Below are 53,706 nucleotides of genomic sequence, written 5' to 3'. Positions count from 1 at the left end.
TTTTTAGTTCTCCAGTTATGGTTATGCTGTTTTTAAACTTGCCATCTCGGCTTTTTATGTTTATAGATGATAACTTAAGAACTTTTCAACTTCTAAGTACCTGATAGGTTTTTATTATAAAATTTGAACTGCTTAGGAATTATGGACCAGAACATTTTCACGATTTCTAGACAATAACTTGATTATAAGTAAATGGATCTCCTCGAAATTGTATTGATCAACACGTACTTTTATGGACTGTAACGAACCATGTATGAAAACGTGGTCATTTTCATTCTTGTACTATTATTATACTATGTCAAATATTCAATCTGAATCAAAATACAAAGCTTTGTCGAGCTTGAAAGGTGTGTCCAAACTAAGGTTCTCTGCGGTCTATCAAGTTCCACCCGGCAACGCATTTTATTTTTCAAATGAAAGACAACTATAAAATTTGTTGATACCCAACTCCTATCCCTAGAATCCATAAGACAACTCAGTCATTCAGTTGGGGAATAGGAGGTGCACAATTGCATCATTCGACAAAGAATATCTGAAAGTTTCAATGAACTCTATTTAGCGGTTTTAGGGGAGTTGAGGATTAGAAGATGGTCAACCAATCACAAAGCACATTTTTGCATAAAAAAATATTCAGATGAAAAAACAAAAAAAAGAGATATACAAAGACATAATGTGAAAGTTATATCAAATTTCATTCAACGGTTTTAGAGGAGTTGTGTATTAGAACTGTGGATAAATTGACAACGTGATAACTATAGTATTTCAGGGAGGGGTATAGAAATGCGTGATGTTCCTAAATTAGTTGTTCCACATTAGATGCTATATTTGCGTGTTATTTTCTGTTCCTCTTGTTTTTGTTTTATATGACAACAAAAAATGATGGTCGTCTAATGGTATGCTGTCGTCGTCCACTGTCCGTCAAGCACAACAAGGAAAAAAAACGGCTGATTTGAGGGACCACAGCGTCATCAAAATTTGATCCTGTATACTGGTCATGGCTGTCTTTAATCTTATAAAAAAAACAACTAGGCATGTTATATCAGAGGGGAATAACTTCGAAAACTGACTAGGTAGAGGCTAATAAGGTCTAATACGACCATTTTGTCTAGTCAAAAGGTACCAAGAGTAAGTCATTTTAGAGGCCCTTCCAACATAATTTGATTTCAGTGGATACCATGTGCATGTAGTTGAAAAAAAGTTCAGAGTTAACGAACGGCGGACGTACAGTAGTGACTTTAAAGTAACTTTGAATTTTGGTTCATGTGCTTGACACCCCCCCCCCCACCCTCGAAGCTCCACGGAGATAGCGTTTTAGAGCATCATATATGCATCTCCTGGATGTATTTTATCTAAAAAAAAAAAAAAAAAATTGGCAAAATTAAGTGCAGGCAATAGCTTTTTTGCCTAACGGCAGCTACGCGCCTGCCTAAAATGCTGTTTTTCAGTGTATGGTCATGAATATTGAAATGTAAAAACAATCTTGAAAACAGCATTTTAGACAATTTTATAGATCTACTTCATAAATTCAAGCCCCATGTGCTTTTAATGTACTGCAGGGTCTGTGTGTGAATTGGTTTACACTCCCAGTTTTGCGTCGACTCCACGGAGACAGAGAGTGTAAATATTACCTGTAGGGGTGTAGAGTCTTAATATTTTCCGGATTTCTTTTTCTGTTTTGTTTCCCTTTGCTTCCCGAATGTTGTTTGCATGTATTTGTCTTCTTGATTTTCGTTTCTCTCAATGGTTTCCCTAAATTTTATTTGATAGGCTGGGTTTTAAAGTGGTAACCCTCATTACAGGTACGTGTAGTTAAAAAAAAAATGGTTACATCCATAATCATCATAAACAAAAATGTATCGATACAAAGTTTAGTTGCAGTGAGTAATTATTTCGATCGTTAATAGCGTTAACTTTTAAAAGTAGATAGTTATTGAGTTAGTACATGCATGGCCACGTTAATAGACTTTGGCAAAAAATTTCAGTCTTCAAGGAACTAAATTTCGTAATATATCCCAAGTCGATCAACACGTACTTTTACATGTAAACGGGCACTCTTATGAAATTTGACATATTTGCTGTACATGTTGTACTTTACTTAGTATCTGTAAGTGGGGAAGGCCCTACAGGTTTTATTAAATATGGTGAAATAGTGGGAATGCAATAGGACACGCATTCCTTGCATGATATACCATACGCACTTCCTCTTGTCGGCGAGAGACGGCAATTATGTTGGTAGGTGTCTCTTGTACTGGTTGTATACTTTACATGTCTGGTTGCTAGACCATATTCGTATTTTTGACGAAACTGAGTATTGCCAATACTATATATGGTCGCACTGCACTTCTGACTCCAGATTTCCTAATCATGTGCATTTTCAGTTCAATCTGACCATAAGTCGTGTATCGCCAATAAATTCTTTATAAGATCAGCCCTTTAGAAACTACTATAGGGGGATTTTTATCAAACTCAAAATACAAACAAACCACTCGTGGCCGAATAAAATGATTGTCAGAGGCTATATAAAAGTCAACCCCTCTTATACTACAAGGGCTGAGGTTTAGAAACTTATAAATTTACATGTTTGTAGATCTGAAAGTTCTCTACAAAAGTTTCCTTTTTTGTAGCTGAAGTAGTTCTGCGAGAGGCTGTGATCAGTAAAAGAGTAATCAATGGAACCAACAGTCGAACAGCAAAGTGCATCCGTGACCCCGAAATCCTTTCATCTCATTTGCAGTGACCGATGAGCAGATAACTCTAAAAATGGCGGCGATAAATTTCCCGGGAAAATTTTACGTTTCCCCTGCTTCAAAGAATCATTTAATTAATTAAAATCAATTAGAAAATAGGTAAACAAAAAATCGTATCATATACGAAAATAAATTCTTCAGCTAAATGACGTGAACAAAAACATTTCAGGAGGACCAATGATGAAAAAGAACGCATAGAAAGTCCCCCTCTCGAAGAACGAAATTTCATTGTTTTGATTTTGAAAGAGTAATCAAGGGAACCAAGGTTATAGCGGTAATCAAAAGAATGCAATCCAGGGACAAAGACCAGACATGGAAAAAACAAACATACACAACAAAGAACATAAAGTAACTAAAATCATACATTCAAAGTAACAAAAGCAAATGAGCAACTCGGACTCCACTAAAAAACTGGGAGCATTGACCAGGTGCACCGGTAGGGTAAGCGTCCTCTGCTTTTCTAGAAATACCCACCGAGTTGCTCATAAAAAGTCAAGTCCGGGCAGAAGAAAGAGGAAAGGAAAACTATGGGGAAACACATTTTGTCTTATATAAATTTTATATGTTTTATTTATTTCAAAGATCGATCATCTGAAACCAATCGCGATTATATTTCGAAGTATAAACGGGTAGTTGATCTGATCACATTTTAGACTGTTAATCTCTGGTTTTACTTGGTCAGTGATCACCAACCTTCGGAACACTTGTGAATAAAGAGTCTTTTACACACCCACTTTCTGTTTTAGATTATGTAGGCTGCCTTGTCCAATGTTTACTTTTCATTAAAAAGGACTTATATAGTCCAGTGCATTAGGTTTAAGTTTCCTAGAATTTCGTGTTTATAGTCTATAAGTACCTTAAACGTGTATTATTTCAACTCGGAAAATAAATGGCTAAGCTTTGATGATCCTGGACAGAATCCGAGGTTAAATCGAAAAATAAACACGAAAACTTAAATAAGGGACATCCAATAATGTAGCAGGTATAATTAAGTAATACATCGAAAATTAAAACACATTGAAATTAAAAGCTATGACAAGCCTTCGATGTTTGACTGTAGATGGCAAAATCCTGAAGATGTGTTGCCATTGTAGGGTACCTGACATTTCCAACAAAATAAGTGTTGTTTTTTATCAATTTAGATGGAAGATCAGAATTGATATAGCAGTCGCCAGAGCCTTTAGATTTGTAAAGCCTGTTAGCATCTGCAATTATCTTATACTACCGCATAAAAATAGTCCCATTGGCATACCCTATTAATGTTCAAATGCAGATAGTTAGGTCCATTTTAAAGGTATTTCTAATATATCCTCTTATTTGCTATGTTATTTAACAATAAACGAACCCAAGTAACAAATTTTACTTCAAACTAAATATGCTGATTAATTTGGTTTTCATTAGCAACGATCTAATTAAAAATAGTTGATCTCTAACCTTGTCAGTACCTGTTTACCTGTATTGCTATGCATTTACCCGAATTAACCAATCGTTCATTATATTATGTTAAATGTGTAGGACTCGAGCTACATAGCTTATCAACTAGAAATTTACTTAGTTGAGAGGGACATGTATCTAAGGACATGCTTTATTTCAATGATTGTGGCTTAAGTTTGAATGGTTTGACAGAATGATTCGAACTGGAGATCTTTAAATTGAATTTCGACTTGAAAATTTAGAAACTGGGAAAGGCCAACTAGTAGTTTGTAGTTCAATTATGCTGTGTGTCGGATGGTTTGTATTAATACATCTAGGTGTTCCATCGAACCTGAATATTTCGTAAACTGGCGCACTGCATGCTACAGTGCATCACAAATTGTGTTGTGTGTTTATAATATGTCCTCCGTAATCAAAATGGTGAATTAAAAAACATAAAATAAATCAGAGATCAATATTAACCATTTACAACAATAAGCTTGTGTTTAGATACGTTTGAATTCGATCCCGTACTTTCCATTTATCCCAGCTTTTATCCCATATTTATGCAATTTGACGATCCTTGAAGACGTAAAAATTCAAGCGAACGGTATAAATTGATTCAGTACATGAGTACTTCGATTTACACAAAAAATCAGTGCAATACTTACTTCCCTTAAAATTATTTATTCCGTTCTATTTCATCAAAGAGAAGGACAGCTGCAAACATTTCAGAAAACTGTTTTAACCTAAATACATGGATGCCACTAGACACCAATACTACAACACAGCTACCCGTGATGGAGTTCATCCACGGTGGCAACTCTGACCACATCTTTGCTGGTAACTATGGAATTCTGGACCAATGGTTAGCACTAAAATGTGTCAGTGAAAATAGCGAGGGTTTTGGAGGAGATCCAACTAAGGTATAGCATGTACACTTTTTATCAAAGAACAAGCCTTTTTTGTATTTGTTTGATTTAAAACTCTCGAGTTGAAACAATTAGTGGTGTAATGTACAAGTATGTTCTTTTGATCGTGAAATGTAACTGAAGTTCGGCAGAAGACCCAGGTAGTTTTATAAAATACACGTCCCTTTTTACCTTAAACAGGATCATTATTTGGTCAAAGTGCAGGCATCACTGCCCACTTGATGACAAAAGACAGTGATCAGTACTTCAGCAAGGCTATCATACTAAGTAACCTTCAAATCGGAGAATGAAATGATACTGTTAAGCAATATGTTGGCTGGGAATCTGAACTGCACTAATAAAGTAGTTCGATGTCTAAGAAACAGGTCTGCAGATGAAATAACCACAGTACAACTTGCTTTAAAACATTCCATCTGAAATTCTTTGAAACCTGGATTCCTTATGCAGAAGGAACTGTAATTCCTGCCAAAGCAAATGATGCAATACTAAAAGAACATTTCAATTCCAAACCAATAATGATTGGCAGTACAATCGAGGATACTAGACCTGACATTTACGAAGGCTTCCAATAAAAAGTCTTGACTATCAAATATGCAGCATTATTCTCTGCAGTGAAACAATCCAACGCTAAATGAATTCTTGCAAAGTATTAACCATCAAGAGTCAGTGACAAACGTATCAGTAACAAAGAGGGAGAAGTCAATTAATTGATCAGTACTATAAATAAAAGCCTTATACCAGAAACAAAGAGGGAGAAGTCTATGTAATTTGTCAATACAAAAAATATAAGCTTTATACCAGTAACAAAGAGGGAGAGTTCGTGTAATTGATTAATACTATAAATATAAGCTGTATATCTGTAGCAAGGAGAGATAGGTCCATGTAATTGATTAATACTATAAATGTAAGCTGTATACCTGTAGCAAGGAGGGATAGATCCATGTAATTGATTAATACTATAAATGTAAGCTTTATACTAACTTTATTCAAAATTGAAAACACAACATGCTTTGTTAAAGAACAACAACAATAACATTGACTAGTTTATACATGTGAGGTCCTATGTCTCTGGTTGACATTTTTAAATAGAAAAAAAATAACACTTTGTCTGAACTTAGACTATAAATATAATAGAGCACCTTTCAAATTGTCATCATACTTAGTTATAAAGTTTCTGCCTTTTTATCCTGCTGTGAAAAAAAACCAACAAAATAAAGTAGAAAAAACATTACAAGAAATTGCAACTGTTTACATTTCATATTATATTTCAAGTAAGATTCATATTTTGAGTAAAAACAATGTATTCTGTCAAGTTAAAATATTTTCTTCACAACTGTGTACATTTGTTTAAAATCCATGCATTAACTGGATTATTTTGACACACAATACAAATTTGTCACTAATTTAAAGAAATTGAAGTTTTTCTAAAGTTGCATATCATTTTAGCCTTATTACATCTTCATAAAACCACCATTATTTTTTAGTAATTTTAAAATTTTAAGCAGCAATCAGTGAAACATGAGAAACATGAACAGTATTAATCGACAAATAGCAAAAATTTCAATGTTTTGATTTTAATAATTGATTGAAAGTTTGTTTTTTATCTAATGTGAAGCCTTGAGATATATAAAAGAATATCTAAAGCAAACTTAAAGCAAAAAAAATAGACTAGAATTACTTCAGTATATTATAGTAATAAGAGTAACAAAGAGGCTGGTAGAAATCTTTTCCTGACAGCAAACTTCAGTTTAGTACAATTTTCTTGCATAAAAGTAAAACATAAACAATAGATTTTTTAGCAGAGGAATAATTTTGTCTTTATTATCCATAATCCAAAGCACAAATAGAGTATAACTACTAACACCACTTTTTGGCTATGGCACAAAGAAATACCATTAATCATTCACATCATATACTTCCAAAGAAATCATAGAATTGGTTAAAGAAACAATCATAAAACTCTCTAATTGATGTAAAGTATCCACAATGCGAGGTCCTAAACTTAAGTATCAGTTTATATAATTCAGACACTACCTATGGCACAGTGATTTATGGTGTTGAAAAACCCATCAAAGAAACATTTTTTTTAGTCTGCATATGCTTTACTTATATGTATCAATAGTCCTTTCAGTGTGCAGATCTGTATCTCTGAGAAACCAGATATATATCTCCAACTAAAATCAACCAAATCAAGAACGATAACTCTTGCAAAGGGTCAATTTCAGGTACAATCTACATAAACTTGAAAGTGCAACAACCACATGACAAACAAAGACTGGTTATGTGGTCTGTAACAGAGTGACAAGCTAAGACTGGTTATGTGGTCTGTAACTGAGTGACAAACTAAGACTGGTTATGTGGTCTGTAACTGAGTGACAAACTAAGACTGGTTATGTGGTCTGTAACTGAACGACGAGCTAAGACTGGTTATGTGGTCTGTAACTGTACGACGAGCTAAGACTGGTTATGTGGTCTGTAACTGTACGACAAGCTAAGACTGGTTATGTGGTCTGTAACTGTACGACAAGCTAAGACTGGTTATGTAGTCTGTAACTGTACGACAAGCTAAGACTGGTTATGTGGTCTGTAACTGAACGACAAGCTAAGACTGGTTATGTGGTCTGTAACTGTACGACAAGCTAAGACTGGTTATGTGGTCTGTAACTGAACGACAAACTAAGACTGGTTATGTGGTCTGTAACTGTACGACAAGCTAAGACTGGTTCTGTGGTCTGTAACTGTTTCTCAATAAAAAAATAAAAGTAAGTACAGTGGGTTTTTGACAGGTATAAATCACCCCATGTCTGATTCTTATATAAATTGTTAATTAAATAGATATCTTATCATTTGTATTGTAATGCTAACAGTGATTTAACAGTGAAAAAAAAACATACACGAATAATTAGTACCCAAACATAAAGTATTACACACAATATTTATAATTAGTACCATGTTACATACTTTCAACAATAAATTGGCAACTATATTTTGATTTTATATTTTGGCAAGGGCTTTGAAAATATAGCAGTATATAAAAATACATGTATATAATAAAGGCAAGACACAAGCATTGATAGTGTTTAAATTCATGAGCCTTAAAATACAATCTTGATTACGTTTCTTGATTCCTGAGAAATGTCATGGAATTAACCTTGATGAAACAACTTCTCCTGAGGCCACTAATTTCATATTTGCTCTTTGACAGAAAAAAATTGGTGGATGTGACCTTTATTTTCTTTTGCTGTCATGTATTTTCTAACATTTTTTAAAATTACATTTGAAGATTTGCTTGGTTGTAGGTAACCATGGTAACATTTTCAAATGTATAAATAACAAAAAGATGAAAAGAGCTGAAATGTATATGTAAATGATGAGGTTATATAATCCAAAAAAATTGATTCAATTTTTTACACGCAGGTCAAAGTAAACAAGTAGATAATATGAAGTGGCTTTCTGGTGGGTCATAGTAAGTTCCCCTCAACATACAGTGTACACAATCTTATCACTCATAGAGTAAACATAGGAATAAATATTCATTATTTATAGTTATTTACGTTCAGGTTCTCACAACTACATCAATCGACAAATATTTGGAACAATAATGATCATATAAAATACTGTAAAACGACAATTTTGCGGCAATATAATTTTTTAGTTATTTGTATTTATCCATATTCATTATTTATATTTATTTGCATTAATGTTCTTATAACTAAATCAGTTGACAAATATTTGGAACAATAATGATCATATAAATACTTAAAACCCAAAATTTTTGCAGCAATATATTTTTTTAGTTATTTGCATTTATCAAGAGACTGCAACAATTAAAATTATAAAAAATTTCAAATTATCTTGACCTGAACATCTTTTGCATACAAACTGCAAAAAAACCCACACAGTACATGTATATGCAAATTTTATTCTATTCAACTACAATGACATTATTTCAACAAATAAGAAATGTATTTTGTCATTTCATTATTTTATATTTTCATAAAATGTCAAACAATATCCCCCAAGCAAGTAACAAAGACACTTAGGTCCAAAATGGTAATGGTTAGATTTCACACTTTACCCTTCCCCTTAACATTCTCTTGTCATGTTGTGATAATTTTGTCGTTAATCTACTAGGGAAAAAACCAGAACCAGACAAGGCTGTTATTATTATGTGTTTATCCTAAATAAATAATAAGGAATCCTGGACCTAAATGTCTTGTTATTCAATTAAAACTTTTATACTAAAATCACTTCACTCATAACCATTATCACTTCTATAAATCTATGAACCATTCATTATCAAAGTCACAGGTCTATAAAATAAAAGTTTTAACAGAGAAATACATGGCTTAAAAGTGTTAAAATAAAGAAGGAAGAGAAATGGCATAGACATTTGACTGCATCTAACTGATTACAAGGAAGCACTTGTTTAAATATATGTTTGTGTATATTCAGAAATAAATGCAATGTACAAAATGTATTCATATTAGGAGTCCTCAGATTTATTCACCATTCAGCCACTCATAAAATGGCATCTAAGTTTTTTTTTCAAAAGCTTATATCATGATTTACAATGTTCTACTTTTGAAAATCTAAATCTTGGAGGGACTAACTGATGGACAAAAGAGTGGCAGCATAGACTATAAATTCATATGCCCTTAGCATTGATGGACAGCGATAATACTGAGTGCAGTTTAAATCAAGCACTCTTCTTCAAGACACTCCAGCTTAGTTATTTCTTATTAAAGGGAACAGTGCACGAGACAAAAATTTCTGAAAATACAGAAATGTATTTATAAATTATTTTACTTGTAATATATTTAAAAAAAACAGTAAATTATAGAACAGGGACTTAAAATTAGTAACAAAAAGTCCAGTGAAGCACATAAATTATATATTCACATATTTAGCATGTTTTGGATTAATATTGTTAATATATATTAAAAAATACTCCAGAAAAATCCCACATTTGATTAGACTAGATCATACAATGCATGTTCAAACTGAACAAGGAACTTCATTAATCTCTATATTATGCAAATGCCCATTTTGAGAACAACTACATAAATCCTTAAAAAAAATACCAATCTTTCCACTATTTCTACCAACCTTAATTTTTTTGTGCCAACCCTAATTTTTTTGGGGACATTTTAGACAAGTACTATTAAAGTCTGGATGTGTCTCCAAAAACTAATCAGTCAAAATAAAAAATCTTGCCTACCTACCAACCCTAGTTTTCTAGAGCATGTTAGCAGAAACACAGGTATTTTTTTTGCCTTATAAAACCTGTCACATTATCAAGGGCTAAATAATCATAATAAAATTGAAATAACTCTATAAAAAAAATAAAATGTTTGAATTGATTCCTGTGCACATTTTAGTAACATACAAAGCATTTAAAGACAAATGTATAAAATTAAAATAAGGCTTTGACTAGAGATTTCATTTTGAACACAACGTAATATTTTGATGCAAAGCTGAGTATTCTGGCAAGCTAAGGAGATTCTTTTGTGTCTTGAGTGTTATGTTCAGCATGAAAATGTGCCGAAGCTTCATCTAAACTGTGAGACTCAAAGGCACATTTACAGCACTTTAATGGAAAGTATTTGGTATGCCGATGAATGTGAGACTGCAAATGTTCCTTCCGGTGGAAAGCTTTGTCACAGAGAAAACATCTGTATTTCTTTTCCCCATGAATTCTTTTATGGCGGAAGTATGAAGATCTATTGGTAAATGTTCCTCCACATAATTCACAGACAAACTTTCCAGAAGAAGGATCCCTTGGAACAGGATCAGCTGCTGGAGCTATTGGCCTCTTTTTATAACTCTTTGGTCTCATCAACTTGTTATCATGGTAATCTGTACCTGTAAAGTAGAAATAATTTATAACTTTAACCTTCACAAGCATAATATAAATCAACGGCTCAAGAAATTTATACATAGTATTCATTGTACAATTGAGGTTAAACTTAAATAAATGAATTTTCTTTTTTTTTCATTCTTTTGTACTTTAAATCAATTTTCAAAAAATAAAACAAAGAATTTAAATTAGAAAGAACACTATATCTATAAGTTCATTACATGTAATACTACATTCCATTGATAATTAGTTTGTGGTTTTGTGGTTAAGAAATAAAGAATAAATCATCAGATATCATATAAACTTTAGCTGAACATTTTTTATTGTGGTTTGAGAAATGTACACATACAGATCACTCTAAGCGCATAATTTCTTTCACACTTTCATCATGTTTAAATAACAAACCTGGAGTTCCATGAGGAGATCTGACATAATCCTCACCATAAAGTTCCGGATTACTCAAGGTGAAGGACTCATCTGCTATGTCATCACCATGATAATCATACTGAAGTGAGTTGTCATGGTAACTAGTGGTGTCTCCTTCAGAACTAAAGCTTTGATTGGACATTCTATCACTCTGTCCCATTGATGTAGGATGTTCATATTCCTCATCATTCAGTGGTTCTGTTTTCACAAATACCCTGTCACTTGAACCATTACTACGACCAGATTCACTTGAGACATTACTGTTGGTACCATTTTCTTTAGTATGATCTGATTCTGTAGATTTAAATGAATCTTTGTAAGATGTACTAGATACTGCATTGTCACTATCAAGTTTTTCTTGTTTAAATTGTAACTCTGTATTGAGACTATTCTCATCAATTTGTTTTGGTAAATCTGAGTCCATAATGGTACTTTCTTTGTCACCAATGAATTTTGATGACATTCTACAAACATTTTGTCTTGCTCTTCTTACAGCAAACTGCTCATCCAACTGATTCTGTGCAAAATAAAAATCTGCCAAGTTTTGTGGCCTAGGCTCATCAAATGTTTGTGATGTTTCCATTTCCTTATTAGATGTGGTTGTGATCAGGGGGTATGTAATCTCATCATTTGATGACCTCCTTCTACGCCCTCTTGACCTTGAAAGGGAGATAAGTGAACTAAACTGTTGACTTTTGTAAAGTGGAGTATTGTCCCCAGAATATTCCTCAAGATCCTGATTACTGTAAGTGGATTTGGGTATGGAACTTTCAATTTGTTCCCTTTCTCTTCTAATGGTATCAAGTTCTATTCCAATGTTATGGTGTAAACCTGTGGGATAACTTTTTGGATGATGTTTCCCCTGTGAGTTGTCATCACGAATCAAGGAGCTATAACTCAAATGCACAGGTGGTTTTTTTAGTTCATTTCTTAACATTGATGGATTGACTTTTTCTCTGCACTCAGACTGTATATTTTCAGCACACATCTCAGATTCTGAAGCCATTCTATTACAGTTTTGTTTCAAATTATTGACAATGCTATGTAAGACTTTCCCTGGTTTTCTTTGCTTCCTAACATGAGTACCATTTTCTACTGTTCTATTTTCGGCACTAGTAGCAGCTGGACTCATTTCTTCTTGACTAGAAGGTTCACAAGCTTCCTTACTGAGTTTGCCAGCACTTGTAAATATGTCTGCTTTCTCTGGTATGAAAGTACCAGCTGTGGTTATACTTTTACGTTTTAAATCACAACCGTTCTCACTTTCACTATTGTCTTTGTTTGATCCTGGAGAAGGGTTCTGGACACCAGATAATCCAGTTGGAACTACATACATATGCTCACTAGATGTGGCTGATGCAGGAGAACTGGTTGCAGGTCTACTTGGATGGCTAGGCTGTACATTGGCCTGCAGTTGTTCCTTGTCATACACAGATTTCTTGTCTGAAAGATAAGCCATTACTTATTTTATCATTGGTAGAGATGTCAAACATGGTACTGGGAATTCCTTTTGGTCACTTGACCCAAGCAGGTCATTTCAACACACTGCAATCTCAGCACAACATGAACAGTGCCTACAACTCAACTACTTATTTTATGAGCAACTCTGCAGGTATTTATAACGCTTACCCTACCGGTGCATCTGGTCCAAGCTCCCAGCTTTTAGTGGAGTTTGGGTTGCTCATTTAATTTTGTTTCTATGTGTGGTTATTGAACTTATTTCATGTTCTTTGTTGTGTGTGTCTATTTTGTTTGTCAGGTTGTTGCCTTGTCCAAGGATTGTGTTCTTTATGATTAACATTCTAATCATGGTTCCCTTGAATTCCCTTAATATAAACAAAAAGAATCTTTCTTGGAATTTATTGTAGTGCCTTCCTTACATTCCCAGAAGTATTTTTATTTCCTCGTAATGGCCCAGATTTAAAACCCAGGTGTCACATGTATAAAGCATGTTGATGTTTGTGCAAAGCTTACATGTCATTTATGTACATGTGTACTCTGAATTTCATTCTTTTTTAAAACTCACAAAAACTTTTATCATGAGTTAATATCAATTACTTCATGACAAAACATGTATAAATGACATTAAGATATAAAACCTAGATGTTAACTTTGAGTACTACAACTTTAACCAGAAGCAAGAAAGCATATCTATAACAGTATTATCCTTTGGATATGTAGATGGTAGTTTAGTACAGTATGAGTAGGTCATCACAACATTTTTAATTTAAATATCAGAACATGCATAATTTTCCTTGAAAAAAATATTTAATACTACACAGGAAAAATTGCAACACACTGAAAACGTATGTATCTGAGTAATGAATAAATTCATGAAAAACAATTTTATATATATTTTTATAAAACCAGAAATAGGAAAAGGTTGATATGTGACAAACAATGGAATAATTGTACTATATAGAAAATCTATATTCACCTAAAACCATGTACCCCAAGACTTTATACTCTGCCACTTTTAAGTCTAACCACATGATGAAATGTGACAGTACCCAAGGTTGGACACGCCGCATCATGTTGGAAAACAACTGTTTAACATCTACTAAATCTGCATCCATCTTCTTAAGTCCAACTGAAATTTGATTGGTCAGAACAGGAAATTTCTCAGTTTTCACTCACATCAGGCATAAGTTTATGAGTTGTACATTGCTCTTTTGTCTTCAGTCTGTAAAAGAAGTATCATATCATCAAGCAAGTTCGTCAAACATAGAACTGATTTTATAGTACAGTATTAAACTTGTGATACAATGTATGTAATCAAGGACCATAACTCACTTCAGGGTGTATTTTCTTCATTGTTTCTGAAGTTAATTACAATAAAAAAAATTGATAAAAAAATCTATTCTTTGATTAGATGAAAATATTTTTTCATTTCTTTGAAGTAGTTTTAATAGAGAACAAACAGGCAGAGCCCAAACCAAGCATCAAGGAATTATGTTATGTTTATACAACAATTCAATGTACTGTTACTAAGATTTTTATAATTGTGAAAAACAGAGATTTTATTCATAAGCAATGAAAAAAAAATCAGGAAGTAAAAATGATATTGCTGATAAAACATTGCACTAAGAGTTATTTATCAAGTTCCATTTGTACATGTACCAGTATGAACATGGAACATTGATTTTTGTTAAAGTAAAGTAGCTAAAAATCAACAGCTTTATATTATAACCAATTTTCCTAGTAAAATATATTTGTATCTAGGAGACAACAGGTAGATCCACCAAGTCAATTTCACCTGGAAACACTTGAGGGTGTACAACATATTTGTCTATGTTACATGCACTTGAAATAATACACCAATTTTTTTTTCAAAAACCAACTTGATTATTTTACCCAAACCCACATCTAAAACTACAATAACTAAACATGTCTCACTTCACTCCTTTATTTGAACACAACTGTGACAAGGTTAAGTATTAACTATGTATCAATCATATTTAAAAGTACGAATGACCTTATTGCACTTAGTCTGAAGGAAAAGCATCAACTTCAACAAAAATCGAGCTTCAAAAGAAACTTGAGCACATATTACTATATTTCCAATTCTAGAGGTATCAAATGCATGTTTAAATGAAAAATTACTAATGATTTATTCAGTAATAGGTCAATGAAACTGTTTATGTCTATATAGAACATGTAACCCTCGGGCTACACACTGACAATACACAGTATAAAGTGGTCAAACCTATAAGGGTACCTTCTTACAGGTCTCACTTATTTTTATAGTATTTTTAAATTCAAATTCTTTCAAGATATTAGAACTTAATTTTAGGACAATGACTGCCTCCAATATAGACCATGGCGAAATATCTCATTTCCTGTAATTAAGTTTTATCCTATCCAAACTTTTGGGAAATAATTACATAAATATGTACGAAAACTTTATTTTTCATAAACTGAAAATAAACGGAAAGATAACTTTTTTACAGCTTCACACATTAAGACCAAATTGTAAAATTCATGTCATGAAATCTTGTACTAATATACCAATAAACTTAAGGATCAGTGAATGTGATAAAACTCTTTGAAAAGAGTGGCTCTAATTTGACAACATAAAGTTTTAAATGTATATGTTTTGTATATCGATAATAATGGTATTAGACAAATGTGAACTATTAACTTTTAGAATCATATATATTGCTTTTAAATGTATATATAATATGTCAGTTAGAGGTGAGACTATAATAAAGAATTGTCTTGTCTTGTCTTGTGAAGATTTAAATATTGATATCTTCTGAGCAGAAAAAAATTTTGTCATAAACTACACATTTGAAAGAAAGATGAAGCAAGTTTCAATCAATTAAAAAATAAAAACAGAAACAAATTAAAGTTCTTGTAACCAATCTCAAATATATGAAATTCAAATATGATATGTACATGTACATGTATACTTACATTCCATATATGTAAATATGAACATAATTATCCAAATCACAGAAACCCAGAAATTTATAAAGTAATTAAGTTGACACTACTCAAATACAGTAAGAGAAATACTTAAGGCCCTCGGAGAACAACACCTGTTTACATGTAAAACCATCTGAACTTCCCATAGCCAATAGAAAACTATGCCCCACAGGGAAATGTCACAATAATAACCCCAGTGAACCCCTGGGCTTGAGTGATATCACAAGCTATGATTAATGGCTGTAGGCTTGGGTGAATGGTAGATGTAATTAAATTGAAAGTTGTTGCCCCTGGGCTATGTACTGGTCTTATTTTACCTTTCTGTGTATTCAATTGTGTGTCTGTCCCTGGGTTATAAGCAACTAAAAGTCAGGTGATTGTCTAGGAAAGGTTGATAAATATGTCATCATTCAAATGTTTCATAAAACAGTACATATAAGAAGCCCTAAAACAATTAAAATTCAACTTGAAAACTCAAATGAATACATGCTAGTGCATTAAAAAATTTTAATCTTCCTTCTGACAAATTCCATCAAGAAATTAATTTTATAGGTATCTAATTTTTCATCAATATACTACAAAGCCAAAATCAAGGACTATAATTAACTTGAACCCATCACTTTTTTTTATTAAAACCAACTACTCTTAAACAATTAAAACTACATTGTACAGGATTGAATGTACTTTAGGTTTCACTCTTGTATTGTTTTTTTTTCAAGCTGCTCATTTGCTTTTGTTACTTTGTATGTATGATTTTAGTTACTTTATGTTCTTTGTTGTGTATGTCTGTTTTCCGTGTCTGGTCTATGTCCCTGGGTTGCGTTCTTTCAATTACTGCTATAACCTTGGTTCCCATGATTACTCTTTCAAAAGCTCCAATTTTCAGAAAAAAAAATAGATGAGGTGTTTCAGGTGTTTCAATGTAACATTTGCTGTTGTTTTTTTTTTCAATTAAGAATTTGTAGTGCAACATTTTTTTGGTAAAAATAAAAAAAAAGAAAAGAAAAGACGAACTTAAAATGGGGATGGTTAAGGCCTTATAAAAGTAGTTTAACTACACTGCAGATTTAATGAGACTCAGTTTGATTTTGAAGAATTGTTGTGATTCTGTTACTGTGGATTTTAATATTTTTCTTGTCAGTGCCTGTCAGAACTTACTTGAAGGTGTGATTACACTTGCTGAAGACATTTTATTGATCCCTGAAAGTATTAACTATTTTGTATTTAGGTAACACACAATTGTGCATTCATTCTTTTTTCTATTTAGGTACAAAAGAATATGTGAAAAAAAAAAAAAACTTTTTTCTACACTTACTTTCTTTTGACTCCATATATAGTTCCCAAATTCAGACCAATATGAAAACAAGGCAAATACACAGAGTCTTACTACACAGATCACCATTTCAATGAAACCTTATGATTCAATATTTGCTGAAATCAAACCAAGTTTATGCTTACACGGCCAAAAATTATACTAATAATACAAAACTTAAAAATAAAAGATCGTTTAAATTGGTTAAGAAATAAGCAATTTATACAAGTTTAAAGAAAACACATTGATACAACAACAATGGTTGAACCCTGAAGAATTAGGGCAAGTTAGGACACATCATTCAAGCTTGACACAGCTGTGAATTGAGATAAGACATTTGACACAGGATAAAAATCTGATCAGATCTGGAGTGGCCCCCTTTTGGACCCTTATTCCTAAATGGTTCAACTTCCAGTCACATTTTCCAAAATCAATCCTAGTCTCCCTTTTGAAGTATGGCACCCTGTGGTACAGTTTCCATGCCTTTTCACTCAAGTTATCCAGACATTAGGAAAATGCTTCTTTCTGGCCCCTTTTCAGCCCCTAACTTCTCACTGGATCATATCACAACCCATAACATTCATCCCAGGCTACTTTTGATAATGACAGCACCATACCATTATACCACCTAAATTTTTGTGATTGGATGAAAAATGCTTGCTTCAAATCTTCCCATTTTGGTTAGGGCCCAAACTCCCTAAATAAATCCCAAAAAATCTTATTGTGGTTGGAACTTAGTGATACAATATGTATAGGTCCATACACTGTTGTCAGTATGTGCAGAAACCAATATATCCTGGTTTTTGATGCTTTCTTGGCTCTTAATTCTTAAACAAGTTCACAATGTGGTTTTAAAAATCATAGTGATCAATACATATATGCTCTAATTATTGTTCAGAAACCAAATGCAACAACAATTTATTTGGGTCTGTGTAAAAGTTTGGAAAGGTGTTATTTCTGTGAAATTAACTCCAAGTCCAAGGCTATCATAAAAAAAAAAATAACAAAGCAAAGCCAGATGAAAGCATAATCTGTAGTGTCAGCATTTATAGTTCAAAACTGAAACATTCAGTAAAATACAAAAGCCTCTTGTTTATCTATTTAAACACATTCATTGTTATTATTTTGAATGTAATTTATTGTATATTTTCACAGTATCATTTAGGTACAAAAATTTGTCTGTTTCTAATGATGTCTTATCATCTCATCATAAAAGATTCACAAAAAAATACCATTTTTTAATTTGGTCTCTTTTCACTGATACAGATGGCTCCTTTTTTCTGAACTTTCTTATCCCCATTTGTAACTTTTTTTTTAAACTGGGACATTTGGAAACAATGTAAATGTAAACAATTTGTTGATCAAATATGTATGAAAATAACACAAGGCACACCTTGGACAAACTCCAAATAGTAAGGGCAACATTTACACAATGAAATTCATCATTTCTCCATCAGGGTTTAACCTAAAATTTATGCTTGGAAGCCCACACCTTAAATTTTGGTACCCAATATGTATAGCTCTTTACAACCTTAAGTAGAAATTTGAGTTGCCCACACCAAATTCTAGGGGCCATTAGTGAGGGGGCCCCTCGTAATTTCAAACCCTGCTCTATTACAGGGTGGGAGATACATGCTCAAAATTGAAGAAAAAATTCATCTGTTCATAAAATTACAATTAAAAAAAAAAAACAACTCCTCAACAAGCAGTAAAATGTAATTTACAATTGCATGGGGGGAATCTATTGTGCAATTCTATATAAAATGAGTTCTGTTTCTGCTTCTAAAGCTTCAAAAGATAAATATGATTTTTTTATATCCTAAATTTTGACCCTCATATAACAAAATCATTATCCTGATTATTCTCTGATAACCATACACATAAAAAAAATATTTATCATATATATTAAAGCCAGATCTTAGACTTAATACAAGTCTTTCTTTTGGTATTAGTTCTAGATACTGTACTCTACCAATATCTCTCACATAGAAACATTTTTTAAAGAAACTTCAACTAAATAAAATAAATCAAGGACTAGTAGCAAGTCTAGCTAGATCTACATGTATACTAAAGATTTTAAAACAAAACTCTTTAACGGTCGGCATTCCAATGGGAATAAATTTTGCTCCTCTACTTGGTGACCAATTCCTTCAATCTTTCTTATGAGACTGACTTTCTGACTTTAAGGCTGATCTGACCCAAAGGAAGGAAGATCATTTATCCAGATGACTTGATCTCAGTTTCCACTACATAGATGATGTTTTATCATTGTTAAAAAGTCCTAGTTTCAGGGATTTTATACATCAAAACTACCCCAAAGAACTTGAGATAAAGGATACTACAGACACTGTGAAGTCAGCCTCATATTATGACCTACACTTAGAGATCAGTGCAAAAGGAAATCTATTGACCAAACTGTACAACAAATGGAAGGACTTTTCATTCTGTATTGTCAACTTTCCATTCATCTTTGGCAACATCCCTTCAGCAACTGAGTATGGAGTTTCATATCACAACTAATAATTTATCCCAGAGCTTGCCACAACTGCCATGAATTTGTGGATTGTTATGATGTATCCATCTGCACCATGGGAACAGATTTCTTCAACATGTCATACATTTAGTTTTCCCTGACTTGTCCCTGGATTACTTTCTTTTTATTTCAGTTAGAACCTTGAATACTCTTTAAAATTGGAATATGAAATTAGCAATAAACACTTTAAATTTTAATACAGATGCATGTTTTGTAAATGGTTGGGATCACTGAAATCCCTAAAATCGATCCAAATTATTTCTTCATCATAAGAAACAAGTTAATTAAAATTCCAATCCAGTTACTTAAACTACAATGTACATGTATATAATTACTGTCTGGAAACCAATGCTTACACATTATAAGTACAAAAGATGTTGAACATTGACATACACGTATTTGTAGTCATAACATATCACACACACACACACACACACCCACACCCACACCCACCCACCCACCCACCCACCCACCCACACACACACACACACACACACACACTTTTTTTGTCATAAGAAAAATGTAGGGAATTTGTCTGTGGCAGTACGGCCTACCTGAGTTGTAGTAGGTAGTGAGATTTAAATAGCCAGTTAATTGACTTGGCTAAAGGATTAATTCTTTAGCCGAATTGGTTTGTCAATGGATTGTCACCAAGCAGTCTAGGGTTCTATCCTCGGTGGCGGAGTATAATTTTGTGAGTCAAATCATACTCTCCTGTTACATTTAGCGCCTACCAAAAAACCCACAGGGTTTGGTTAGCTGATGAGCGAGTATTAGAGTCATTTGTGGTATGAAGACTTTTAAAGGGGGGGGATGTGGCAGGACAGCCTACATGTACCTGCGTTGTAGTAGGTAGTGAGATTTAAATAGCCATTTAATTGACTTGGCTAAAGGATATATTCTTTAGCCAAATTGGTTTGTCAGTGGCTTGTCACCGAGCGGTCTAGGGTTCGATCCTCAGTGGCTGAGTATAAATTGAGAGTCAAATCATCCTCTCCCGTTACATGTAAATTGACTCAAGTGCTTTGCAGAAATTGTCATTTCTGAAAAGCATAATTTAGTAGCAACAACTGAACAAAGAATTTCAATCAGAGGAAATTAAGACTACATTAGTACACATAGATGCAAAGTGCACATTTCTTAATTTTGTGAATATGTAAATATAATACTTAAGCATGTATTAATACCACAGCCTTATTCCAACTACATGTATTCTCATCTTGATGTCACATTTTAATTTGATTGGTTAATTGAAGGAATTTAAATTGACCAGAAGCCATTAAGCACTACCAAGTCCATCTGCTGAGATGGGAAGATTTTTTTTTTTTTCAATCATAAATATCTTCAAATATAGAAACTAATATTTAAAATGCTCCCGATTATCTGTTTAAAGGGTCCTTTAACAGAAGATTTTTTATTTATAAAGAATATACTGTAAACATATTAATTTTCGATATTTTCATGGTTGCCTCAAGAATGCGAAAAATTATTACCCACGAAAATATATTCACATTACGAAGTCTTTTGACCGTTAAAATCATAGTTTCCACAATTTTGAATAGAAACTTCATTTTGTGTAAAGGTTGTATCATTCCATGCAATCAAGTATGAATCTATACTAAATCTATTATAAAAACATATATGAAAAAAGCATGTGGGTTATAATTTCTAAAATTATGATCTTGTTTACACATGTATAATAATTTGTAACAATGGCCATAGTGCACATCAAAGAATAGAAATCAATACTGTGCAAACATGCTATTCACAAAAAGAATAAAATGTAAGTGTCAAACACATACAGCAGGTACATGTAATCACCAATAAAAGATTACCGTTAAATACACACGCTGAGAATTGTCAATAAAAAGTTAATGCGTAAACATACAATTAAAGTGTCAAAAGTTAATCCCTACAATTAGCTACAGCTTGGGCAAAATAAGTGAGTTCTTTTTAGTTTTACCTAAGAATACACTGTTAGATTAAAATGTCCATAGGAAACTATATATGTGGCCTTGTCCATTTGTTAATGTCCTAATGACGGCCGTCATAAATTTATGGAAATATTAACGGTAAAATAAATGATCATAAGAGGAATCAAACACTTCCAAGACTATTGAAAAACTTCATTTCTTCAACCTTAAAAAAACGCAAAAATTAATACCAGCCAACAAGTTGACTTTTAATAAACTGCTAAAATTAGCTGCCATGAAAATGAATACATTTATAGTAGCTACAACAAATTTTGAAATAGCTTTCAGGGTTCTATATAAGTGAACCAAAAGCATTAAACATCACCTCACTAACCTTACAGATCACAAAGAGCCCGGATGTTCAGAAAAGTGAATCTCAATTGTTGACTGCACTACTCAAAATTAAAGATAGCGAGGGTTTTGTAAAAGCTAAGTGAATTTTATTCTTTTTTCCAACTAGAACAAATGGAGAATGTGTGAACAAATCAATGGAAAATAAATGTCAACCCTGATGTACATGGATTACTAACACAGTAACAGACATATTCACACTTGTGGATGCCATTAGTTTTGATGAAATAATTATTTTCCTGTTGTTTTGATACTGAACTCTCCTTCAGCAGAAAGATTACTGATTGATGTCATAAAATAAAATTACATTGGTTCTCTGACACCAGAAAGTTATTTGGAGACAAATGGGCTGGGTCATCTGGAGCAAAATCAGCAAAATGACAAGTGTGTGTTCATGTACATTGTATTTGAACACTTAAACCAAAAACTTCCTTAATATCTTCTATCTATCCATGGTGTACTGGTAAACAGAATTATGAAATATGAGAAAAACAAGGCAGAATAAATTTGTATGGGCCTTGTTAGGAGAAATCGATTAATTTACATGCAAAATGATTTTTGTAACTGATGCTGACCTCTCCATCTTCTCAAACTGGTTCAAATAATTGTGACAACTGAAAACTGATAGCTCATGCATCTAAGAAACCAGTCGAAAAGTAATTCTATATCCAATGACGGTGAAACTGTCTTCTCCGGGTAAATGATGAGTGAAGGAGATCCATGTTCTGCCTGCGGTCCCAAAATTAGACTTGCATATAGTTTTACTGGATTTCTGATAGGTGTTTCTGTTTTGGTTGTTTTTGGATTTAAATTACACAACTGGAATGCGGCTTTGTGGGGACTGGCATCGGGTAATAAAGTTAAAATAACTTTATAAAACACGAAGCGTTTCATATCCTACTTTATGACACTGGCCGACCGGGGACTGTCTCGGAGTACTAATTGTGAAATCGATGAAAAATAATTGTTTTAGCTTTATTTTGCCTCCAATGCATACACGCAATTTACTGCTATCATTAAAAATATAGATTATGTTTTTGGATAAATTTCGATTTACAGGAATTAACTTCATCAAAGTGTACGCCTAAATTAACTTTACGTTATAAAATGTTATCTGTTTCTGTCACTTTTAATTACAGCCGAAACAGATCTACAGAAACAGAGACTAAAGTATTATGTCGTGAATAATGTGATTTAAGTATACACACACACACACACACACACACACACACACACACACACACACACACACACACACACACACACACACACACACACACATATATATGATCACTATTTTAAATTATGGAAAATTGAATATCAGGGTTGGGAAGGTACTTCAAAGATCTATGTAAGAGAAAGTTATGTCAAGTCATTGTGGAATTTATTACTGATTTACTGATATCAATAAATCAATAAAAATATAAATGAAGTATTGATATTAAGGATTAATTATTGATATCAATAAATATAACACATTTATACACACATTAGTAAATAAATATTCATACGAATAAATGATTTATCAACAAGTCAATGAATATTTATAAACATGTTATTAAATTATTTATTGATATCAATAATTAGATGAATTTTTAATGAGTTGCCGGGTATGCATTATCCGGAATAAGATTTGTTAACGCATTAATTGATATTTATTAACATGTTTATAATCCGTTCAATTTATTAATAATATCAATAAATGATTTATCAACATGGTAGTAATTCATCTATTTATTGATATCAATAAATCATTTATGCACATGTTATTAAATATATATTAATATCAATAAATGGGGAATGAATTCCACAGGGGCTTGCCATAAAAAGTTGTGTTTTGAACAATCTGAAAAGGATTGCCTTTATGTTAAAGTATAATTTTGTGATGAAGTATCTGATTTTTTGTTTATTTTATATGATCTACAATGTACTTAAATATGATACTAAATATGAGAGTTTTTTCCATAAATGAAGCAATGTACTGGTATATGATATTATTAAATGGTTTCTACTGATTTTTAGCTCACCTTGCCATATGCCATGAGAGCTATTGCCATCCCTTGGTGTCTGTCTGTCGTCCTCCTTATTAACAATTCTTCAAACATATTCTCCTCTGGAACTACTGAATGGATTTGGATGAAACTTAAAATGATTGTTTTTTAGAGTATTCTGCACAAAATAACTGTTTGGATTTTTGTTGGTGAAAAAACATGGCCACCATTACTAAGAATAGAACATAGGGGTCAGACAGCAGTTTTTTCCTTGTGTCTCCAAAACTGTTAGGTTTAACCAATTCTGACATGGGTAAAAGTGTTCAGCATGATGAGATATATCTGTAATGAAATTTTGGTGATGATCTGTTGACCCATGTTGGAGTAATTGCCCTTTTTGCACTTTTTTTGCTGTTTTTGATGTTATTATTTTAAAATATCTTCTTCTCAGAATCTACTGTATACAATTTAATGAAAGTTGGTTTTACTGTTTTTTAGGGTATCCTGACCGTTAGGATTTTTGATAGATGAAAAAACATAGACACTGTTATTAAATATAGAACAAAAGGGTGGAAATACAGTTTTTTTGCAAATAACTCAAAAACTGTTGAATTTAGCCAACATTTTCACCAGTTGCTCAGATTCCATCGATAGGAAACTAGGTGTTTTAAGTTGAATGGTGATGACGAAAGATTGTTCTTGACGGCCATTTTTCCGCTAATTTTTATACTTGCTTTGATTTCAACGATAATTGGTTTATATAGTAAACATGGTCTCTTGATATGAATGGTCATGATGAAAATTTTGGATAGCTGTGGTTCATTGTATGTTCTTTTTCAGCAAATCTATACTAGGCTAATGCCCTCTCAGACCTGGTAGAATAACAGGGCATGGGGGACCCCTGCCCAGATTTTTCCATAGGTTCTAAAACTACTTGGATAGTATTTCCAACATTTTACAGTTCCTTAGGTACTCTTTTGAACTTACAGCATTCTTCAATATATACTCTTTTTCAGCAATTTTTTGTCAAACATGGTAACAAAGCATGATACTTTTACTTACTTAGTTAATAGGGTATGGTTTGTCAGGTGAAAGATTCAGGCTCCTCGAGGACCTCTTGTTTTTATTTTCACAGATTCATAGCCACTATTTCTATTTAATTATAGGCTTGGCTGCTTTAATAACCTTCTTTGTTCATTTATGGCAATTAAAGAATAAATGGGACGGTAAACTATCATCTCTGCACCTATTGATGCTAACAGGATGTTTTATACAGTTAGCTGGTGTTGTCAGTTTTGCAGTTTATTTGGCGCTAGCAATTCAAAATAATCAAGGCAAGTACATACACTTTAGTGAGATTTATCAAGGTTGAGTATTTTTGGTTTTAAAAATGTTAAATACAGTGTAGTATACGATAGTACAAAATCATTTTTTTTTTTTAATTTTGGTTATCTCCCTTTTTTGCAATTCAATAGGGTTTATAAGTCTTGTTCTAGTTTAATTTTCCTTACCGGAAGTTTTGATGTAGAACATTTTGAAATCCAAAGGTTAATCTGCATTTTATTACTTACTTCCAGGATTTAGAAATGCTGCATTACAATGCAAAATTTTCTATTTCTTGTTTATTCCTTACACTTTTAACATGTAGAAATAGATATTTGTAATTTTTTATTGGCACTTTTACACAAAATGATGTTGTGCTTTTAAATACTGAACTCATCAATCTCTAAGTAACAAATCTCTATGCATTTGAATGGTAGACTAGTACCCATTCTCATGAAACCACGGAGTCGTTTATTTAGTATTGGTTGGTTTTGTACAACTTAGTTAATTTCTTTATAGTGATTGTAAAGAGCCTTCTGTTTTTTGTGTCATGAACATTTCCCAACATATTCAGTTTACCTTTTAGTTAATACAAATGAACACATTTAGTATTGTACCTACATAAAAAAATATTTTGTCCATTCATTCTCCTATACACATGACAAGTATTATTTGTTAAAATACCATGTAACAGAGATTGATAAAGTGAGTTGTCTTCCCTTCACCAGAAAATATGATCAGATTGTACATGTATGTTACAGGTTTGATAATTGATGGACCTGGTTATTACTTGACAATGGTTTGGTGTTTTATGACATGGAAATGGGGATTTTCATTATTTTTCTTCTCCAGGATATACAGAAGGAGCCTATCAGCAACTAGCTATGATCAAATATGATAACACTATTAATATTATGTGATCAAAATGTATTTGTGCTTCAACAGTATTTTTATTCCATAAACCTTTTAGATTTTATAGTGTAGTCAGAACAAGATTGTCAGTGTTGGCAGTTTTTTTTTTCTTTTTTTTTTAAATTTGGTTATTCGAAAATATGTTTGCAATAATGAAATACAATTTGTTTGCATTTCATGTACATATGCATTTCAATATTACAATTGTGAAGGTAAAAAGGCATTTCTGGGTACCGGTAATTAATCAGATGTGTCATTTGACTTGATCAAAAATAAGTTATACCTTTTGTCAGATGTTTTATGAAATAAATCAAAACCATATGATACTATGGTAACCAGTGACCTCTCATTATCTTGTTTAAAATGTACCTATTTACAGCATTTTTACATAGTGAATTAAGATATACGCAAAAAAAGCAGAATTTTTATTGTTATCCCACTGAGTTTTTTAACATGTAAATATTGAAAGCCTCTTTTGTTAGGTCTCACTAACCACTTCCGGGTCAAATGGCCACCCCCCCTCCCCCCATGTAGTACCAAAAACATACTGAACCTAGACATATGCATTGTAAGTGCATTATTTGTGTGTATTATGATTAAAAGTAGTCAAAATAAAGCTGAGAATGTGTACTTTAAAATTATATATGTAATTATCTACAAAAGTGTATGAATATTGTTTACATGTGTGAGTAATTTGCCTCCATGCTGTCAGTTAGCAGAACAGGTAAAAATGTGGATTTTCAGTATTATTTATTCAAGTAAATTTTGTGAAGAATTTCTACAATCATCGTACCATTAGCATAATGATTTTGGAAGCCTTATTTTCCAAGTTTCGCAACGGTATGCAACTTTAAGATGTCATTTGTCCAGGGAATTCACAGTGAGACTTTGAAAATTACTTTTTTAACATGTACAGTAATGGAAACGTTAGAAGTGATTAGTGAGACCATAAATTAAATTATGGCATATTTCAGAGAAATGCATAATTTGAGGAAAATTGCCTTTCCTGGTCATTATTTCCATTTTCCCATAAAATCAGTATAGTGATATTGGTAATCTGGCTATATTTTAAGTGGTGCATTGTGCAAGGTATTTTAAAACACAACATAGCAACAAGATTTTTATCAGTAACAGTGACTCATAACTTGACGTCATCCATGAAATACACAACATCACTGCTTGGGATATTCAAAGTACTCAAATAGTCACACAGCACAGACTTAGAATCACACAGTAATGAATTAGGTATGATATAAATTGTTGAAATCTGTTCTTTTTTCATAATGATAAATGATATTTACTATTACAACTTCTTGAATTTTCATAGGTATCAATTTGGTGTGACAAGTTAGTTAAAATTGTAATTTTTTAGTAATTTAGGGAAAATATCACTGAGGGGCATGATATAAAAATGACCATTTCTTTGTAGTCCTATGTCTGATTTTGATAGCTTTGGTCTTATTAGACTCACAATACCACAAGCTTTCATAAAATGTAAAAAAAGAAAAACATAAAAACTCATAAAATGTTTTTAAGGTCTCACTAACCACTTCCCGGTCAAATGGCCACCCCCTATGTAGTACCAGAAACACACTGAACCTAGACATATGCATTGTAAGTGCATTATTTGTGTGTATTATGATTAAAAGTAGTCAAAATAAAGCTGAGAATGTGTACTTTAAAATCATATATGTAATTAACTACAAAAGTGTATGAATATTGTTTACATGTGTGAGTAATTTGCCTCCATGCTGTCAGTTAGCAGAACAGGTAAAATGTGGATTTTCAGTTTTATTTATTCAAGTAAATTTTGTGAAGAATTTCTACAATCATCGTACTATTAGCATAATGATTTTGGAAGCCTTATTTTCCAAGTTTCGCAACGGTATGCAACTTTAAGATGTCATTTGTCCAGGGAATTCACAGTGAGACTTTGAAAATTACTTTTTTTTAACATGTAAAGTAATGGAAACGGTTGGTCTACAACTAAAGAAATTAAAAAAAAAGAAATACCATTCCTGGTACTTGTAGTTAACATTTTTCAAGTACATTTAGCTACAATTCATCAATTTGCTCACACTTTCAGTGTAATTTAGCTCATAGTACTGTTATTACAGTGTAGAATGTTATGGTGTCTGTAAATCATATAAATCCTGTTTCATACCTAAATACATTCTGTAATTACTCAGAAAAAGCTCAAGCTTTGTTGTTGCAGGCCAAGGAAAAAGAGAACTAAATGTCTATTTCAGTAAAAAACTTTCCAAAACATGTTCTCAACAGAATAAAATATTTTATATCTTGTCCTTATAGAGGCTAAAAACCACCAATTCCACTTTCCATAGGCTTCTATGCTAATTTCACAATATTCAATGGCTTCTCTGGACTTTACCTTAACTTTAACCTGCAGAGGACTATATATCAGCATGATTCTACATATGTCAGCTCACAATCCTCAGAATGGCATGTGGGGTTAGCAGACTTGCAGTGCAGTACTGGTCACCAGAAGTGAAGGGTCTATAAATAGCATGGGAAATCCCAGTGTTTTCACAAGATAGGGGTATATTTAAAAATCATTATGGAGATTAGGCCTCACATCACAAGAAGCAAAATGCACCTATAAAATGTACAGAAATGTTTTTCCTTTCAGAAACTGTTTAAATTTTTTAAATAAGATGAGAACTTTTTTCACAGCACTATGAGGAACAGGGGTAATTTCTGCGTAGGACTATTTTTGCGTACGTTCCAAATGCTCATTGGTTGAATTGGTGGTCTGTAACCTAAAGAGTCACTTTTTGTCTTAGAAAAAATAAATAACTATACAGGTTTCTTCCTACACACATACTGAATGCATTTGCAAAGTTTCAGTGAAATGTGACAAGCACTTTTTTAAATATTTGATTTTTAAATATAGGGTAACCAAGTTGTGCGAGCAAAAAAGTGACAATATTCTACCATACATAAATGCATTAAATATTTGCAAAGAACTTTTTCTGACTTTTCAAATAAAAAATATCAATCACAACTTGTTTTTTAACAATATTAATGAAGAAATAGTTTTAAAAGTAATCATTTTCTGAGAAATTGGTCTATTTTTAAAAATTTATTTCTGACATGCCTCCCCCTTTTTCTTGATCACATGTCAAAAATCCTAAATCTTTAAATTTTCACAAAAGGTGATATATTTGGCTTTACATTTGTAAATACAGTGTTTTCACATTAAAACATGACCAGTAAAGGGCACCTAAAGCAAAAAAAGTACTCAGTAATGGATTTTCCATGTTGCCATAGGGGAATGCTGATATGGCCTTAGCCGCAGTAATGAAAGTGAGTTTTTCCTCATTTCTAACCTAATTTTTGCTCAAATCTACACAAAACTTGATTTCAAGTGCTTATTACCACCATATTTAGGTAAATATAGCCCTCAAAGTTTAATATTTGATATTTTTACTAAATTTTTTACACTTTTTACAAGATAGGACATGAAAATCAGCCAAAAAGACCAATTTTCCATAATTTGGACCTATAACTTAAAAAAATGCATATTTTGAAGGATTTTTGTAGTGTATTCCTCTCATGGCAAAGTTAACAAGATCTTCAAGTAGTTTAAAGCTATTTCAAGAAACTTTTCATTTTGCCATGGCTTCAACTTAAGGCTAAAAACCACCAATTCCACTTTCCATAGGCTTCTATGCTAATTTCACAATATTCAATGGCTTCTCTGGACTTTACCTTAACTTTAACCTGCAGAGGACTATATATCAGCATGATTCTACATATGTCAGCTCACAATCCTCAGAATGGCATGTGGGGTTAGCAGACTTGCAGTGCAGTACTGGTCACCAGAAGTGAAGGGTCTATAAATAGCATGGGAAATCCCAGTGTTTTCACAAGATAGGGGTATATTTAAAAATCATTATGGAGATTAGGCCTCACATCACAAGAAGCAAAATGCACCTATAAAATGTACAGAAATGTTTTTCCTTTCAGAAACTGTTTAAATTTTTTAAATAAGATGAGAACTTTTTTCACAGCACTATGAGGAACAGGGGTAATTTCTGCGTAGGACTATTTTTGCGTACGTTCCAAATGCTCATTGGTTGAATTGGTGGTCTGTAACCTATAGACTAAAGGCTGTTCTTGAAAACAGGATTTATTGTTCTTGATAAATCTGATATTTTCCATCTCAGCCTATTGCCATGCCATGATACTGAAAAATGGCATTAATTTCAAATGACATTAAGTTTAACTGTGATACTGCCAATGGAAAGAACCAAGTTGGTGTTTAACCTCTTGACAAAACATCAGATTTCACCTTATTAGCTGTGATACTTTCCTCTCAATTTTGAAACTGCCATTATTCAGTATAATTGTGTAAGTCTACCAAAGAAATATGAGGCACTACTCAAGAATATTTAGGCATCTGAAATATCTTGGACTTGATGAATTGAATATTTTTATGTTATTATTTTCTATATTTAGCAGGCCAGCAAAAGAATTTTTCTTAGAATACTATTTAATTTTTGATATACCGGTATCCTGTACAAGTACTACTTTTTTCAAATATTAGAATTTATTTTAAGACAGACAAAAAATATATTATGAAAATCCATTGTTCATCCACAAATACTACATCTTTGCTAGCCAAGGGTTCCAGTCCTGTCCATACTAATGTACTGGATTAAGTTAACTGTATTTAACTGTATCTCAGATTAAAACATTTTTTTTTATCAGTGAACAACCTCTCCGTGTTAACTATCAGGTGCTTTCATCAATATAATGTGATATTTTGTAATATATCCTGCAGATGTTTGGTTGTGATCAAAAATATTTTTATAACTGTCATATTTTGAATTTTGAAATAAAATTCAGTTTATGTTTACTGAACTTTAATCATTGTTTATTATTGTTACAGAGTTTTCAGTTTTCTCTGTACATATTGGTTGTTTCTTGTTTTCTTATCTGGAAAAATATTTAATAGGTATATGTTTATCATACAAAGATGCCCCGAAAATTCATACCAAGTTGTTTGTTTAAGAAGGTAACCTGTGATGAGGACGAATGTAACAAAATGGTACCACCCATCATGCCATCATACCTTACCTGTATACCTAATTTCCAATCATGACATTGAAGTATTTGTGGTTTTTATCAGACAAAAGATATGGGACAGACATACATACATTGGCAGCAGTACAATGTAATGATGACTTCATGAAGAGAAGGTCTATAATTTGTATCTGATCCCATATGGCTTGTAAGTCTCGTCATATGAATTTAATATCCATGCAATAAAATTGGAAGTGGTTAAGAGAAATGTACATTTGCGTTGTATTTTGATTAAATTATAATTCATGTCAAACTAAGTATCATATTTTTGTTACCCGAAGTAATATATTGAAAACAAATTGGTCTTTGGATTGTAATGCTTTCATAAGCCGCATCGCAAACACAAACGCACCGAAACTATTTTAAAATCCAATGTTCAACAAAACTTGAACTGACTTTTTTTAGTTTATGATTCCTATTCAAATCGTCGTTGCAAAAATAAAAAAACTGAAATTAAGGTTTCTTAAAAAAATCTCTGTTGATTTGACAAAGAAATATGTTTCAATATACAACTGAAAGTGGGGTTAAAATGACTTTCGTCAAACTTGTGACATTAATCATAGCTTATTCTTTCTTACTCTTCAAGGGCACATAGGTCCAGGATTGTTAATTTAACATTTCAATAACACTTTCCTGTATGTTCTGAAACTTTCAAATGTCTGTCAGCATTGTTTCATAGCAAGGGGAGTTTGAAGGTTACAATGAACCTAATTGGAAGCAAATAGGTGTTTAAAACAAGCTTAAAATAGGTTAAGCATTATCAAAGCTAGGACAATTTTGTCTAAAAAGCCCCTCCAAACCCCCATGGATGTTAACTGATGAAAATTCTAAGGCAGGAGATCTCCCTCTCACAAATTTCTCAAAGCCGAGATTTGCTCAGGTTTTGTTTTTGCAACATGATTAACAATTAGCAACAGACCTTACTTCAAATAAAATCCTATTTCACTGCAACAATTTCATGTAACTTCCTCTCCCATAAAAGATGACATGCAATGTTTCCCTTTATAACATAGGTAAATTGATGGTCTTTTATTACAGGTTAAAGAACAATTTGTTTTGACAATAACTGATGTACCCTGTAACTGTTTTTATTGTTTTAAATATAAAATTTAAATAAGACAATAGAAATTCCTGAATGTGGCTAAATCTCCTCCTTTGACAAAGCCATGATATTTTTACTAGGAGGCTCTTGCCAAAAAGAGGCACACTTTACCTCAATCAACCACCAACAACCAACCCCCCCCTCCCCCTTCCCAAAAAAAAAAGAAAAAAAAAAACAAAAAAACAATTAAAAAGTCTTGCTTTAGACTTGGTCTTTATTGTTGTTTACTTACATTTTCTCCTCAACTCAACAATAAGTATAAGAGTGTATTTTATTTGTGGATTTTTCACTTAAATGAGTCAATAATAACAGACTTTGAAAAAAAGGGAATAATTGAAAAGAATTCACATTTTATTCATCAAAACATACAATGCCCATAGCAAATGTTACAGTTACTATGCAGTGGTTCAGAACAATACACTATACATGTTTATTGTATACAACATTGAGTTCACTATTAAAATAGATCTTCTGTGTTTACTTCATTGGCTGCCTTCTATTTTAAACAGGGTCAAAATGATAATAGCATACTTGCATGAAAAATAAAGAAGCTCCCAATAGATTCTTTACAATGGAAGTGTATGTGTATGTTGTAGCACTTTATTTAAAGTAAGAGATTTGAATATCATAAAACATTCTTTTAAGCTACCAAAAAAAAAAAGAAAAAAGAAATGCATCCCTTAAAAAAAATTCATATGTATAAACTGTTTTCATATTCCTGACTGACTGTTTTTTTTTTAATTTTGAGCAAAGGGAATTAACCTTCCAACCCAACAGACTGGTTTACTATCCATTTGGAGCAATAAATTCAAATTTTTGACTCATTGCAGCTGCAGTAATTATTTGGTTACTTTTGAACAATTAATTTCAAACCACTTAGCTACTTACCAAAGTGTAAATAGTTTAAGTTCAAAGTAAAATATTTACTGTTTTTCCTTTCTCCCAGTAAAACCCAACCAGGTTGTCAGGTGTTAGTGGGTTACGTCCCTTTGAAAAAATTGCTAAAATGGCTTGCATTCAGTAAACATGAAAAACGACTATTGGCCTGATACAACCTCTGTTAGATTTAAACCATCCTTCTGTAATTGGGTAGAACTAAAGGTAAACAATGAAAATGTTTACTGTACTACATGTATTCTGAAAACCCATTAGGGTTTACTCCCAAAAGTGTGAACTAACTCGCCTGGCATCTGTTTGGTGGTTTACACACTTATATAGAAATCAGATGTATAGCTACAACAAAACAACAAAACAAGTAAACGTAAAACTAATTCAAAACAAAATTTACAACAAAACAAGGTATAAAACACGGGTTAAAAAAGCACATTTATATATAACTTACTGTCTTATACATGAGTTCCAAATACTGAAAACTTGGTTTCAAATTAAAGATATTTGGAATAAATAAGAGATGATCTGTCCCAATTACAGCAAAACAGTTGTTTGGCTCTATGGCATTCTTCTCCAAACTAATAGTAACTATTTGAAAACCGCATATTTCTGTGATGGCTATAAATTAATTCCCAAGCTATCAAGTGTACTACCTATAAATAATGTTGTTTATCAATTCAGGAAAAAAAATATTTTTACAAAAATGAAACTAACTATATCAGAGTTGGAAGAATAAATTGTCCTGTTCTAAATATTATAGGTAGATCTAAAGGGAGCACCACAGTCTTTTGCTTGAAAAGTTTGGTTGATTAATTGTAAAAATTGAAAACCAATAGAGTGCCCCCTCCTTTTTTAAAAATTTCTTAATCCATCACTATAACTCCCAACAGTCCATTCAGATGACTACTGCATTTTACTATTAAGAATCTAAAACTTCCTGATTTTGGGAAACCTTATGTTTTTTTATGAATTAATAACCCTGCTATTAATAAAAGAAACATTTAAAACACATCAATCATAATCTTAACTCTGTAAAACAAGTATTTCCAATAGAAAATTTAGTTTAAAATTGTCATAAATATATATATCTTTAAAATTACAATGTATTTGTGTAAAGTGCAAATTAATACCTGTGTTGTAGTTACAAATATATGGGAAAGACCTGGGTAAATCTACATGTTACACTTATGGAGGGGTTTACAAAACACAACATTACAAGAAGTAAATACCAGTCCACATAAAATTCACACTACCGATAGTAAAGTGATCTATGGTGTAGAAAAACCCACCTAACAAATGATGCTTTTTCAGTCTACATATGCTATACTTTCATGTAACAATAATCATTTCTGCATTCAGATCTGCACTTTTTAGAAAATCATACATTTATCTCCCACTAAAATCAACCAAATGAAACCAAATCAAGAACAATATCTCTTCCAAAGTTCCAAATCATGTAAATCTATATGATTTTTATTTCAAAATCGCAATAACCAAATGAAAATCTAAGACTGGCTAAGTGATCAGTAGCTGTTTCTGAACAAGAAATAAAACTGACTTTGGTGGGTTTTTGACATGCATGAATCACCTTCAGTCTGATTTTTAAAAAGACTGATACTTAAAACCAACAACTTTGAGATTCAATATAAAGCAAAAAATTGTGAACATAGCCACCAGTAAGAAATTCTCAAAGTTTTATACAATCATTCAAAACAAAAAAAAATAAAAAAAATTATAACAAATGATAATAAATTGCTATGACATTGTATATGTGACCTGAGGAAGTTAACTTAAAATAATATGATAGAAAACAACCTATGGCTGCTTCAGAACATAAACCTTGTAAGTATTTTGGTTAGACAAACATGTTTATGCATCACAACATGACATTAATACATGTACCTGTCTTTATATTGCTTTTTTAAAAACTGATGAAATAGCACCAAGTGAATAATGTTAAATTGATGATAAAAGCATTAAAACACAACATTACAAACTTGAAATAAATTAATCTGAAAAACAGCAGCACTATTTAGATTCAATCCTGAGCTGCCAATGTGGTTACTCTAACACAATGTTATAAACACTGGTTTAGGTAATTAATCCCTTATTGACAATGACATTCAATGCCTACTGATTTCAGTTTCAATGACCACTGATAAAAGATAGAAAACAAATGCCTTAAAAAATAGTAGGGCCTTGTCAAAAATTCAAACTGGTAGCTTTTTTCAAACTGGATTATCAGCTCTTTAGCCTGGTGTTTTACAAAGATAATGTTACTAGGTAGACTAAGATACATTATTTCAAGTAGTGATTAAAAAATATAGTGAATGAAGGAATGCCATTAAATTATTTTATTCAGAACTCAAATAAAAAAAAATTGAAAAATCACGATAACTCAAATTGTAAAAATAACACAGTACATCTCATTACATAACATGCAAAAGGAAGACAATACTACTGAAGTAAAATTACCCCCCCCAAAAAAAAAAATTAAAAAAATTGGTACACTTTCCACAAGTATATATCATCAGTAAAAGTTTATAAAAGCACAAAGCAATAAGCCAACATAATCCAGTACATGGTGTTTAATCCACTGAAAAGCTACAAAGGGAACAAGAAAACACAACCATACTATACAACTCCTTCTTGTCACGAGGAGTTCAAAATTCAAAGCTATAGATAAAAGCAAGTCAGCCCTTAATTTTTTCACATAGAATGAATACATATACAACCTTTGGTGCTTTATTTTTGTTAACAATGTTAAAAGCCATCTAATATAAGAAAGTATCAACATAATAATACAGTCTTAATCTTGTCTATGCTTAGAAGCCATATAGGTAAGCTAGTTTAAATCTCTGAAGCAAGACAGCAACAACCTACTATACCCGAAAAATTCTCTATATAATTACATTTTTCTTCATAATTTTCATTTTTCAATATTTACAATTATTTATTTTTTCATATAAATACACTAACTTTTGAGAAACTTTTAACAAATTAAATAAAGATTCTTTAATAAGAAATCTTTTTCTCCACACAAGATGGCAAAATTTAGATTTTTGACACACCAGCTTTAGCAACAGTGTTAATGTCTATATTTTATCATAAAGGGTGTATAAATAGCTTAAGTCAAATATAGAAAGATGGAGAATTTATTTCTGTAGAAAACTTAAAAAAATGTTAAATTTAGTCACCACCCTTGGTTAAAAAGTTAAAAAGTATTTTTTTTATTATTGGTTTAGAATGGGAGAAATTCTGTTAAATTAGTTACATTATTTATCAAATAAAAAATTCCTAATGATTACTAATTTTGAAATATTATTCTACTTTTTTATTTCTAGTTACAGTTACTATACATTTTTCAATGACAACCAAAGTGATGAATTTCCATTAAAAAAAAAAAAACAACAACAATATTTCGCAAGACAAAGAATATTAAAATGAATGAATAATAGCTTACCTGACATATGACAACCCAATAATTACAAATTAAATAAATGAATATTTAAGATATTGCAGATGATGACAAAATACAAATTAGACAAAATATGAATGTAAAGGATGATAAAATGATAAAGCATGCTCAAATTGAGAGAAGATTACAAGATTAAGTTGACAAAATCTTTTTCTTCTAATTTACTGCTATATTTAACTTTTTTTCCATTTTTCTTTATGACATTTTTTCTTCTTCTAGCTTTATTTACATTTGTATGTTTAATTTTACATAAGTTCCATTTAAACAGGATGAAATATACTATGAATCAATAAATTCTTTCATTCAATAAATTAAATCCTTTCAATACACATAAATCAGAAAGCACATATGCATAATATTTGTACACAATAAGATACATTGTTACATTTATGTGGTTCATAAATACCGATGTTGTGTATAAAAACTAATATAAATATTTCATAGTATTTTCTTATTAAGTTAATTCATATATTTTCTAAAACAAATTATATCCTCAGATTATTATAATCGTATGTTTGTTTAGTATCCTGAATCTTTAGTAACAGGTAAATCTTTTATGTGTGTATGTAGAAATGTGCTAATGAATCATACAATAAACTAGATAATTTTCAAGATCTCCAAGATAAATATACACGTAAATGATTTAAACTCAGAGGTAAATAAGATTGCACAGTAAAATATTCCTGTAAAACAATGGTAATTGGTCAATATCTACCATTAATACATTTTGGATGAATATAACTGAAAATGACAAATGCAAACAGACTGAGCATGCTACAATCTCAATAAATAAGGCTATACATGCATTATAAAAATGGTACCAAAAATAAGTTGAATATGTCACACAAGTGTTGGAATTCAATGTACAAATCTGCATTAAAATTGAAAAATAATATGCTAAATTTGTATAAAGTTTCTCGAAAACGAAAAAAAAGTCAATCTCAAAAAGAGAAATGATTCAATAATCAGTATGTATGTTATATCACAGTATGTTTCTTGGAATATTCTCCATCAGACTGGTTCCTTGAAACTTGGCTTCTCTGACTGTTACCAAAAAAAAAAAAAACATTTCAGGCTTTAAACAGCCTCAAGCAGTAGCTTGTGACAGTTTATCAGTCAATTGCTGGGAAAGCAAATGATTTATGCCAGAGTGGAATTTTTAAGCCTTTAAGCAATTGATTGGTGTCATAAGCGACTGTTTTTATCAGGAATTCAAAAGCTTTCAGATGATAAAGCTCCCAACCCTTTCACGTAGGGTGAATAGCTTTGATTACTGTATGAACCTCAAAAGTCATGGAGGATGAATTTACTGATAACTGAAGGGACAGTGCTGTCAAAACCAGCAATGTCTATCATTCCAGGATCACTTGGGTCAGCTGATTTCATATTAGCATTGCACAATCCGCACGTCACCAGCCTGTAAAATGAAGATTTTTTTTTTCACATGATGACTGCAGGATCTCTTTATATTATCTTTAGTTATACATCTTTTGATGTACAAATAAATATTATAATAAAGAAATCATTGCTTGCATGAATTATTACATTTTTGTCATGTAAGTTAATTTATAAGATTTTAGTTTTTGCAATCGAAAAAAAAAAGCTTATTAGATATGTTACAAGTTCCACAATGTAAGTTTAAATAATTATTACTATTTGAAGTCAGTTGCAACTTCAACTTCATAATGACAAAAAAATTTAATAAAATTCTGAATTTACATTTCTACATTTCAACAGATATATATGGTTATCAATGTCTGTGCCAAAAGAGAGGTATTTTGTTTATTTGTTCATTGCATAAAAGTTTCTAGGAACCAAATTCATATTTTAGTGCAACACCAATTTATACACCATGATCCAGTAAAACCAAATACTTTACACAGTGGATCTTATGAAAAAGTCTAATTATATCATGTCATACTCCCTAAATAATAAAAGGAATAATTTCTGGGTCAACAATAGAGTGAAAGTCAATAAAAATGACATTTTAACAGACCCTCTCGTTTCTTTTTGAAATGTTTTACTATGCATATTGTTATCCACATTTTCTTTAGATTATGCCTAATTTGTTGTTATATTTTCCCCCTAAAACATAGTTCTCAATCTTACTTGGCTTTTGGCATGTTCATTTCTTTTCTGTACTGCATGAGTGCTTTAGGAGGAGTTATTTCCCCAGTTCTATGATAAGCATCTGTAATTGTGATAAATACATCAATCTGCTTCCTGTTTTCAGTGGCCCATCTGATTGGGGCTGTCAGGTCACATGGGACTTTTGGCATATCCTTTGAAAAAAAATATTAAAATCAGACATCTACAATTATACAAATCTAATAATTGCAAACAAGAACTAATAATATAGGAAATTCATAGTTAATTTTGTGGTTCGTTTTTCATAAAAATTAATAAAGGAGGAAGAGACAGACATTACTTTGACCCTTTTCATGGCCAATAAAACTTTGATATAAAGGTGCTTTTGTTTATATTTCAAGAGGTAGGAAATGAGGAACCCTCAAAGGCATTTAAAGAGACAAGGGAGGAACTGAGAACCAAACTTTCTTTTACTTGGCCATAGTCATTCAATTATGTTGTGATTTTCAAAAGTACCATGGTACTTGGTACTGAAATTAATACTTAAGAAGGGACTTTTTTCATGGTTAATCAAATGTCCACCAGTTTTTTTCATCAATGAATCAATGTTTTCATAGTTTAACATTTCATCAAGAATTTTAATTCAAAATTTGACAAAAACACCATGACTATTGGGCTTGTTTTGTTTTTGACTAATTTCTTATCCGGAAATAGTACCGATCGTACACATAAAACGCCAAGACTGGCTTGTATAAGTTTGCTACTTCAAAGCACATCAATATAATGGTTAGTTGTAAGAATTTTTAATTAGGGCCCCACCAGAAAAAGCAGTGGTTGCCCTATAATGTCTGTCCATCCATTACACACTCATGTCCAGGCTATAACTTTTTAGTCTTTCCATGTAGCCTTTTGATATTCAACATGTTCCAGTAGGTAAATCACCTTAAGATTATGTGGCATGTGGCCTATGACCTTGAACTTTCACCTCAAGGTCAAATTCATGTTTTTTTTTCAGTGACACACTTGTGTCTTGGTTGTGATTTTTTTTATCTTTTAATGTGGACTTCTGATACTTTTCATGTGGATAGATCACCTAAAAACATGTCACATTCCATGGATACTAGACTATGACCTTGAACTTTGATGTCAAGGTCAAATTCCATATTTTTCAGAGAAAAATTCTTGTCTGGGCTGTAATTTTTTTTTGTTTTTAGATGTGATCTTTTTATATTTGGCATGTATGTAGATCATGTAAAGATGATGTGTAGTGTACCATGGATAGAAGCCTATGACCTTGTCTATGATCTTTTACCTCAAGGTAAAACTCCTATTTTTCCATTGACGAACTCTTTTCCAGGCTGTAATTTTTTTGTCTTTCCATGTGGGCTTTTGACATTTGGCATGTGGGTAGATAGAGTAATCAACTGAACCAAGGTTATAGCGGTAATCAAAAGAATGTAATCCAGGGACAAAGACCAGACAAGGAAAACGGACACACACAAAGAACATGAAGTAACTAAAATCATACATACAAAGTAACAAAAGCAAATGAGCAACTCGGACTCCACTAAAAACTGGGAGCATGAACCAGGTGCATCAGTAGGGTAAGCGTCCTCTGTTTTTCTAGAAACACCCGCCGAGTTGCTCATAAAAAGTCAAGTCCGGGGTAGACAAACGAGGAAAGGAAATCTATGACCCATTGAATAAATCAGTTTTCATGGTGCAGATACATGTAGATACACCATAACAATCCACGAGTTCATGATGACCATAAAACTTCTATAGTGACGACTTCAATCTTGTAGCAAGATAACCCTGTTCAAGAAGCCTATTTGTTAGAGTTTTAGCGCGATACAAGAAGTCTGTGTAGTTTCAGCAAGCTCTGTCATAACGTATGAGTTGTGATATGAAAACTCCATACGCAGGTGCTGAAGGGATGTTGCCACAGATGAAAGGAAAGTTGACAATTTTGAATGAAAAGTCATCACGTTTGTCATAAAGTTTGGTCAATAGTTTTCCTTTACCATCGATTTCTAAGTGTAGGTCAAGATATGAGGCCGACTTCACAGTGCCTGTAGTATCCTTTATCTGAAGTTCTTTGGGGTAGATGCGATGTATCAAATCCTCGAAATTAGGATTGTTTTAACATAATACGTCATCTATATATCAGAAACTGAGATTAAAGGATCTAGCTGAACGATATTCTTTCTTTCGGATCAGATTAGCTATAAAGTCAGCCTCATAAGAGAGAAGGAAAAGGTCAGCAAGTAAAGGAGCACAATTTGTTCTCATTGGAATGCCAACCGTTTGCTGAAAAACACGTCCACCACACTGGATAAATATGTTGTCAATTAAAAATTTCAGCATTTTGTAAACATCTTCCTCTGTATATTTGGAAGATGATTTGGAATTATTTCTTACAAAATATGAGGAATCTCTACCAAGAACTATATATTTGTATCTAGGTGTACCATATTTTTTGGTAAAACAACAATGTATAATGATTTTAAGTCGAGATTTTAACTGAGTATGGGGAATAGAAGTATACAGTGTTGAAAAATCATAGGTTTTAATGCTATTATATTCAGATAATAGTCTTGAACTGATTGTCTCCAAAAGATCTTTCGAATTTTTCAGGATCCACATTGAATTAATACCACTACAGGAGTAACAAGTATTATAGTAGGACTGTAGACCCTCTTTGACAGTTGTGAGTATAGAAGTTAAAAGTTTTGAAAGAGGTTTGGTGGTACATTTTGCAGATCCAGCCATGAAATGTTGTTTGTATGGATTCTTGTGAAGTTTAGGAATCCAGTACATAGATGGTAAATCACAATCATCTTCCTTGGTAGAGAGACCAAAAGAGGATAGCACAGATTTCTGGTTTTCCACAATATCTTCTTTGGAGAGTGTGGTAGCAGTATAGGTCTTATCACTGCTATTATTTTCTATGTCTACCTCTGATAATAAACATTTGATGTAAAACGTTTTGCAGAAAAAAAACAATGTTGTGTTGGGCTTTGTCTGCTGTTATTACAACATATTTGTCATGTATAGTAGACAAAGTTTCAGATCACGTAAATCCATTTCATGTATATATGACTTAATTACCAAGGCGGTGCCAACAGATATGGATTCCATCTCAATAATTTCTAGTTGTGTTTTATTACCATTAATAACTGAAGTGTAGAAATAGTTAAATGGTCATATTTGTATCATTATATTTACATAAAAGAGGTTTTTGTTGATAACATTTTAGTTTTTACTGTATAAACAAGGGTCATATTTGTACCATTATATTTATATATAAGAGTTTTTTGTTGATAACATTGTAGTTTTTATTATATATACACACACACAATACCAATGTTTTTGAATAGGAGTTCGGGACACATTCTTGTAAATTCATAGTGTCATGTGACGACACTTACTAGCCCGATTTGTACCTAACAAACAATGGTTCTTCCACAGTAATCAAGGTCATTAAGCGTCCCATTTTAAATATAAGATACGTAAACTTTTTCCTTAGAATAAAAGAATTATTTCTTGGGTACTATCAGAAATATGATTAAAATAAAACTCTTACCCCATCTCCTGCGGTGGGTGTCGATGACGAAACTACAATTTGTTTAGAAATGTCTTCAACAATTTCATTGAGGGAAGATTCTGAGTTCAAGGACAGTTGAGTGGCTTTGTCTGTGAAATAAACAAACTGAACTTTGTCCTCTTTCCTGGCTGTAACCATGGCAATAGAAGCAGAGGCAAATACTGTGGACAGTGTCTTACAGCCTCGCACTGTGGATTTCTTTGTGTTGGCCCCAACTCTAACCCCAATAAGGTAACGCTTATTAGTTGACTTAGTATTCTGAAGTTTAAAATGACACTCAGTTATAAATATGAATACAAAATTTACATCTTGATAGTTTATTAAGAATGCAACTAGATATCAGTAGTTCTATAGTTTTCTTTTATACATAAATCTGATATTAAATTGGTAGTTACAGGAAGATAAATGAACATTGTTATTATAAGTTGTGACCAATGGCATTACAAATGGGAAAATATTTGATATAAAGCTATCATTTCTATTGAAAAATAATGTTGAATATACAATGCATATTTTCCAAAGAATTATATTCATAAACAGCATGCAAAACATGCAAGCGTAAGCGTATAGAAGTTTTCCTAAGATCACAACTAAACTGCATTTTTTATAAAAAACTAAATTGTTGAAAGGTCTCCCACTAATTTTACATAAAGAAATTCCCATAGAATATATGTTACAAGTAGGAATATAAGCTACAAAAACATGCTAAATAACAAACCTTAATAGTGAATTCCAGGGCAAAGTTGAGAGCATCAACAACAGCTTCATTTATTGCCCAGGTGACTTTGCCACCCTTGCCATTTTCATACACATTCTTGGCAATCAAAACATCGATTGGTTGTACTCTGAAAAAAAATAGAGAGAATGTAATTCATTTGTATATTTGTATATATTTTGACATTTATAAATAACTCTAAGTTTACTGTCAAATTAAGAAAAAGCCAGCTGTGGTAAAACAATAATAAAATATAGTTTCCATGATTTATTACAATTCTAATATGACTAGTTTCTTCATATTTTAGAACAGACGCAGCCTATGTGTTGCACGAAATATTGGTCATGTATTTATCAGATTTTTATTATTTTTTTTATGTTTTAAAAATTTTTCTTACAAAATTGAAATTTTAACAGGTGATTTCATTGAAGTGAAGCAGTGAAATTCGCCTCATATCTCCTTTGAAAAACCTGGATAACCAGAAAACACTTTATAACCTATTCTCCAAAGATAACTGGCTACCTTATTTCTAATGTTATTTACTACTAAAATGCATTAGATCTAATTATGAAATCAACAAACTACATCCTAAAATATATATAACGATTACTTTGATTTCTGAAGCATCTCTTCATTGCGCAACATCTCCACAACCTTGTTACTGTTTTCATAGGCAGATTCCAGGAACCCTATCTTGGCAAGTTTGTTGAAGTTTTGTAGGACCTCTCCTACAGTCATCTCACCTATCAGTGATCCCCACACCTGTAATTAAAAGAAGCGATAACTCAACATGAGAGATCCTTACTTCAACATTCATTTAATGTCTCAAAGTAAAGTACCAGTTCATGTAAAACATTACCTTTGTGATGTACATTTTCAAACACTGTTAACAAACTGATGTTTGTGGTCTCGGTCAACCTAACAATTATGTTTTTGAAATGTTGAATTGTATGATCCATGTTTGTGAAATAATTTTTAGATAATATTATTTAAGACTTTATACAAAAAAGTAACTTGTATATAGAGTACAATTAATATTCAACTTATAGTGATGTTAGGATTAAATGGTTTTTATATTGAATAGGATCCTACTGATCAATTCAAAAACTGATGATCAATTCATTGGAAATTAGCATATATTCAATTAATTATGTCATCCAGTATCATATTTTATGTCATTCTTGAAAGTATATCATTTCTATGCAAATTTTTTGAAATTTCTGTAAACTAACATTCAGTTGATTTTGCTTTTCATTAATCTAAACGATGTAAAAGATTATTAAAGATGTATTACATGTAGTATGAAGTCTACAAAAAATAAGTGTTATTTCTTTTTGTTGATCATCCTTTTAAAAAGTTCTGTCTCTAAAACTTTAACAAAATTGTACAACTTTTCATTGGAAATCTGAAGTTTCAATGTGTAAAGCTGGTATTTAGCTCTAATCTTAGGATCTAAAACCATTAGTCACTTTTTATATGCAAAATAATAAAGTACTACTCCAGAAAAAAGGTGTTTAATTACTATCAAGGACTTTCTATTACTATGCTCATATAGTCCCTGATTTTAAACCATGTTTACCTTTGTCCTTTGTGGTCTTAATTAAATTTGTCTAAAATTCTAATGATTTTTTATCTATAAATTTTCAACAAACTTGATTCTTTTTTCAAGTGATAACATTTCTAGCAAACTACAATGGACAATAAACTGTGTTCCTTTTTAATTATCTCTTGTACTCCTGCTTGATATCTGATTCATTATTACTTAATGCCTTCATTATTTCATTTATTAGATTTTGGAAATCCCCATTCTATTTGTTTACTGATTTTCCTGCCAAAAAAAGCCACATGGCAAAACAAATGTCATCCATTTTCTTTTATCAATTCTTGCATTTCAAAGTGTTTTAGACACTTCCTGATGGGATAACCATTCTTAGTTGGATTTAATTTACTCTGTTATAAGGTTAATCTGTTTCAGAATGTATCTGTAGTTTAAAAGGGCTGTGAAACCTGTATGTAGACACATGCACATGGCCATGATCAAATAAAAAATCACAAATTGTGACATTGGTGAAGCCCAGCGTGACCCTCAATTATATAAAGGTCAACTGGGGTCAGCTGGTGCAAGATCAGGAGACATTGCAATGGAAGCCAAGGGAACAGAAACTTGATTGGTTACGGCCAGGAGTTTTTAAATGGTACATGTATTATATTGGTGGGAAACGTATTTACACATAACTAATACTGTTCTCGTAGCCTTCAAATCCAACACCCTTTCTTTGTCTGGAATGAAACCATGAACCAGATTCCACCGGATTCGACATAAATGTTGAATGTGAAAGTCGTCTATTGCCTTGTGTGATAAGATTTTGAAAACAAACACTAAAATTGTCTTAAAACATAAGATATTTTTACTTTACCTCTTTGGAAGTCAATAGACCTGTAGGCACATGTTGCGTGCCAAGGTTATGCTGCTCAATAAGTCTGGCTACTGTATGTTCATCGGTACAGTGATGGATTTGGTGTACCATTTTGAGGTAGTCTAAAACTTTTTGCACATTTTCTGGTTGGTTATCTTGCTTCAAAACCTCATCTCTTCCTTTTCTACCTTTAATAAGGTACTTGAATATCAATGATGATCCTGGAAAGATAATTACAATTGAAGTTCACATAAAGGGACTGAGTCAATACACCTCTAATTGTCCTATGAAATGAAATTACATGTCCACTTGATGAACATGTTGTACATGTACATGTAATTATCTAGTGTAAACCTATTAATTTTTATGAGGTATTAATTTTGCAATGTCAAAAAAACATGAAACCCACGAAATTGATTTTTAACTCTGTATAATGAATAACACTATTCAATGAAATTATTTTTTAACACAATACAATGAACAATGCTAATCATTTTTTTTAAACAGTGAAAATTCATACCCGCAAAAATGTTTATTTGACAAAATCAAGCAAAAGTTAACAACTGCGAAAAATAAATACATATACATGTACAGTACCACAAAAGATTCAAATAAAAATCTTTAGTTCAGGCCTTATGGATAAGCAAACAGAAATAACACATTTCTTTTATTATTCACTTTTATGGGAATCTTTCAAATAAAACAAGAACATGCCGTAACAGGATTGATTCCCCTCCCCTCGACTGCAGCGTGTGTGGTACCCATGTCTGTACTGATATCATTTATAAAACATATTGAAAGAAAATTCCCAATACCTTATATACTTGCCAATATGCACATTCCCATAGTGATCTTTCAATATCTTAAAACTTGGAAATAACCCATTTAACTTCATTTAAGCAAAATTATATCTGACAGACAATGAGATGGACAGATAGATAAATAGAAACTTATCTTCCATCCTTACTTACTTGTAAAGGGTATTTAGTAAAGACTAGGTAGTTACAGTTACTTGATTATACATGCTTTCTAAAACATGTCACAAGAAATTCCTTCTAATTATTCCTGTTCAGATTTTAAAAATAAAAACAGAAAATGCCTTGGTCAAACTTAATAACATGTGGAATTTAAAAAAAAAAATGTCTATAATATAAAAACAATTATATTCCAATCATTCTGAGAGCTACTTATTTTTTTATAAATGATCACTGATTTATTTTGCAGGACATTGGTAGTAAAACTAATTATAAATACATATAAGGTTATAAGCTTCCTTTAAATAGAGTCAACCTGTCTTAGTGACCACATGTATTCAACAGTAACCTGTCTTACAAGATTGTGGCTTTTATATCCCTATGTAGTGCATGCTATTGTAAAATTAATCTGTATTTATTAAAGACCCCTTGCATTATGTGACCATGATTTTGCTCTGCCTTGAAAAGCATTCACAGTAATTGCTATCTACTTATGTTTAAAATTGAAGGTAACATGTTCTACATGAACATGTATGATTATCCAAGATTGTTATGTAATATATTTCATGTATCTTGGTGCATGTCATCATTTAAAATAATTTGGCATCAATCACTACAAGACACATTGGAGCAAAAACAAAATTCAACATAACAACGTAACTACAGGTACATGTATTACTAAGAATGGCACAGTCTAAATGGCAGTTGTTGTACATGTAGTGAAACTAGACAAACAGAATATTTCCGGTAATTGTTATGGTTTTGGCAGATTTCCAGTTAATTCATTTGAAGTGAAATTCCTCTGTTATAAAATGCATCTCAGAATATTGCATTAATCATGAAAGAAGGAAACATTAAAAGTTCCTCAAAACATAAGAACCTTTTTGGCCCCCTTTAAAACTCTTTCAATATCTTAAAACTTAAGAAATAACTCATTTAACTTCATTTAAGCAAAGTATCTGAATATCATTATAGCATTAGTTAAATATCCTTCTTGCAATGTTATCAACTGCAGCTGTTAATCAAATCAATAAAAATTATTTACATTAATGGCTTTCATTTTTAAGCAAATTATAGACTAATCAATCTTTTAGCATACACTTATTTATGTTTTAAAGATTAAAACCTATAGAAGACTTTATCTGAGATTAGTATGTGTGAATCAACAAGAATGAATCAATCAGACCATTGCTTCAAACTCAGCCAGGAACCTCCACACAATGGAACACATTATACAGGGGTGGATCCAGGATTTTAGATTAGGAGGGGGGGATGGGGGGGACTCAGTTAAATTTTTTTAGATTAAATTTTGGAAATATTCTTCAAGAGTGGATGCAATGTAGATATATTTTGTGGTAAAATTAGCGAGAAATTAAAGTTTCAACCTAAAACCGCCCCATGCAGGTCCAGGTGTTAAAAGAATAGGCCTGCAGCAGCGCTAAGCTTGTCGTAAAAGGCGACTAAATAGTGCTCAGAACCTTAGCTGGGGGCTAGGGCACTCTGCCCACAGAGCAACTGGGATGTGTGCCCAGGTGGTGGAATGGGGTACCCCTGGTGTGTTACATGCTGGAGTTGTCAGGCTATAATACGGAAAACATGACCGCAAACCATAGTGGTGCACCGTGTTGGGAAAGATGCCATGTTCCTCGCACATTAAAGAACCCTACTGTGGTATTCTCCCGGAGTAGGAAGCATAGGGCTCTGCCACAGGAGGCTAAATTGCCCGACCCTACCCATCTCTCCCTATTTCCAGTGGCAATCAAAATTTGTCGACCCCATTGTCCTTTTGTCCCATCCCTTTTTCATTTCATCATCATTTCATGTTCATTTTATCATCAATTTCATTTTCATTGTCTGAATATAGCTGAAATATTGCTGCTCGGACGTTAAACCCCAACAAACAAACAAACAAATCAACCTAAAACCACCTGAATCTAGCCCTGACAACCCATGCTTTGCAAATTTTAGGGGGGTGCTTACCCGCCATGCCCTGCCTTAATCCGCCCCTGAATTGTATACAAAGACTAATCTTAAATGTAAAATGTACATGTATGTTAACGCTAGATATCATTAAATTAGTATATACACTGTATATATCTCTGCATTTTCAATTTGGCTATGAGTTTCAGTTAAAATTCGCAGTGTTCATGGTTCAGTCTAGTATAAAGTACTGATTCTATAAAAAGTTTTAGTACATTTCAGTTGATAATAACACTAGCTGGATCACAATAATATCTTGTTAAATCATTTATATATATTTGAAAAAACAAACTCTTAGTCTGTCCTGTGATGTAGATTAAAAATTTTAAAACAGGCCATCGATTCATCCCCTTGATAACTATTTTTTAAGGACTGGAGTCATTATTTTAATGACATTTCATTTCAGTTATTTCAAGGTCATATTGAATTTTGGCATTACTCTGTTAGAGAGGGTAAATATTAAAATAATAGAATTTATTGTTAAATTTTGTTCTTGAGGTAGATCATGCCTATTACACTGAGCATTCTAACATGGCATGACATGTTTGCTTTGTTAAAGATGGAGATCTCTAAGTAGCATAAAACCATGCTTGCACTTGCTCAATCATTGTAATGACGAGGTACATGTAACTTTTCATCACTGCTTTTCATTGTATTCATCAATTGTAATTATTTATTTACTAATTGTGAAAGCAACAAAGTCAATGATACTTCTCAAGAAACGCCTCTATGCTATTACAATCTTAACATACTACATAAGAACACACAGAAATGTCAACATGTTGGCTGTATGATGCATGTAAAATTACTGTTTTGGCCAGACTGATTTCGACCAAGCATTGAAGGACATGGTTCCACTAGCAAATCAAAATTGAAATGTTATTCACAAAGAATGAAATGTGTTTCAGAGGATCTTGATTTGTTGATATTTTGTTAGACTAACATAGCAACATAGAGTGGGATTTCCACCTTGATCGAATTACCTATATCTATGTCACATGATGTGCTGTCATGACATGATTTTGTTAGTTATTTTATTGGTAAATGTGATTCAATTTCCGTTTTATAATTATAAATGTTACTTCTTATTATAATCACATGCATGTATTTAAAATATTATTATTGTAACAGTTAAAATAATTGTACTTTATTGTAAAAAATGATACGGAGAGAAAATTGGAAAGACCAAATATTTCATTTTCTTATGGAGTGCCTCACCGACAAAAATTACTTTTTGTCACGTTAGAAAAGAAAAAATTCCTGGATGATGAGCTTTATGCCTATCTTAACTACATTTGTCAAGATTTTATAACTCGATAATGCTCCGTGAAAAATAGACAATTATAGTGCTTTCCCTATGTTAAATAAACATAAAGTCCGGCATTCAGGAATTATTTCTTAATTACTTTCTGTCATCTTACAAAATCATAAAAAATATATATACATGTAATTTCAATAAATTAATAATGTTTAAATTATTTGTGAAGCATTTTTCACCTAAAAAATTGTTTGGTAAAATTACAAACATGAATTGTATAAAGTTATTTTAAGGGGAGATAATTGACAGGAAAATGTTCTATAGAAATGTATTTTTTTTTAAATTACAAGGAAAAGAGTTGGGGGACACAGAATCCAAATAAAAATTGTCTATATTAAGGCTCTAATATCTCTAAATAAATTTCAGTGACCTATGATTTTTACATTAAAATTCTTAAGTTCATTCAAGGTCATCTTCCAGAAAAACTAGGAAAATTTCTCTACTACAAATATTAGGTATGACCTACCTTAATATTAGTAAATGCATCATAGACTAAAAGTACGATTAGTGCATTATTTCAGAAAAACTTTGAACCAAACTACAATGTTCAGTAAATAAAAGTTAAATATTTACCTTCAGATTTGCCTTTGATATGTGCCATTTTAAGAACATCAGCATGTGACCATCCATTGACACTGTTATCCCTCATTGTCATGATGGCCAAGTCCATTGGATCTTGTCTGTTGTACCATTCATTCAATGTACGTTTCAATGAACGCCCATATCCTCTAGAAGCAGTGTCCCTTGCAGACAATTTTTTGTGAAATTCTAAAAATGTGAAAAGTTCCCTTGCAGTCTTACACAGCAAGAGAAATGTTTTGTTGGCATGCTGCTTCAGTTCACTGTCTTTGTCCTTCATACACAGAGCAACAGTGAACAAAAGCATGTCTTTCTGTTGGTCTGAGCAGTTTTCGCTGTATTTCTCAACTTCTGCTAGGATCTCTTTGCCTCGTTTTTCCTCTAACATATGAACTAAGCATTCTGTGTTTTCTTTGCTGTAACACCTGCCTATAACTTTATAGACACTGCCCTCTGTGTAGTAATTCAGTAATCTTTGACACCTTTTTAAATCTTTATCTTCATCTGCTGAAGCCATCTATTTATAAAATAATTAGAAAGTTCCATTTTTTCCCATACAAACATGACAGATGTAAGTTAAATTGTATTGGAGATATGACCCTCCATCATAAGTGTTGTGAAAAACTAAAAATACAACTTCAGTTAATGCTAGACAGTAAGGCCAAATAAAATTATACCTCTGTTTCCTGTTACCCAACCAACTCATACCTTGACCATCCCACTGACTTATTTTTAGGTTAACAAACAACATAAAGTACCACCAAATGACCCAATATTTTACAGATGGTAGTCAATTTTCAGTTTCCACAAAGTTCAGGTGGTTAATAAGATGTTTTTGAAGTTGTTTTCTATGAAATTTTTAGGGGGAAAATAGGTAAGTCAAAATCTGTTGACAATGTGAAGCCTGTATTAGCAAAATAAAATTAAATTTTTATTCAAATAACCACAGTAAAAGTGATATCCAAAATTAAACCCTACATGCACAAATAGTGTGTAGATAAACCAGTAACTCAAAAGGCGAAGGACAACAAACAGCAAAGGAAAGAGATAGTAACAACTAACAACAAGTGACAATGTAATTCAATAGCAAAACGCACACTGTAAACATATTAGTTATGTATTGGCAACTTATTGAATAATTACAGAACTAAAAGAGATGTGTTTATAGCCCCCCTCCCCCACCTTTCTACCACTCCCACTCTTAAAGGCACACATTGATGGGTTGCTACTTTCTCGGATTCTGAATATAGGGAAAATTACACATTTACAGTACTTGTCTGGACCTGTGACACAGTCATTTATTTGTCAGCATATACACACATGTATAAGTATCTTACATGTAAATGTGTATATAAACACTAAGAAAGTTAAAAAACTACAGTGTGGTGCACACTTACAAATTTCCTTAAGTAATGTACTTACGACAGCATATACTGTCGAAAAAATGGCTTATTTCAACATGCTAAAAATCATGTTAAAAAAAAAAATAAAATTTCTCCATAATAGGAACTAGGTGTACATCTTCAATATGTGTATAAGCACTGTGCAAGACCATGTACTGTACAGAAAATGGTACAAGTAGATACATGTACATGTACAAGTTTCAGGCTTCCATTTTTCAAAAATATTTAACTTAATTAATTTCATGATTTAAACTAAATAATGGTAACTTACTTTAATTGTGCATTATCTTGCATAATAATAGTGTAAGAACAATGTCAAAAAATATTATTTCTTCTGGTTTTCATTTTCAAAGAATTTGTGTAAAAGCAAAACTATAGACTAGAGCACATGCTATGGACAAATAAAATAGTGAATAAATTTGCAATGTACAAATGTTAGTGCGAATTTCCTCTGATCCTGCAACCCTCCTCTTTTTTAATTGGATACTGAACCCGACATATCAATATCCAAATAAAAAAGAGGAGGATTGCAGGGTCAGAGGAAATTCAGACTTTACAAATGTATGTGATGTCAAACTGATCTGAAACGTACACAGTACTTCACTTTTAGGCTACATTGTAAATTTCTTAATCTTAATTTTCAGGCACATGTACATTAAAAATACGATTCCTGGGTGAACACTCAATGTCACACACTTTTATTTACAAAACAGGAATAAAAATTATCAGTCAATCAGTAGCCCATGGCATTTAGAATTAGATTGGCTACCGAACTTTTGGGTAAAATTTAATTGAACATATAGAAAATTATAAGCAAAAATATGGTCTAGGCTACCAGCTTGTATTTCCTAATTTTTACCCCTGCAAAAAAACATAACATAATTACCAGAATTATTAGACATAATAGTAAATAAAAAATAATTAGTGATTTAGTTTAAAAATTTGAATACATTTAAATATATATGTAGCAAATGCATAAAAATCGTTATTTACATGTGTTTTTGTCATTTATGTGTCATCTAAAAAAAGACCAAAAGAGAACAGATGGTGTAAGAAAACGTTAATGCTGAAATTTGAAATACGGGAATAATAAATTTTGGCAATAGCATACATTATCTTCGTGATGCAAATGTTGTAAACATCCCAATCAGATCCAGATATGTCGTTGTAATTGAGTAACAGATTTAAGCCTACACAGATTTCCATCTCTTCTGCCTAACACATATGAATAAATACAAATAGCTATAAAGTTTCCAGCAATCTAGACCCTGCATTTCAATACCTGCTTCATATAATATTCATTTTCACCTAATTTAAACATGCAATTTATTTAATAGACATATAGCGACGTGTGTTATCATGCTTAGAAGTCGAACAAGTACTTATTGCAATAATAACCTCAGATGCAGCAGCAGGAGCAAGTAAAATATTCCAAGAATGTGAGGATCTCCACAGTCAGGCCAGACAAACCCTTTATTGACGTGAACTACGTCATCAATTTTTGTGTTGTTATTTTATTGGGTGAAACATTTTGCAGAAGAAGATCGGGTTTTGGCTACTTTCAAAAAGAGTGAAAGGTCGAATAGAACTGAGTAGTCTTTCATTACTATGTACAAAAAAAAAAAAGAGAAAAAAGGAAATACTTCGCTGTACAGAACAACATAAAGGATAACCATTTACACTACCCAGACATGCAACGTAGGCCTAGATGTTTATAATAAAAAGTCACAGCACTATCAATTTACAAAATATGCTCAAGGAGTTAAATATATATATTAAAGTCCTTGGTGCACTGAATCATGAATAATCGTAATACGGTTCGTATTTATTTATCAGTGTCCCTGGTG

At 31.9% G+C, this 53,706-nt stretch overlaps 3 protein-coding genes across 4 annotated transcripts; 1 reads left to right on the top strand and 2 right to left on the bottom strand.

The window, feature by feature from the left end:
- Positions 1–6,057: 6,057 nt before the first annotated feature.
- LOC148611408 (uncharacterized) lies at positions 6,058–22,632 on the bottom strand. 2 transcript variants are annotated; one of them, XM_088591948.1, is made up of 4 exons: positions 22,551–22,632; positions 13,816–14,061; positions 11,358–12,821; positions 6,058–10,957 (listed from the first exon to the last, which is right to left on the bottom strand). In XM_088591948.1, the coding sequence occupies exons 2-4, from the start codon at positions 13,952–13,954 to the stop codon at positions 10,587–10,589; spliced, it is 1,974 nt and encodes a 657-aa protein (XP_088448074.1). In that variant the 5' UTR covers positions 13,955–14,061; positions 22,551–22,632; the 3' UTR covers positions 6,058–10,586. The 2 variants fall into 2 exon arrangements, with proteins under 2 accessions (XP_088448074.1, XP_088448073.1); XM_088591947.1 differs by having other exon boundaries at positions 22,520–22,585.
- Positions 22,633–22,660: 28 nt separating this feature from the next.
- LOC148611407 (heme transporter hrg1-A-like) lies at positions 22,661–26,550 on the top strand. Its single transcript, XM_088591946.1, has 3 exons — positions 22,661–22,826; positions 25,133–25,300; positions 26,051–26,550. Exons 1-3 carry the CDS (start codon positions 22,676–22,678, stop codon positions 26,185–26,187), a joined length of 456 nt encoding a protein of 151 aa, XP_088448072.1. The 5' UTR covers positions 22,661–22,675; the 3' UTR covers positions 26,188–26,550.
- A 9,682-nt stretch (positions 26,551–36,232) lies between these two features.
- LOC148611406 (RNA-binding protein RO60-like) lies at positions 36,233–53,363 on the bottom strand. Its single transcript, XM_088591945.1, has 8 exons — positions 53,258–53,363; positions 50,451–50,973; positions 45,606–45,826; positions 43,799–43,950; positions 43,192–43,318; positions 42,453–42,731; positions 38,888–39,060; positions 36,233–38,195 (listed from the first exon to the last, which is right to left on the bottom strand). Exons 2-8 carry the CDS (start codon positions 50,971–50,973, stop codon positions 38,063–38,065), a joined length of 1,608 nt encoding a protein of 535 aa, XP_088448071.1. The 5' UTR covers positions 53,258–53,363; the 3' UTR covers positions 36,233–38,062.
- Positions 53,364–53,706: the final 343 nt, after the last annotated feature.

This window comes from Perna viridis, chromosome 7 (assembly GCF_037379345.1).
Source record: "Perna viridis isolate PV_CMFRI_1.1 ecotype Kerala chromosome 7, ASM3737934v1, whole genome shotgun sequence".
NCBI lineage: Eukaryota > Metazoa > Mollusca > Bivalvia > Mytilida > Mytilidae > Perna > Perna viridis.
This window is presented reverse-complemented; position numbering and strand designations above follow the sequence as displayed.

Coding starts and splice junctions, on each gene's coding strand:
- LOC148611408 (XM_088591948.1), bottom strand. CDS start 13,954: ATGGATGCAGATTTAGTAGATGTTAAACAGTTGTTTTCCAACATGATG. Junction 12,822..13,815: donor CTTGGGGTACATGGTTTTAG/GTGAATATAGAT, acceptor CTTATCTTTCAG/ACAAGAAATCTGTGTATGAC. Junction 10,958..11,357: donor ATCTCCTCATGGAACTCCAG/GTTTGTTATTTA, acceptor TCTACTTTACAG/GTACAGATTACCATGATAAC.
- LOC148611407 (XM_088591946.1), top strand. CDS start 22,676: ATGATGAGTGAAGGAGATCCATGTTCTGCCTGCGGTCCCAAAATTAGA. Junction 22,827..25,132: donor TTTGTGGGGACTGGCATCGG/GTAATAAAGTTA, acceptor ATTTAATTATAG/GCTTGGCTGCTTTAATAACC. Junction 25,301..26,050: donor AGCAATTCAAAATAATCAAG/GCAAGTACATAC, acceptor TGTATGTTACAG/GTTTGATAATTGATGGACCT.
- LOC148611406 (XM_088591945.1), bottom strand. CDS start 50,973: ATGGCTTCAGCAGATGAAGATAAAGATTTAAAAAGGTGTCAAAGATTA. Junction 42,732..43,191: donor CCCTGGAATTCACTATTAAG/GTTTGTTATTTA, acceptor TTTAAACTTCAG/AATACTAAGTCAACTAATAA. Junction 38,196..38,887: donor ATGAACATGCCAAAAGCCAA/GTAAGATTGAGA, acceptor TTCATTTTACAG/GCTGGTGACGTGCGGATTGT.